The 59,393-nt window shown below is 43.2% G+C and overlaps 5 protein-coding genes across 6 annotated transcripts; 1 reads left to right on the forward strand and 4 right to left on the reverse strand.

Moving 5' to 3' along the window:
- Window positions 1-5,887: 5,887 nt before the first annotated feature.
- Window positions 5,888-7,122, reverse strand: LOC122670176 (uncharacterized protein At3g28850). The gene has a single exon (XM_043867145.1). It carries the CDS (start codon window positions 7,046-7,048, stop codon window positions 5,930-5,932), a length of 1,119 nt encoding a protein of 372 aa, XP_043723080.1. The 5' UTR covers window positions 7,049-7,122; the 3' UTR covers window positions 5,888-5,929.
- Window positions 7,123-19,542: 12,420 nt separating this feature from the next.
- On the reverse strand, window positions 19,543-22,064 carry LOC122649051 (growth-regulating factor 7-like). Of its 2 annotated transcripts, none has more exons than XM_043842411.1 (5): window positions 21,582-22,064; window positions 21,224-21,397; window positions 20,557-20,944; window positions 19,713-20,417; window positions 19,543-19,679 (listed from the first exon to the last, which is right to left on the reverse strand). In XM_043842411.1, the coding sequence occupies exons 1-5, from the start codon at window positions 21,793-21,795 to the stop codon at window positions 19,670-19,672; spliced, it is 1,491 nt and encodes a 496-aa protein (XP_043698346.1). In that variant the 5' UTR covers window positions 21,796-22,064; the 3' UTR covers window positions 19,543-19,669. The 2 variants fall into 2 exon arrangements, with proteins under 2 accessions (XP_043698346.1, XP_043698344.1); XM_043842409.1 differs by having other exon boundaries at window positions 21,224-21,400.
- A 20,615-nt stretch (window positions 22,065-42,679) lies between these two features.
- On the forward strand, window positions 42,680-45,873 carry LOC122655975 (probable L-gulonolactone oxidase 6). The gene is made up of 4 exons (XM_043850384.1): window positions 42,680-42,776; window positions 43,252-43,868; window positions 44,586-44,841; window positions 44,960-45,873. Exons 2-4 carry the CDS (start codon window positions 43,413-43,415, stop codon window positions 45,871-45,873), a joined length of 1,626 nt encoding a protein of 541 aa, XP_043706319.1. The 5' UTR covers window positions 42,680-42,776; window positions 43,252-43,412.
- Window positions 45,874-46,692: 819 nt separating this feature from the next.
- Window positions 46,693-53,075, reverse strand: LOC122655983 (LRR receptor-like serine/threonine-protein kinase RGI3). The gene is made up of 3 exons (XM_043850396.1): window positions 52,979-53,075; window positions 49,497-50,308; window positions 46,693-47,187 (listed from the first exon to the last, which is right to left on the reverse strand). The coding sequence occupies exons 1-3, from the start codon at window positions 53,073-53,075 to the stop codon at window positions 46,693-46,695; spliced, it is 1,404 nt and encodes a 467-aa protein (XP_043706331.1).
- A 144-nt stretch (window positions 53,076-53,219) lies between these two features.
- On the reverse strand, window positions 53,220-54,529 carry LOC122644115 (protein BRANCHLESS TRICHOME-like). Its single transcript, XM_043837721.1, has one exon. The coding sequence runs from the start codon at window positions 54,425-54,427 to the stop codon at window positions 53,387-53,389; it is 1,041 nt and encodes a 346-aa protein (XP_043693656.1). The 5' UTR covers window positions 54,428-54,529; the 3' UTR covers window positions 53,220-53,386.
- Between the last annotated feature and the right edge of the window lie 4,864 nt (window positions 54,530-59,393).

Genomic DNA, 59,393 nt, shown 5'->3' on the forward strand with positions numbered 1-59,393 from the left:
ATGGCTTCTAAACTAACCTCTCCCCCCCCACCCTTTTTCTCCTGTCATCAACTTTTAGAAAAGTTGTTAACTAATGTCGATCATCATGCCTGTTGATCATGTACATATATGTGGTCAATGGGGTAATCTTCCAATGTGTGAAATATCTAAAGCACCCTCCCAATGGCACCCACTGGTTGGTTGATAAGAATGATATGCAGGTGAAGAAGAAGATAAGAATGGACGCAATTAACATCACCTCTCAACAAGGACAAAGACAAGGCCAGGCCACACGGGTAGCATGGATGGATTTTGAGGAATTAATAAATACAGTTTAAACTTTCAACCTTTTGCGTCAGGGCCCAAGAGTTGAGCCCACATTTCATGATGAGCCCATTTGGCCTCCTCCTCCTCCAGAATCGTTGATCTCAGCTCTCAGGACGACTCATAAGACCTTGGAGCCCAAACTTGGCTGTGGGGTTTGCCGACAAACCATGAAACCCCACGGTAAAGACTTCCTTTGCTTACTTCAGATGGGATTAACACAAAATGGAAAAAGTTTTCCATGATTTTGATTTCCTGAAATGTAGGATGGAAATGTGTCTGTGAGAAAGAGAGAGAGAGCTTAATTAATTGTAAGCCAAAGAAGGGATTTGTTAGGTGGGTGGGTCCCTAGCGTATGGGCCAGAGAGGTTACATCTGGCCTCATAATTCGCAGAGGAAGTAGGATTTGGTTGAATGAAAAAATGGGATTGGAAGCAGGCATTGAAAATCCGAGGCCAATGGTGGAAATATTAAGTCCCTCCCTCTAATAAGGGGATATGTGAATGTGATGTGATTCAAAAAGAAAAAAGGTTGAGGAGACCACAATTAACGTTTTACTTTCTCTGCTTTCTTCCTTTACTATTTCGATCTTTATTCTTCTGATAATTAAGACATGCTACGAGGCATTTTGTGCTCCTCGCTAACTTCCAAGCAGACCACGCAGGCTTTCATGGAAGGAGGAGACAGCAGAGAGATAGATCCTTTTTAAACAAATGAAAGGGCCGGGGAAAGAGAGGGAAGGGTGGGAGGGTGAAGGTGATGTGTGTGTACCAATAAGTTTCCCTTTCAAGAATTTCCTCTCTCTTTTCCTTTAAGCCAATAATCTATAGTCATTACATGCCATGAATCTTCACAAGAATTATTGTCCTTCATCTCGATCGTTGTAGTTTCTCTTTCTGAAAAGGAATTTGAGGAAACATTTTTCTTTTTATTTTTCCTTTTATAGAGTCTTTGATGATATTATAAGCTCCTGTCCCAATCTCACCCGTTCAGGAATCAGGACTATTAAGGTTTTGATTATTTTGGTATTGGCCGGGTGACATAGAATAGTTTTCTTTTTCTTTTTCTTTTTTCTCTATTTCCACTTTGATGAGATCAGTGAAGATGTTCGATCTTTTGGAAACCCAGTTTCTGTAGACGATAGAAGAGTGAGTGGACTGTGAACAAATTAAGATGGATCTTAGTAGTTAATTAGTAGTATCTGAGGGAGATTGACTACCTGCGCCTACGGGGCTGCATCCATAAAACTGTAACATTCGAACGTTGACGTTGTACGTATGGAAAGCAGAAAATGGTAGGCTGGCCTCTCGTCTACGTCCCAGAATCTCGAGATTGCTTTCATAATATCCAGTGGGGTGTCAAAACTAAATCGAAACCAAATCGAACCGCTTAAATCAAAATCGGTAGACCGTTTAATTAAATGGTCCGGTTACGATCTTAAAAATAACACCGTTTATTTAATCGATTTGATTCAATTTAGGTCGATTAATCCAACGATTTCAAACTATGTAATCCAATTAAAACCAATTATAATCAAACCGCCTAACCGTTTAAAAACTTAACAGATTTTATTTTTCATAAACAAAAAATCAAAACCTACCAAGTAACAACTACTAGGCAGTCATGTTTCTTCATTAATGATTTCTTTTTTTTTTAAAAAAAACTAACAACTTAGTAAGTAATAAGTAATAACTATTAACTAATAACTAGTATTAATAAATAGAGTAGAAAATGTGTATAGAGCCGTCTAACCAAAACCATGTAAAACCGTATAGAACCATTTAACCAAAACCGTTTACCAAACGGTCCAGGTTTTGATTATGAGACCGTTTAGTTAAACGGTCTAGTTATGGTTTCTACCCTCAAGTAGTCAAAATCAAACTGAATTTTTGTCACACTCTGGCAATGATAATAGGGATCGATGGACACAAGAATCTGTGGGGGACCATACTCGAGCTAGCGTCACCTCGAGGTGACAATAAGGATTGAAAGAACTCACCCTCATAAACCGGTCTACAAGGGCAGGGAACCCAATATTATATATGCCCACACCTAAGCCCTTACGGGACCTATGTGGGACTATTAGTGTACATAACAGTGACACAACCGCGGCGCTGCATATTCTGTTACCACGATATTGTGGTTGCCTAAGTGGCACCGCGAAAGTGGGGTTCACCCCTATCCACCCTAAAAGATAGAGGAGCTAGAAACTTAAGGAGGAGCGGGAGAGAGGCAAGACTCTCCCTCCCAAAAAAAAAAAATACGATGACTTTCATATAACTCAAACAAAAATAGAATTCATCCAAAAAAAATACAAAAATAGAATGAAATTTCAAACGTGATCTGCTCATTTCTTAAACTTGGACGAGTCTTTATTTATCCTGATCAGGTTTCATATATTTTTTTCACTTGATTCGGATGATTAACCCGATTCAAAACTGATTTTCCAATTATGATTGTAAGTTGAACCTGTAGAGGTCAGATCGCACTAACTCTAACTGGTATAATTTTAAGCCATCAATCAACAAGCCTATATGCATGCTCAATCTCCACCTTTCTATCAACCTGCATGTACTAAGGTCCTCTATAATGAACATTTAATATAAAAAGCAATCACAAACTTACGATCCCCTCCTTTGTTCATCCTATGTATTGAATTTTTACTTCCGAGTGCCATGGTGTAATGCGGATCTTTATCCCCTCAATTTGCCTGCCCCTCAATTTCCTCAATTCCATTTAATAGAGAGATAGGAATGATCACCTTATCTCCTATCCGAACACACTACCTGAGATGGGGTCTACCTCCCTCTATTAGAGGGAATTAAAGAAATTGATAGATAAACAAATTGAGATGATATTTTTACGTGTAATACATTCTCTCTCTCTCTCTCTCTCTATAACTTTGTTGGGTGCTTATTCAAGTAAAAGCCAAATGGAACGCAACTGACAAAAACCGGGGCCTGGATTACCGACGGAAAAGGAGTCCAGAATTCTTTAGATGCATGAAAGGCAGCCATCAAGCCGCCCAATCCTGGCCAGTTATGGGCTTCAGTTCAGGATTCCTCCTTCTGCTTCCATGAGAATATATGACGAAAAAAGAAGCAAGATTGCAGAATCTAAATATTCCTGAATTTAAACCTTTATTTCGTTTGGTCCATTGGATGACTTATGCCGAAAGACCTAGATGAGCTCAGATTAAATATTATTTACGTTTGCATGCAGATGATATTATATTTATAAGCAGAATCATTACCAATTAATAATATATAGTTTTCATGATGACATTATGTCCATAGTAAATAAAATCATTAGCAATAAATAATATGCAAAAGTGTCGGCTAGTATAGACGGTAATTAAGGGCCTCAGCAGATTGTAGTATCAAGGTCGATCATCTTGGGATTAAAACCTGACTTCAATGGGAAAAAAGGAGGTATTGGTTGGTGTACTTAGGTGGGGCCGGGGTTAATTAAATTACTAAAAAAATTTCCAAACTTAAATCCTACTGAGGCTTTTTCATTATAAATAAATGTGATATATATTAGCTTTGGAGTAATAAAAAACAATAGGAAAAGGGTTTTATCAGCTGCATAGTCTAGGTGAGTGGTATCTCTGGATTGGGCATCCAAAGCTCACAACTTAAACAGTAAAGCCCTAACCTAACACTAGCTAGGAAAAAGGTTCTCCTTCTCACATTCCCCCCACCCAAAAAAACAGAGCTGCAAGACAAAAACATATTAAGGCTTTCATTTTGATTAGACGATAAAATCCAAGCAAGCAATGGAAATTTATAGTTAGCAACTTATAGTTGCCCATTTTATATTTCAATCAGACTGCAAATTCAACAATGATCTATGTTGTGATTTCAAAGGAAGAATGTTCTTTGTGCCGCAACACAGGCTACGCTCAAGCACATGAGCAGCCTATGCAGGGAGGGCAGGATGGTCATTACGCCCACCCCCATGTGCTTGGGCACAGCCTACGCTGCAGCATAGAGAACAGCGCCCCTACTTCAAAATAGGAGATGTCCATAATAGTAAGTTCAGTTTTAAGACTATAAAATGTGAAAGAGGAACAAATTTTTAAAAAACAAACAAATGATAAAAAAAAAAAGGGCTGCTTGGTAATGCCTCTTACGCTCAAGCACATGGAGTTGCAAAATGACCACCCCAACCCCCATATTAGATGCTTGAGCGTACACTCTCATTGGTCCCCATGCCAGCACAAGGGTCACATTTCCAAGTAGCTAACATTCTCTGGTCGCATGCATCATGCAACTCCTACGCCTAGGGCCGTGCAAAACAATCGCTGCACCTTCAAGGATTTCCCTCTTTCCATGGCAATGCAATGGTCATTTCTTGTGGCCTTGTGTCTAGATGCAAGAGCCACACGATACATGCAACCAAGTAATGTTTTTTTCCCCATATTAAATTAGAGTCTGATTTTGTTGGACCTGCTCATTCAAGCACCTCCTTTTAGCCACGTGATAAAGTTAGATTGGGTGAAAATATTGTGGATAGAAAGACCCTACGGCCTTTTGCTCACTCTTAAAACATATTTGTCAAGTGGTAAAACATAGTTTTGAAATTAAGGATTTCTTAAGAGGGTTTATAAACTACCGGTGGGATGAATAGAAATACTGGGGAATGTGATGATATAATTTGGTCAGAAATTTTAATACATGCCCAATCCAAATAATTCCCTTCATATTTACTAGTCAGAATCCTCAAATCATCACTTGACAAATTAGCTATGCTCGCCAAGAAAACTCTCACCTTCGGCAAGAAAACCCCAAAATCTAAAATTTAAAATTAAAATCAAAATCTAAGCCTGCAAAGGGCATCTCTATGTAACTCGTCCCCGATGTGAGTAAGGAGATCAAATTTAGTAGAAGAAACCTGATTTTAGCAGAATCCTTAGCAAGTAATTGGCAATATGTAGCAATTTTTTTCCGCTAAAGGTCAGCAAAGTATGTATTAGAAAATAAAAGAATATGATACAAGATCGACTGGAAAACCTTCACTGAAATTTGAACCTTCACCTCCGGCTAAGCCATCAGCTAAAGGTCAAAAACCAGGAAGCACTAGAGACACAAACAGGTGAAACATCCAAGGAAAATTATGAGAAGCTGTAATAGGGCCGGCCCAATGCCTCTCTGTAGCAATAAGTTATCTTCCATGTAATAGAATACAAGTAGAATCTCAAGAAGTACTAGTCTTGCCTCATGGACAAGGAATTGAGCCTATTATGGTGGAGAAATTTTCTTTCTTTTCTGTTGTTTTTTTCCCCTCCTAATGCAGTAGATATCATTCAATCAAAATAAGAAAAATGCTTACCAATGAGATTAAAGTATTTGGTGTTCAGATACCAACTGATAAAACCCAGAGGGGGTGGAGAAGAAAATACAGACTCGGTTGGTAAAAACAGGTTGAAGTTTGAAACACTTTCGAAAGGAGAGAGGGGGGTGGGGGGAAGTTTTCCAGAGAAGGAAGAATTCCATAACTCGTTCCCTTTCATTAAGTACAGATAGATCCAACTAGTAATTGGAATTTGGAAATAGAGTACATGATATGAAGAATTAGGATATTACCGAATCATATTGAAGTTTGAAACAGGTTGATAATGGAGCTAGCTGCAGATGGGACAGAGCACCAGGCCATTCTCATTACATTCAGGGCATCTCACCACGACTTCGTTCCCTTGTGATCGCTGTAGTTGTGCGTGTTCTTTCACCACCATCACAAGCTTACAGCTCCCGCTGCAACGAAAACAGGGCAAGAATCTCACACCCCCACATCCCTCACACAGAGCGCCGACTCTAGCCGCCCTGGGCAACCCTTCAAGGAGCTGAGCCAAACAACCTTCTTCATGTATCCTCAGAACTTCACTAGCTCCACCAATATACCTGCCCTTAACGAAAACCCTGGGAGGAACACTGTCAGCGATGTCCTTCCCATTCATCAATTCCTTCAACTCTTCCCTGAACCCACGATCCATCGAAATGTCCCTTTCGTTTATCAACAGCCCAATCCCTTCGAGAACTGCTCTAACTGCGTTACAAGCTTCGAATGTCTTGCGAACCCCTCTTAGAGTTGTCGTGTAAACGACCAACTTGCTTTCTCCGTTGGGCGGACATCGTTTCTCGAACTCGTCGTTGAGCGAGTATTTGCGGGAGGAGGGCTTTTCGGCGACAGAGTTACCGTTCAGTGGCTTTAAGACATTTTTGGGGTCCGGGGAGGCAGCAGTGATGAGTGGTCGATTAGGGTTAGAGTTTTCTTTGTTGCTGCTCATGAGGTGAGATTTGAAGGCGAAGGGCTTAGGAGGCTTGGAGATGCGGGAATCGAGCCCGGTGTGGAGCAGAGAGGATGGGGAAGGTTGGGACGCTTTTGAGGGGGCTAGGACGGGGGTGGAAGCAGGAGTAGTAGAGAAGCGGAAGCTGTCTGTGTCGAGGCCAGCCATGAGCTCCCACGAGTTGATGACCTCCGATGGTTGGGATCGAAGGGACATTGGCTCCGGGAGAGGACTTGGGAAGAGAGTGGCGAGGACGAACCTTGGTGGGGTGGGTGGCTGGTGGAGGAGGAGATCATCGTTGTGAGTCGGTGGCGATAACGTCGGTGATGGTGGGTCGAGGTTGAGGAGGCCATAAGTTGTGGATGTGAGAGACACGATGTGATGACCCAACCCAGGCCTGCCAAGCTGGGAAAATTCATCTTCGTGATCGAGCAGAGTGGAAGAAACGCAACCCATCCAGACTTGAGACTTGAGAGAGCACCTGGTAATGGTAGCAGTGAACACTGAGCAGATCAGTAGATCAGCAGAGCAGAACCCAAGATCAACAGAGAACTAGAGCAGCCGTGAGAACTCAATTCCTGATCAACCGGGCCGGGCATACTCTCAAATATCTAGCAGAACAACCTTCAAACTGTTTGCGAAGCCACCCAATAAGCTAAAATCGCCCAAATATTAGTTAAAACTTTAGAGAAGTCTCTGTGATGATCTTGAATTAATACTCTGGGGTTCCTTGAATGCAGGGGAGTGGGAGCCGGGAGGAGGGCGAAGCCGTGGAGGTGGACACAAGAGACCATTAAATGATCTTGCAAATTCAAAATTCAGTCTCGATTTTACTCCTCTTTGCTCACATATCCATTATATATTAAATAGTTATTTAATGCCCACCATTATTACTCCTTCGAGAAGAGTGAAATTTGTTTAACTAAAGAGAAGATAGCTTTCCTATCCAACCTTTTCCTTCCTCTTTTTGCCTTGCCTTGCCTTTCTTTTTTTAATTACTGTACAATTCAAACTTGCTACAGTATGATTTTTGAGCTACTCCAGAGGCGGAAGCGGGAAAAATCAGTTCAGGAATCAGGAGTGATGTTGTGTCTTCCCAATTTGCCTTTCCTTTCACGCTAAGTACATACAAAGGCCACACCTGGGGCCCCCATGAACCTCCCTCAACTTGCTACATTTCTCACATTTTGATCTACGCCAAAATAAAGTTGCTTTTCTCATAAAGAAAGAATAAATAAAGTTGCTTTGATATAACTTGGGCTGCAACAGGGTAAGGTTGGGTCGGGCATTTTAAAACCTTAGTTCAATCCTGAATCCCTTTATCTAAGTCCAAGTCCAGCCGGATCTTGACTCAGAGCCTGAATTATCCAATCCTAACTTGCCATCAAAGTTGGGCCGGGCTGATCCTAATTGGCCGTGATCAAAGAGAGAGAGAAGGGAGATGAATGGGTTGGAGTGGAAAGAAAATTATCATATATAAAAGAACACTATAATGAAATATATTATATCAATATGCATTTTGTAGACTGCGTAAAAGATTGATTTGTTGTTGTTGTATATTTTATAGTATCTTCAAACAAGGTCGAGTTAGGATGGGTTGGGCTCAGCCCGAGACCTCAACCTTGACTAAACCCGATCCTAACTCAGGGTCAAAATTTTCCAGCCTAACCTACCTCAAGGCCAAGGTATCTCAACCCTAGCGTTGTTCGGGCTCAGGGTGGGTTCGGGTCAACGGGACCAAACTTACACCCCTAGATATAACTCTAAAAAAAAGAGAAAACAATGTGTATATATCATATAGCTAAATTGTGAACTTTGGAAGAAAATTAAATTTATTGAATAATTGAGAATTACAAGATACACAACTGATATAGCGTGAGAAAGAAAGAATGAAAAATAAAAAGTTAAGATACCAGACTGGTGCTACCTCTTGTCACATGTGAAAATAGAAAGTTTGCTTAGATTGGATTTCTATTATCGTATGTAACAAGGATAGGGATAAAGAGATTGGGATATTTGAAAACATGGAAGTCATCAGCTGGCGCGATAGGCGCGGATCTCTTCATGTAGATTCCACTAATATCAATATCATATGATCATGCTATTCGATTCCTAGAATAATCACCTAGCAAAGTAGGTCCCATCAAATTCTAGGACTTGTACAGTTGTACCCATTAGTGACCACATAGATAATTAGGTCTCCTAAGCTCCAAAGAATGGACACGTTTCTTTCATTAAAAAAAAGGAAAAAGAAAAAGAAAAATGGACACGTTTCTATTTAGTCTATCGGTTATCGCTCCAAAATCAGGTTATAATTGGCGTAATTGACCAAACAGGCCATAAACGGTCAGTTACTGGTACCGATTAGTTTTGGTTGGGAGCCCATCGGGCTACAACCAAACAGTGTTACAGACTGATCCATAATTGGGCTAGTGTCAACACCCAACATTTGAAACCCCTATTAAAAAAAAAAACATATTTATATTTTGTGGGAGAAAGTCGTGTGCGGCGTGTGGTTCCTATATCTAGAGATATAAGGTCGTGTTCAATGACCGTCACTCCCCATGAAAAGTTGGAAATTTCTGAGTGCGCGACGATCATTTTGTGCATCCCTATGTCAATGCGTAAGGGTTGTACACAGCACCCGACCAAGTAGAGGTCTCTTTCCCATATTTTTTTGGGTAAAGTACACGTACCGTAACCCCTAAGCAGCTCAATATTCCACGTACCACCCCTGCTTTACATCCCAAATGTCAGATAGGTCTAATCCGTTAAATACCATTAGATGCCAAAATTTTGACTATTTTACCCTTTGCTTCATTTTCTTAAATCTGAAAAGACTTAATTACCCTCACTTATTTGTTGCCCTAAACAAATTGAAATGACCATTTTACCCTTTGTTTTATTTTTATAAATGAAAAGATCTAATTGCCCTCATTTATGTATTATCCTAACCTAATTTGAAAAGACTATTTTACCCCTATATATTTGTTCCTAAAAACCCCAAATGCCCTCATCTTCCCCAAATCATCATCTTCTTTTACATACCCACCACCATCATCTTCTTCTTCTTCTTCCGCCGCCAACCCTGCTGGAGCACAACCCACCCCACTTCTTATTCTTCTTCTTCCTTATTGGTATCTATCACTTGGTGCAACCCATTCACAATCCTGCACTCTGCCCAGGAAACCCGGCAGAAAAAATTGAACTAGAAGTAGAAGATTGCAAAAAACAACTAGATCATTCAGTACCCCAGATGAAAGTATTTCATCAGATATGAGACGAATCCTGACAAAAAGAAATAAATGGCGATGGAACACAGTTGGTAGTTTGAGCAGCTTGTAATAGAGTCAATAATCCAATAGAGGAAGAGAAAAATGGATTCTCTATTGCATTATTTGTCCGTTCTTGGTTCTTTCTTCTCCATTTCCTCCGGAAAAACAGATCAGTATCACGTTTTTTTTTATAGAAAATCAGAAATTTGTGGAAACCCAATTGGTTTTACCTGAAACCCAACTGGAATTAATGATCAGATTAATATAAACCTAATTGTATTTTTTGAGAACGACTGGCTGCTTTAGTTCTGCAATTTCCAACACAGACCAGCAAACAGGGGAAGTTCTACCTTTGCTTCTCACTTGCAGAACTTCAGCTCGCTGTTTCGAAGGCTTTCATGGGTATTGGTCGTATGCTCACTCGCCGTCGAGGGACCGACCGTCAGAAAGAGTAAAGCCCTAATTAGGTTTATATTTTCCATTGCTGTTTGAGTGATTCGCCTGCAACAAATCTTTGGGTCTCTCAAGAACCGTCTCACCCCTAATCGAATGGCTGAGATCCTTCCCACTAGAAAACTTCTCATCCCCGCCGCTGGCTTCCGATACTCCATCTTCACCGACCATTTCGATACTCAATTTCTTCTCCGCAACAATGATAGCCCTTTTCCTCGCATTTGTCTTAGAACCCAAAGCCAATGGTGGGTGGTGGTGGTGGTGGTGGGTATGTAAAAGAAGATGATGATTTGGGGAAGATGAGGGCATTTTGGGATTTTTAGGAACAAATATTTAAGGGTAAAATAGTCTTTTCAAATTAGGTTAGGGTAATACATAAATGAAGGCAATTAGGTCTTTTCTTTTATAAAAATAAAACAAAGGGTAAAATGGCTATTTCAATTATTTTAGGGCAACAAATAAGTGAGGGTAGTTATGTCTTTTAAGAAAATGGAGCAAAGGGTAAAATGGTCAAAATTTTGGCATCTAACGATGGTATTTAACGGATTGGACCTATCTGGCATTTGGGATGTAAAACAGAGGTGGTACGTGGAATATTGAAGGGTGGTACGTGGAATATTGAGTCGTTTAGGGGGTACGAGGAATATTGGATGCATTAAAGGAATACGTGTACTTTACCCTATTTTTTTTAGGAAAATTATCAGTGTCATCCCCTGATGTTTGCCTAAATTTTAAAGGACACCCACTAGCTAGCATAATATCAAATCTGGCCCAACAACTAACGGGCTTAATGACATGAATGACTAAAATACCCTCTACACTAAAACATAAAGGATAAATTATACCTGAGGTGCCGATTGTTTAATGTACCTTTGTGAACTATTTTTCTTCACTAAATCAAACAAATTTATTATTTTACCCTCTCCAGCTCATCCTCCACCTCCACCGCCACCTCAACTTTGGCCCTCACCTCATTTTCAGGTACCGCAGCCCTGTTGCGCAACCTCCACTCCCCATTGCTCTCCCCCATCACCGCCCGTCCCTGGAACCCCCTACCGTCTGCTCCACAAGCCATTTCAAGGTCAAAATCAAGAAGCAAACCCTGCGAAAGTTTAAGCAAAGCTTTCATCTGGAGTGCTAGGTACTGGGTAGGGAATGATTTCTATAGATTTTCCCTCTCCGCAAGCTATTCTTCTTCATTTCTTGGAAACCCTAGACGAATACTTCGTTCCCTTAAATTCGAAGATCTCTCTCTCTTCTTTATGTTCTTGATGGTGAGAATCGAATTTGGTCAGTGGATTCTTTGATTTTTCAATGTTTATTTGGCTAAACTGTGGAATGATACTGCAGATGCTGCTGAAACTATTATTGTCGGATAACCCTAATTAAAGAAATTTCTTTCATCCCCTATGAAATTTGAAATTTTTTTATCTTTTGGATTTGAAATAGTAGCGTTTCCTCCCATTTGTTGGAGCTACTGCATGCAAAAATCTAGAACCGAAAGCTTCTGATGAATCTGGAGACGACAGAGATACACCAGTTGAAGCCTTAAACAATGCAAGTAGAGAAGTTCACGCCTTCGAAGAAAGTGAAGCTGTAACATAAAAAGATACCGAAGCGGAAAACCTGGTGGAATCCACTGAGTGTTCCCACCAGAGTATGGTTGAAGAAGGTGATGGGGAAACAATAAACGGACTTGAAGATGTCAAGGAAACCAACTCGCAACCTGGCATTACTATTGTAAGAAACTTGGATGAATCTCCTTCCGCCGAAAACAGAGAGAAAAACAGGGACGACATCGACAGCAGTAACCACAACAAAGGGGAGGGATCTGAATCTGATAGAGAGGGTGGCTGAAGATAATGAAAGGCTGACGGGTTTGATGACCGAACTGTTAGAACGGAATTGCGGACAAGGTTGATAAGTTCACTGTCGCAAAGGGTCCGAACAGCTGTCGAGAGGCAGGCTACCGCCATGACTGTCGAGAGGCAGGGTACTTCTCCAGATATTGTAAAGAGGTTTAAAGAAATCAACCTGAATTCTTCAATCAAGAAATTGTAAAGGGGTTTAAAGTTTGAAATGGTATAAATAAAGAATGAAAATGTAAACTGCAAAGAAATTACATTTAAGATGATCAAATCATTGAGACAATTTAATTGATTACTCAGACTTGTTAATTTTTTTTTTTTTAAGGGTGTGGAGTTGCAAAAGATTTTGAGTTTAGTTCTTGATGCTCTGTTTTTTCTGATACAACAGAACCAAGTCCTCCAGCTATCAAATGAATGGCGCGTTTTCAGTGAGGTTGATATAGTTTAACAAAGATAGGTGACTAATTTGTTACTCACTCAAGTGATTATGGCTGGGTAAAGTAGCGATTTGCTTTTCATTGGCCATCATCTAGCGACCCTGTTCGTGTTCTTGACCTGCCAGTATATGGTTTTCCATGATGCCTTTGCCATTCTTGTGCTTCTAATCCTTGCAGAGATCACCAGCGGTTATCAGAACATTTGGAGGGGAGAAGGATGGAGTCGGAGCCGGCGAGGGAGGGGAGAGGGATGCCATGGTAGCCAGAGACGGAGAAGAAAGGGAGAGTGGGAGTGAGAGGGGGAAGAGATGAAATTACAAAAACATCCACAGTTCATGTCATAGCAAGGGCAATTGTGTTTTAAGAAAAACCAACTGCTGATATCACTAATTAACGGTAAAAAGATATTATGGTATTATGAATGTGCTTTAAAATATAGGCAAAGATCAGGGGTGGCGCTGATAATTTTCAATTTTTTTTTTAATGAGAAAACACATGTTATATGGATATAGAGATTTGTGTGTTTTATGGCATCCTTCGGTTATGATTTAAACTTGGAAGAGCTTCTCTGAATCAACAACCTATGCCCCCTCACATGGATTTTTTTTTATTAATTTTTTAAAAGAGAGAAAAATTAATAAAAGTCCAATGAGAGGAAGCGTAGGAATTTCTGTTGACTTAGAGACACTTTTCCCCAAATTTCTATTGAAAACTATTTAAGAGTCACGTTTTACAACATATGTATTTTAATGTCAGAAAAATTGTATCTTGAACGGAGTTTTTCCATACCATGGCTCTTGAACTATGGGTGTGGATCATGGTGCTCATAAGGTACAGGGGAACATTGGAGCTATTATCAATCATTTGTAAATAGTGGCAAACATTTATGGCCATTGATGATTGCATGCAGAAAGACTTTCTTCTTCATTCTTTGATGGTGAAATACTGAAGGCATAGATCACAAATTGTTTCCACTATTTTTTGTATTGACGGCGTGAGTTAAAGATGTGCAGGAATGCCATAAAATGAATTGATTCTGATTTCTAATTAAGAAAGAGTGTGATCTTTCTAATGCCTCGATTGCTCCAAGAACATTTAAATATAAAAAATTATAATATATATATTGATTTTTTTTTGGGCAATTACTATCACTACCCTACACTTAGCCTATATTTATTAAAAGTATCCTACCATAAACTTCTTTTCTAATACTACCCTTCTTTTAAAATTTTACATCTCCTTCTACCCTCATGTTTTTAAATACCTAGTTTGTCCTTCCTTTTCACCTGATAACCTACTAATCTATTTGTCCAACAAAAAATGACTTTTTACCTATTTATCCAATATCATGATAGATCCCACGATTTCTCTCTTCTTCTCTTCCGCTTCAACGCTGCTTAGATTACCTATTTACCTCTTTTATCTTATCTGTTTGATCCATCAGTCTTGCTTGAACTTGCAGTTGCAGTGTCTATTCGATTTTCCCCTCAATTGCTCTTCATTGCTCTTCGCCAGCGACCAACGGGTCATTAGATCCCCTGGATTGGATCTGAGATGTAAATTCCCCAAAGAATATATAATTAAACGAAAAATAGTAACAACAGTTAAAAGACCAATCTCCACCGATGCAAAAACCACCCCAAAGAATGCTCCTATACAAGCAAGCAAGGAAGTCTAGTTTATCGACCTTCCAAATGTGGTAAAGGCCCTGCATATCTGGTCATGATGGCAGGAGCGTATCTCGCTCGATCTTCTGTATCCAAGTCACTCATCCCACCCACCCAACACTATTTAATAAACTCTTGAAACAGAAAAAAGAATCACACCCAACAAAATGGATCTCTAAACCTGCTTCATTTCATCTCTCATCAGTCCACAAAAGAACCTCCTTTCTCCTTTCTCGTTTACCCTTCTCCTTTGCTCCTCTTCGTTACCCTACCTTCCAGAGTCAAGCCCACACTCTTTGAGCTTCAACTCTTATGCATTCATTCCTCACAAGAAATCCCAATCGCACATAACACAAAAGAAAATTAAAATAAAATAATGACTATAAAACCCAACGCAGAGAAGGAAGAAATGGACAAACCACAGATCCCCGAATAAAATAAAGAAAAAAAATTTAAAAAATAACGAAAAGGTTCTTCGTCTGTCCTTATTCCTTCAGGGACTCGTTTTCTCACAATTGGGGTCTCGTCTCTCAGTGATATGGCTGATGTGATATCGACCCGTTGGTCACTGGCAAAGAGCAATTGAGGGGAAAATCGCAAGTTCAAGCAAGACAGATGGATCAAACAGATAAGATAAAAAGAGGTGAATAGGTAATCCAGCCGCGTTGAAGCAGAAGAGAAGAAGAGAGAAATCGTCGAATCTACCATGGATAAAAAGGTAAAAACTCATTTTTTTGTTGGACACCAAATTGATTAGTAGGTTATCAGGTGAAAAGGAAGGACAATCTAAGTATTTAAAAATATGAGGGTAGAAGGAGATATAAAAGTTTAAAAATAGGATAGTAATAAAAAAAAAGCTTAAGGTAGGATAATTTTAATAAATATAGGTTAAATGTAGGATAGTGACAGTAATTGCCCCTTCTTTTTTTTTTTTGTAGAATATATATATATTGATTAAAAAGGTAAAAAAAAACATGTCATTTCCTGATGTTAACACATGGTATCAAATGCCCTGTTGATGCCCCCTCTGAATGTTAATGTAGTCTACATCTAAACAGTCTAAGTCCTACAACGTAAAAGATAAAGTCTGGAGGAGTTGTGTTGATCTAGCCCCCACATTCCTTTGTTTTGAAATTTTCTTTTATAGGCATCATTGGCAGGTGTGGTGGTTTCCATAGTTACTAGGTAGTTTTATAACTACCCACTTCTTTAAAAATTGGTTATAACCACCCTACTAATCGTTTATCACTCACTGCCAATTTGTCATCTGACCATTCGTCGGTCACTAACCGTTTTCGATCACTGTTCACTCATGCTCTTTCCGATGCCCCCACTCTGATCTCACTCCCCAACCTCAATTTGCTCCCACCCTCCCTCTTCCCTTCTCCTCCTCCCCCAACTCCACCTCCCACCTTGCCCTCCCGACCCCTCTTCTTCCCATTCCAATTTTTTGAGTCGTTTACACTGAAACTGTTTAATAAATGGTTCGGTTTCGATTTTAAAATTATGATTGTTTAGTTAAACGGCTTAAATCAAATCAAACCGTTTAAACCATTAGGAACCTGTTTAAACCAAAACAAATATTAGTAACATGTAACAGGCAATAATTAACCATTATTGCCTTCAATCCTTCATACAATAGGTTGCGGCTAAATTTGAAGACAATGAGAGTCAAACATGGACTAATAGAAGTGTATATGTGAAATTTATAATAAAATTATTGGGTTGGATTCATTCAAATACATTAGTATAATAGTATTCAATGTTTCTATGAATAATTTGGCTTTTCTATGAATTAGAATCATGTACTTTTCAATGTGGCCTATTGAGTACATCCAACAAACATTAAGTTCGGTGTAAAAAAAGACAAACTGTTTTGAAACCCAGTATCTAAAATTGTGACCAAAATCATTTAGGGCCAATAAACCGAAACCATTTAAAAACCGAGAAACCGAAACTGTTTACTAAACGGTTTTGGTTTCAATAACTAAAACCGTTTAATAAATGGTTCGGATCTAATTTTACCTAAAAAACCTTGCAACGAACAGAACCGAACTGTTTAACACCCTTAAATGGAGGGCGATGAGGCGCTGAGAGAAATGGGACACCTAACCCAGCTGAATGATCTATAGACTGTATCCCTGAAGAATTCTTTAAAGTCTTGTCCATGGGTCGAATTTTTCATTGGCCCAACCTGAGTTTTTGTTTGGTTGGGCTTGCTTTTAGGCTTTGTTTTCATGGCCCAAGGAAATGTTTGATCCGCCTTGGGGGTGAATAGAAATGGAGTTTGGGCGAGGGAGCTTGTAGTACCCCAACAATGAGTGTAGCGTACAAAAGCCTTATGGGACGAGGCTGTAGCTCCCTGTATCCCACACATAACACTGAGATGCAGCCATATCTGGAATTAAGTTTCTGGGAGAGGGATGGGTATGTTAGTGGTATACCATATGCTAGCACCCTCTGTCTCTCTCTCTCTCTCTCTCTCTCTCGCTTTGAGGTGCTAACACATGATATATCACTAGAATATCCAACCTTTTCCCTAAGTTTATTTTAAGTAGCCAACACCCCAGCATAAAATAGTACCATTCCAATGGTCGTAGCCTCGGTTTCAAAAATGGGAATTGGATCAGTGAGGTGGCCGTTTCAGATCGGAATTTGCTGTAACTAATCTCAATTCTGGCTGATTAATGCCAAAAAACCTTAGAATCGCTGAGTTTTCAGATCTGATTGATCCCCATTCTGTGTTTTGAAACGCTGGCTGTAGCATCCATACTCATGGCACTGAACTAATAATATTCCTGTTAGAAATAGGGGTGCAATTCAACCGGGACAGGCTGGGCCTGAGCCAACGATGGGCTGGGATATTCCAGGGGAAAAATTCTAATATAATTATATATACATTTAATATAGTAAATAAAAATTATAGAGTTAATCCATGGCCCTTATCTTGCATCCATATATGAACAAACATTAATACATTTAGTACTGTTCCTATTAGGGTAGTGCTACTGGGAAAAATATCCTCTACAGTGCTTTGCAGTTCGGGTCTTAGAACTCAACACGTGGAAGATGTGACGTCCAAGTTCGTTCAAGAAGAATAAAAAAAAAAGGCGCTAGTCTATGTGTGGAACTATCAGCAGAGGATGATGTGGTGATCGACTTCCATAACTATTTACAATGAAGATGGAGATGTTTATGTCTCTATGAATAGGAAATGTACGGTTTTTGGTCATTCTTCTACAAAGTGTGAGCCCCCAATACTCAAGACTTCTTCTCTAATTTAAAATTCAAATTTGGAACTTGAAATGGAAGAAGGTGTGAATTCGATTATTAATGACAGAGACCAGCTGGGGTGTGGATTTAATGGGTGTGGGTGGGGATATGCTTTCTATTACATTTACAATACAGGGGATATATATATATATATATATATATGTTGGGTCAGATAACATTGATTAGGGGAATCAATTTGCGATTCTGGTTTGCTGGATGTTATTAATAAAAGAGATAAATGTTGGTTTTGGGAATAAATCATTGGTGGAGAGTCTGCAGTTCATGCTACGGTAAATTAAAGAGACATCTATTATCTATTATCTATTATCTATTATCTAGACATGATAAAATGATGGTTCGAATATGGAGAGTTGTCTCGTCCAGCTAGAAGATATGACAAGAATCATGAAATCATTTCCCAATCGGATTTAGATTGCCCTCATGTGGAAGGAAAAGTTGCTTATAAAAATCCCTGACTCTGCAGTAGCACCTTAATTCAAATATTGAATCCTAAAACTGATTGTAGTTCAACAGTTGCTTCCTTGGAATCTCCTACCATATGATTTTGTATTCTTTGATCATTTAACAAATTAGTTCTTATTTTTCATTGAAATTTGATACCTTAATAGTTTGCAAGGTTCCCCCCCCCCCCCTCCAATTAGAAGGGTGATCTCATGTGGTACCTAATCTTTGTGGTAAATTATAACAAACAGCTGAACAAGTTCGCTTGGGCGCACTTGCTTGTCGATGACGGCCTATGGTGAGGCTGAGGTGGGTGATCAGAAAAACGTAGGAATGTAAATAGATAGTCGAAAATCTGTATTCAATTCATGTATGTATCCATTTAGGGAAATCCGTACCAGAAACCTAATTACTTGAAACAATCTAAATCTATTTGAAAGTTAACTCGGATATTTAATTTTCAAACCAAATATTATCCGAACCGTTAATTAGATCTATGATTAGATTGTAGTTTTCTATAAATAATATTTTATAAAACTAAAATGCTCTTATCAATCCACAGTATATAACAAGCAATCAAACAGAAAATTAAAAGAAAAGAACATCTATGCAATTTCAAATATAACAATTCACTATCAACCTTAGCGGGGTAGTGGATTCAACCATTCACCTTGTCGTCTCCTTTAAGTTCACCACCACTCAACACAGACAGTGATACCGCAACACCGCTCTCTCTATCCGACTCCACCCTGCATTGTCCATGTCCACCAGGGATGAAAATCCATATTCGATTACAAAAACAAGATAGGTTTAGAAGACAAAGTAAGTGTAAAACAAATTAACCTACTTGTTTTGTTAATTTAAGTATAAAACAAAATCCAACCTACATGTTCTGTAATTAATTTTCTTATGTCAAAGATTTAGACAATTTCCCTTAAATATCAAAGCCCCTCAAACCTAAAACCACATCCTTACTCTTCACAATTTCACTGGATCCTATAATTTTCCCGAATCATTTTGCCCAGGAGCTTCTTCTTGGACTTTGGACTTAGATTTGCTGCTTCTCTTCTGGAGAGTGGAGACGACCAATCCCAAAAGCCAAAAGGTACCAAACTACGGGTTCTTTATATAATTTGCAACTCATCTTACAAATTACTCTTTTTATGGATTTACCTTCAATCTCTTTTCGTTTGGAGATTTTAGATTTTTTCTTTTCTTTTCAACATTTTCAACAACTCTACCCAGCGCAGAGGAAATCCGTCATTAATAGCATCGACATGAACCAAATGTTATCAACCCATGGCCTACAATCAATGCTAATCGCTTAAAGAGAAAAAGGGAAACTACTGACCTTTCTATCTTCTTCCTTAGGCCCAGTGGCCCACCCGCCTCACCCTTTCCCCCTATACATAAACCTAGCTCTGCTGTGCTTTCTTGGGTAAAAGTTCATTTCAGAATTCAGATGCACAAACAATGGATGACAATAGCGCCAGAGAGCGCAAGAGAAAAAATTTCTTCAAAAATGGGGAACCCACTGTAGGTCCCAACCGAAAAAGACTCGAGAAGAGATAAAATTAAAGCGAGTCATTTAAGTTTCCTTACAGTGCTATGGCAGGGATGGTAATTTACCCTGGTTCAGCTACTAAAACGCAATATCTGAATTTGCTTCGGCAGCGTTGAACCTGGGGCTGCTGCTACCACCGCTTCCATCTGAGACCGATGCTAGGGTCTGCTGCAGTACTTCTGACCGAGATGAATCCGTAGTTGCTCTGGGGCTGCCCGCGATATCACCACTAGTACCCCATCTAACAGACATCAAATTGAGGCCACCGCCGCCACAGGAGCTAATCTTACCACTGCTGCCGCCACCACCACCACCACAGCAACCATGCGCCAAGCTCGGTCGCAGCACTTCAGCTAATGGCCCACCAAGTGGCGAAGTTGTCCAGGAAGAGGAAGCATTTACCCCAAGACCCATTTGAATCTGATCCCTGTCTTCGTTGGAGACGTTGCCACCGGGCATCGACAATGTAAGGGCAGACGGTGGAAGCTTCCCGTCTGTACAAATTGACGACTTACTCCCTGTATTTGGTCTTGCCGAGGTAGACCACGCGTCGATGAACTGCCTGGGCGTTCGTTGCTGTTCAGGGCTTGAAGGCTCACCTAAGGAAGCTATTTCGGGGTTCAGAAACAGGAAGCACTGATCGTTCTGATGGGGAGCTTCTGGTCCTTCTCCAACACCAAAATTCGAGTAAGAATTCAAACTGGAGTCTCCTTCATAAGGCTGTCGGAAAGCAGAGGCATTTGCTTTAGAGTACATTAGTTGCGGCCATTGTTGATTCGACGCAGCAATAGGAACCGTTTCCCCTTTCATCATCCAGTCCACACCCCTTCCAAGCAGCAGAAACAAAGTTTAATTAACAAAAATAAATACCCAAAGAACGGTTGGTGGAAAGAGGCAAAATATTCACATGGGTTTCTCATAAGTCGGAGCGAGAGCTGGGAAGTGGGAACTCTTTATAAACTCACCTGGATTCCTTATATGATGCAAGAGGAAGCAAGTTATCGAAAGGGGAGGCCTTGAAATCTGAGCGGCAGAGAAGCCCAGAAAGCTGATGGTTGCTAGTGGTATTATTAGACGAAATGTTGGTAAGGCATGGGGACGGAGTCTCTGGTGGTGTTATTGGAGCCGAGCGCCATTTTTTGCCATCAATGTTGTTGATGCCGGCTCGTAGATGTAGTTCCACAGGCTTTCTTGAACGGGGGCGCCCTCTGTGCATGTGTCGCTCACAATACTTCTGATCAGGCGCCGCATCTCTCGAGCACCGCCATTTCTTACCATCCGTTCGGCGGCACCTTCCCGGCTCAGGATCCATGCCGCTCGAGAATCGTAGATTGAAACAAGAACTCCGACCAACTGAACATTACCAGATGGATCAAAAAAATTATTATTATTATTTATCTTTTTTTCTGGGGTTGGGGGGGGGGGGGGAAGGGGTGAGAAGAAAGAACAAGAAAACAGCCACACAAAAAAAAGTAAAACAATCATGGAAATCATCAAAGAGGGAGAACGAAGAGGTGAAGAAGACAAGGCCAAGTTCTGAAAATGAGAGAAGAAACACATAAAATTATAGGAAAACAGCAGAACCCATCTAAAGAAGAGACAGGGATAAGCTAAAAAGGCAAAAGACATTACGGGCAGAGAGGGGAGCAGCAGCAGCATTGTCTGAGAAATGTCTGCAAATAGGCATGAGGAGATCAGGAGGAACAGGGGCAGATGCCATCATGTACTTGTAGATCAAAGCCTGTCGCTCAAGCTCCTGCCACTGAGCTGATGTAAAAGGGAACCTCAGAGAAGCCGCCATCATTCCTGCTACAACACATGAAACCAGAAGTCCCACAACCTGAGATTTTGTTATTCTCTCTGCAATTGCATCTTCCCAATCCCCCCACCCCCTCCCCTGTTTTTTGACACGCATAAACAAAACACGAAGCAAAAAAATACTAATTTTTTCGAGAGAGAGAGAAATATTTGAGTTGGAAGAGATACTTACCTGGGGATTCGAAGGCGGTGGTGCTAAAAGGCTGCAGAGTCCTTGCAGCTGAAACCACACCATGACCACCACCGCCACCACCCTCTTCCTCCTTCGCCTTGTAACTTCCGTCATGAGAAGTGGGTCCAGCAGAAGCAGCAGCCCCATCATCAGAACCATTCTTATTATGAGGCCTCCCATACGAAGGAAGAGGACGACTATGATGCATTCTCATCAATTTATAAGGCAAGGATTCAAAGTACTCAGTCAGTTTAAGGCAGACAGACCACTACCTCTCACCACTGTTGCCTTGTCTGCGATAAAACCAGTGCTGTTATCGATTTCATGATCATAAAACCACTTTTCCCGAACAGGAAACGAGTTTTCCCATGAACCAAGACCCCCAGAGAAAACAATATTTTATAGGTATAATTGCAGAGAGAGAGAGAGAAGGGTTCTGGAACCTAAAACTGCTTTTTAAGACTTTGCCAAATGCCAATGCCCCATGGGTAGAGAAACAAGGTAACAGATAAGAATGTAACCTCCCTCTCACCTCACATCATCACAATGGTGAGTTGTACTAAGTGGTGTCACTGGTGTGTGGAGGAGGTTACGGCACTTCGTAGTATGTTTCGAGGTAAGTAGTGATGTGTTTGTTGGGTTTTGGGGTAATAAGAGAGAGTTATCCATCCTTTTGCCGCAATTCTCCCATGCGGCCTTGCCTTTGCTTCCTATGCTTCCAACATTCTCAATATTGCGGACAAGTTGTAAAAGCTGATCTTTCGCTCTCGAACACACTCACACCCCCAGCCCCACCCCCTCATTATTGCCATGTCTATGCCTTCCCCCACCCTCTCGGATCTGTATCTCTTTCAATTCCCTACCCGGCTCATTTCTCAATTCCTCTAACAGGAGGTTGGAATGACCATCCTATCTCTATCTGAAGACTCTGCTTGGGTGAGGTTCACCATCCCCTTATCAAAGGAATTGGGGAACTGGGCCGGGTAGAGAATTGGAGGAGATAATTCCCATATGTTGCGTTTCTTGTTCGGTTCATTTTCTCAAGTTCTTCTAGTAGGGGGAGTGGATCGCATCCAGGTAGTGTGTTCGGGTAAGGGGTAGGATGGTCATTTCTATCCAACTTGGGGAAATGGATCGGGCATAGAAATGGAGTGAATTTTTATCACCTGCGGTTCCAATCCCCTGCCTGATACGGTTTTCTAGTGTCCTTAATAAAAGGAGGATAGACCCCACCTAGGCAGTGTATTCGATCAGTGGGTGGAATGGTCATTTCAACCCCCCTATGAGAGGAACCGCACAACTGTACCGATCAATGAATCTCAGGGGATAAAGGTCCAAATATATTTTTGACTTACCAAAAAGAAATACCATGGTTTTAAGTATCGATATCGTATCGCCTGGTACTAGTTTTACTAGTCACCAATATCGATACCATATCGATACAGACAAGGGGTAAAATGGCTAGAAAACTCATTTTTTAAAGAAATTTAGAGATAATTTTATCTAATCTAATTAATACCGTATCGATATCATATCAGTTTTATATGTTGCGAATACCTGTTCCCATACCTTGCACTAAAACCATGAGAAATACACAAATCTAAAATGGATTTTTTAGCTTTGTTTGGAGGAGAAAAAATTACTCAAAGATGAGATGAGATTATGAGAACCATTAGTGGCCTAGTAGGGCATTAAACTTTTAAAGAAAAAATAACTCTGTCCGTGAGTGTGACGTGAAGAAGAGAGAGAAGATGCCATTGGAGTTTGACCGACGATAACTGTGAAGTGAAGAAGGGGGTCGCTTTCCGGCTTAGTACAGGCCATTATTCCTTGGTTTTGCCTCGGGAGACGAAAATGGCCCACAGTTCGCCGTACCTTGACACGAAGCTAGAGCTTAACTTAACTAGGGTTTGATTTGGGGCAACAACTGGGGTGAGGAGGAGGGGGAGGGGGAGGGGGGGGGTGTGGGGGATGGGTGGATCGTGGCCCTTGTGGGTCTCATATTAGTTATGGGCCTATGGCCTTACGGGAGCAGAAGGACCCGCGAATCAATGATTGGGTAAAAAGGAAGGCTTGACGTGAATCGTGATACGTTACAACTGAACTAAAATACGGAGTGGGATTGGTTGTTAAATCTAGTGGCGTCTCAGCCTCGGGCGCTCAGTCCTAAACGTATAAAAACAAATAGTATAACCAGCCAACCCATGACGAGGCTATGAGCTGCTCCCCACTTTGTTCATGTCTGTATCTGCCACCGCCCAGCTGCCCTCTCCTCTATCTGTGTTGATTTTGTACGCTACATACAGACTCATTGCTAGATCTCTGTGTCTCTCCAACGGTGGTTCCCCCTGCGGCTTTTTCTACGAGGGTATTGAAGGAACTTTTTTATTTTTTTTTTAAATTAACTTTATTCAGAACATGAAGAGCTCATGGCCACGCTATTACAAAGGTTGAAAAGCCATGAAAAAGATACAGGCCAAAATGTCATACACTCTAATGACAGCTTTTTGGGTCAAGGTATTTGAAACTAAATTGGATGACCTCGAAATGCAAGAGAATTGGCAATTCTCAAAGTAAAATGAAAGTTGTTTGATATCTTGTGTTGCGTGTGGAAATCTCTGATGTTTGATTTGCCCACGGATGAGCCTGCAAAGAACAAGTGATGAGCACAAGAGAGCCGGTGTGGCTCCGGCCTAGGACTCTCCGATGCTAAAGTTAGATCACCAGTGCAACAGCGTAACTACTAGTAAAAGTGAGATGATGAATGATGCTCCATACCTGGGTATTTATAGAGTGAGGATGAGATGAGGCGGTTGGGAGAGTCCTAGTATGGTAGGAGTCCTTCTTTCGGAAGATTCTCTCGCGTAGAGCGAAGTGGAGAGCTATTCTCGGGGTCGGGCTCTTATTAAGGTAAGAGTCCATATAAGGTGTGATTCCGTGTTGCGATGGGATCGTGGCTCGATCCTTATCCCGTGATTCTCGGGATGTGCTGACGTGGCCCGGAGATCCCCGGTGGGGCGCCATGGCGGCTTCAGTGGAGGAGGGCTCGGCCTCGGAGGTCGGCTTAGGAGGGCGGCATGGTAGGTCGGCCTTGGCCATCACCTCGGCCTGGGAGGTCGGCCCGAGAGGTTGGTTTCGGCAGTAAGCTCGGCCAAGAGTTTATGGCTGATCTGTATGAGCTCGGCCTCGACACCGGATAGCTTGCGTGAGTCTGGCTCTGTCAGGTGACTTATCGGAGACGGGGTCGGCCCGATTTCCTGCTAGGCCCAATTCGGTTCTCGGACTGAGGTCAGGTCGGCCATGTGGCAGCCTCTGATAGGTGGGGTGTTTTATGCCTCATCACAGGCCCCCCCCACTCATCAGGGGTCGGCTCAGCACTGATGAGTGAAGTTTCCAGGTTTGCTTGTCTGGAAGATTTTTGCGGTCGAGCAGAGCTTATTTTTTGCCATGGATTTGAAGTTGCAAGGTCTGACGGTTGGGTGTCAATGCCACGTCAGCAGAGTCATTATGACAGGCTCGGGAATTCGAAACGTCCTTTGATCTGGGCCGTTGAATTATGCTGAGCTTTGCTCAGCCGTTAGATTAGTTCAACCCAAGAATTCTAAATAGGCAACTCCTAACTATTCATTCTTCACTGCTCCAAGTTATTGACTTCTCGGCGAGCTCGGATTCTTCAGCTTTGTAGCACTCGGTGCTTTCTGGTTCGTGATCAGCTCGGCCTTTGCTTCGTTCGCGCGCAGCTCATCCTTAGCTCTTCTTCAACCAGTAAGTCTTCTTTGCCCAGTATGTCAGTTGGTAGTAGTCCCATGGGCGAGCTGTTCGCCGGGACGGCAGAGGGCGCGAGTCCAATCCGAGAGCTTTCCGCTCGTTCTCCCACCATAGACTGTTGGGCTCGACCTCGGATGAGCCCGATGTAGTGGAGCTTCGTCAGGCCGAGGAGGCCGAGCCTCCGTTACTCCTGGAGTTCGACCACGCGGCCCAACCAATCGCCGCAGACCGAGCCGAGAACTCTGGGTCGTCCTCATCCGATGAGGGGTCAAGTGAGGGAGATTCTTCCAAAGTGGGGGTTGGCTCGGTCAGCTAGTCTGCTGACGCCCCTGAGCTCGAAGAAGGGAGTGTCGGCACCGTTCCAAGCACGATCACAGATGCCGACCTCGACTATCTGAGGACGACCTATGCCATCCCCGAGGACATTCAGCTCCGAGCTCCTAACCCCGGGGAGATGGCCTGCTTCATCAGGCCCGACGAGGTGGCTTTGTACAAGATGCCTTTCAAGTACGCGTTCAAGCTCCCCGTCCTCGGCTTGGTGGACCAGATCTTGGACCACTTCCACCTGTCCCCTGGTCAGCTAGTGCTGAACTCTTGGCTGGCCGTGTACGGCTTCTACGCCCTATTTTGCGAGATGGGCCGAGGTGCAAGCGTGGCGCTTTTCTCTCGGCTCTTCTTCTTGAAGAAGTCTCCAGAGAAGGGGTGGTACTACTTCAGTCGCCGATCTGGGAAGAGTGCGGCCCTGGCAGACACAAATTTCTGGTCGGCACGCCGACCTTCAATAAGTATTGGAAGCCTCATTTTTTCTTTGCTTCCATTCCAAACGGCCCTCTCCGAACCGAGTGGAAGGAGATGAACTTGAACTACGTCAATAGGGTACTGCCCCTAACCGAGAATGAGCTGACCTCGCTTGATCTAATTCCCCAGCGTCCACCCTTTGACGTCCTTCGGCTTCAGGACGAGGGGTTTCTTCAAAGGTGGCACATGACCCCTGGTAGGAGCCCGAGCCGAGCCCATTTTCGTTCCCGAGCTGACCTCTTTAGTTAGTCTTCATTTCCTTTTTTTTATTTTTTTTGTTTGTTTTTTGATGTTTGGTTTCTCTTGCAGTGGTCGGCCATATCCCCCCAATGGACACAGCTCGGCTAAGGGCCGAGACCCTTGCGGACCGAAGGAAGAAAAATGCTGAGAAGAAGTCCCGGGGCGAGTCCTCCAAGGACCCCAAGGGCAAGGCCGTGATGCCGGGCCCGTCAGACGTTGTGGTCGACCTTGAGGCCGAGAAGAGTACGGGCCCAACGGGGTCTCCAAGGAAAGGGAAGGGCCTAAAAGGCGAGAGGAGCCCGTTGAAAGATACCAAGCGTCAGAAGCTCTCGGTCAATCTGATGAGTGGTGGCCTTCCGCCCGTGGCTTCACCCCCCAACATCTCCCGATATCTCTTGAGGAGGGCCTCGGCCAGCAACGTTCCTGTGAGGCCGACCTGGCGCCTCTTCCCAGGGAACTCGACACTGACGTCGGCCGCACATGCCAAGGAATGGCTGGACGTAGGTCGGCTGCCGGCTGACAGGGAGAAGCTTGAGGCGCTGTCCGACCCAGAGCTTCTCTCCACGCTGTTTCAGGATTTCAACATGGTGAGTTTCCTGGTCGGTTCTTGTGATTAGGTTCGACCTGTGTAGTCTGTCCTGACTCTTGTTCTCATACTTTTTTGCAGGGCTTCGCCAAGGCAGTGGAGTCCATGCTTCGCTTTGAGCTGCTCTTGATCGAGAACCACTCCTTGGGCGTCCAGTGCAAGAAGGCCTACCAGGATGCCCATGATGCCGTTCAGAGGCAGCGGGAGACCTAAGAGAGGCTTGCTGCCGCCGAGGCCGAAGTGCAGAGCTCTGAGGCCGAGGTGATCAGGCAGAAAGAGAAGGTCCGAGCTCTGCAGGCTCAGCTTGCCGAGGCGAGGGAGAAGGCCAAGGAGGACCTGGCCATGGCTCGGGATGAGGCGATCAGCGACTATCTCCAATCGAAGGAGTACACTGATGTGTGCCACGAGATCAGGAAGCCTCCCTTCACCGAAGGCTTTGAGGCAGGCCGGGCTGATCTCTTGGCCGAGATCAAGGCGGTTTATCCCGAGCTCAATCTCTCACATTTTGATGACGACGTGACTACCTTTGCCCGGGAGTTGGGAGGTGAGGCGGGAGCCGAGGTCACCCAGGCTCTGCCCCTTGAGGAACCTCCATAGGCCGACATCTTCCCTCTTGATGCTAAACCCCAAGACCCACTTGCCGAGCCTACCGCCGTGGATACCGCCGAGGTCGCCTCCAAGTCCAACGACGAGGAGATTGAGATGTAAAATTTTATTTGTTGCTTTTTTTTTTCTTTTTTTCTTTTTTTCTTTGGGGCCGAACTGCCCCTCTTGTAACCATGCCGAACAGTCGGCTTATAATGAATGAAAAAATCTATTTTTTTTCAGAATTTGTCCAAGTGTTTTAACTCAGCACTCTTAACCTTCTCTTCTTTGCGTACGTTGTTCCATTTGTGGTTGTGCCGAACTGCCGAGTCGTTCTGCAAGCCGAGCTTAGGGACTTGTCTATTTTTCACCCATGCTTCACGTGGTCGGCGGCTCGGCCATGCCATGCCCGAGGTCAATGTGATTTTCGCTTTGGTTAGTTAATTCGCCATTCCCATCGGTCCGATTGAACAGGCTATCATATAAGCGGACGCGTGGCCGAGCAGCCTTCCTGACCAAGCGTAATGCCTTAGCTTAGTTTCAAACTTTATTAGGCTCGGCCAAGGGGGGAGTTTGCTCTTGACAGGTCGGCCAGGTCTATGAGTACCGGGCTTACGACTCGGTTGCCTAACTATGAGGGCCGGTCTTTGAGGTCGGCCAGGTCTATGAGGACCGGTCTTACTACTTTGCTGCCGACCTATGAGGGTCGGTCTTCGGGGTCGGCCAGGTCTATGAGGACCGGTCTTACGACTTGGTTGCCGACCTATGAGGGTCGATCTTCGAGGTCGGCCAGGTCTATGAGGACCGGTCTTACAACTCTGCTGCCGACCTATGAGGGCCAGTCTTTGAGGTCGGCCAGGTTTATGAGGATCGGTCTTACGACTTGGTCGCCGACCTATGAGGGTCTGTCTTCGAGGTTGACCAGGTCTATGAGGACCGATCTTATGACTTTGATTTAGGAGCTTGCAAATACGTTAAGCGGTGGAGAAAGACTTTATTTAATTGAATCAAACTCATGCTCAGTTATTGAAAAAAAAATTTCAAATTTTTCGAGTTCCAAGGTCTCGGTACCTTCTTACCCCCCGGAGTCTGCAAGAGATATGTCCCGGGGCGAATTTGCTTGGAGACTATGTACGGACCTTCCCAGTTTGGTGCTAACTTTCCTTGCTGCCTTAGCTGGGATGCGCTAAGCTTTCTAAGGACAAGGTCCCTTTAACGGAAGTGCCGCTCTTTTACTCTTGAGTCATAGTACTTTGCCGTCCTCTGTTGGTATGTCGTGTTCTGGAGTAGGGCATTTTCTCGAACTTCGTCGAGGAAGTCAAGGTTGGCTCTCAGTCCATCTTCATAGGTCTTCTCATCGAAGTTGAGCACTCAGAACGATGATGTCATAATTTTGACCAGGGCGAGGGCTTCGGTCCCATAAGCAAGGCGAAAAGGACTCTCCCCGGTTGGTGTTCTTACTGTTGTCCTATATGCCCATAGGACACTTGGGAGCTCTTCCACCCATCTTCCTTTGGCCTCATCTAACCTTCTCTTAATGCCGGCGAGTAATGTTCGGTTGGACACTTCTACTTACCCATTTGCTTGCGGATGAGCTACTGAGATGGGTCGGAAGTCAATGTAGAAGTGTTCGCAGAACTCTCGGAAGGCCGGGTTGTTGAATTGCGTGCCATTATCTGTGATAAGCACTTTCGATAGCCCGAACCGGTAGATGACCTTATCTCGGAAGAATTTCTCCATGTTCTTCTCGGTGATGGTTGCAAGGGGCTCGGCCTCGACCCACTTGGTGATGTAATCGATCGCCACTACCACGTACTTCCTGTTTCCCGATGCCGGGGTGAAATCTCCCAGAATATCCATTCCCCACATAGTGAAGGGGATTGGGCTCAGCATTGAGGTCAGCTTTGTTGCTGGTCGGCTCGGGATTGGTGCAAACAGTTGACACTTCTCGAACGTCTTCACATACCTCATGGCCTCTTCTTGCATTCTTGGCCAATAGAATCCTTGCCGAAGTATCTTGTATGCAAGAGCTCGGCCACCCATGTGACTCCCGCATATTCCCTCATGCACCTCGGCCAAGGCATACTCGGTTCCCTTCGGTCCAAGGCATCGGAGAAGAGGGGCCGAGATTGCTCTTTTGTAGAGCACTCCGTCGATCATGGTGTACTTGGCAGCTCGGATCTTGACCTTTCTTGCTTCATCTCGGTTCTCCGGGAGCAGGTCATTCTCCAAGTAGTTGACAATGGGGTCCAACCAGGTCGGCCCGTCCTCTTCAATGTGCTTTACGCTTTCTTCTTGTAAGGAGGGCTTCTCCAAGATTTCTATGTATACTGATCGGCTCAAATATTGGAGGTCGGCCTCGACCAACTTTGATAAGGAGTCAGCCGCCACGTTCTCTTTTCTTGGTATTCGAGTCATTTCAAAGTGCTCGAGTTCGGAAATCAGATCTCGTGCTCGGCTCAGGTAAGCTATCATCCTTTCGTCTTTTGCCTCATAGTCTCCATTGACCTGGTTGACCACGAGTTGAGAGTCTCCTCGCACCTTTAACCGCTTTATGCCCATTGCTTTGCTGACTCGAAGTCCGGCTAGGAGGGCTTCATACTCGGCCTCGTTGTTCGAGGCGAGAAACTTGAACCTCAGGGCATATTGGATTAGAAACCCTTCGAGGCTCACCAGTATCAGGCTGGCCCCACTTCCTCCAGAGTTGCTTGAGCCGTCGACATTCATGGTCCAAGTCGGGTCGACCGTAGCCCCGATCTCTTCTACTGTCTTTTCTTCCCCGACTTCAAGGTCGGGCCCTGTGCATTCGGCGATGAAGTCGGCAAGGGCTTGTCCTTTTATCGTCGTCCTCGGACGATAGCTTATATCATATTCACTCAGCTCAACCGCCCAGGTGATCAGCTGTCCCAAAACGTCGGGTTTGTGCAATAACTTCTTGAGTGGCTGGTCGGTCAGTACTGCGATCGGATGAGCTTGGAAGTACAGCCTTAGTTTCCTTGCTATCGTAACAAGAGAGAATGCTACTTTCTCGAACCCGGAGTATCTTGTCTCGGCGTCGACAAGAACGTGGCTAATGTAATATATGGGTCTTTGAGTTCGACTTTCTTCCCTAATCAACACCGCGCTGACCGCTACAGGGGTAGCGGCTAAATAAACTTGAAGCTCCTCTTTTGGCTCGGGTCAGCTGAGAAGAGGCGGGTTCTCCAAATATTTCTTCAGCTCTTCAAAAGCTTCCTGGCACTCTTCAGACCCAATAAAGTCCTTTGGGTTTCGGATATTCTTGAGGGGCTTAAAGAAAGGTAGGCACTTGTCGCCCGATCTCGACATGAATCGTGCCAACGCCGCCACTCGTCCGTTTAGCCTCTGTACTTCTCGGATCGTCCTTGGAGGGCTCATCTCTTAGATGGCCCTGATTTTTGCCGGATTGGCTTCGATGCCTTTGACAGAGACCATGAAGCCGAGAACTTTCCCGAGGTCACGCCGAATGCACACTTGGCGGGGTTCAGCTTCATTTGGTTCTTCCTCAATACGCCAAAGGCTTCTTCCAGGTCGGCCAAGTGGTGTTCGGCCTTCAAACTTTTCACTAACATGTCGTCCACATAGACTTCCATGTTCCTTCCGATCTGCTCACGGAATATATAGTTCACGAGCCGCTGGTATGTCGCTACGGCATTTTTCAATCCGAACGGCATGACCTTGTAGCAAAAATTTTCTTGGTCAGTTCGGAATGCCGTGTATGACTCGTCCTCCTCGTGCATCATGATCTGGTTGTAGCCGGAATACGCATCCATGAAACTCAGCATCTCGTGACCTGTCGTGGCATAAATCAAGAGGTCGATTTGAGGTAGCGGGTACTCATCTTTTGGACAAGCCTTGTTGAGGTCGGTGTAGTCGACACACATTCTCCACTTCCCGTTCGATTTGGGGACCATGACGACGTTAGCCAACCAGGTAAGGAATTTTTCTTCTCGAATGAACCCTGATCGGCGAAGCTTCTCCACCTCTTCTTTGATCGCGGTTTGTCGATCAAGTGCGTAGTTCTTTCTCTTCTGGCAAATTGGTTTTCAACCTGGATCTACGTGGAGCTGGTGTTCAGCTATATGCCTGGGTATGCCCGTCATGTCGACAGCCGACCAGGCAAAAACATCGGCGTTCGCCCTTAAGAAAGCTCCGAGCTGATTCCTTTGATCTTCATTCAGTAATGATCCGAGCTGGACCACTTTTGCTGGGTCATCTTCGCTGAGACGAAATGGGGTCAGGTCTTCCACGGGTCGTCCTCTCCTCTCGATAAGCTCATTCCGCTGATCCTCGGGGAGGTGTTCGATGCACATTGCCATTCCTCGAACATTACCTTTGTTTTGCTTGACAAAAGTAGCATAGCACTCTCGCGCCTTCTTCTCGTCTCCTCGGACCTCGCCGACACCGTTCTCGGTGGGGAACTTCATCTTCAAGTGCGTCGGGGAGATGATGGCTTGGAGAGCGGTCAATGAAGGATGGCCGAGTATGGCGTTGAAAGCCAGTACCGATCGTACTACCATAAATTTAACTTGGATCGTCGCCTGGCATGGAGCTTGCCCAATCGTGACCAGCAGGTCGATTGAGCCCTTGATGGTCGTGGCTGCTCCTGAGAACCCGTGAAGTGAGGTGCCTTCCGGCTTGAGCGCTTCGTCGCCGAAGCCAAATTGTCGGTACGCGTCTAGTGACAAAAGGTCCACGGATGCGCCGGTATCGACCAATACACGGTGGACGGGTCTCTTCGCAATTTCTACCTGCACCACTAAAGCATCATCATGAGGTAAACTTATACCCTCGAGGTCGGCCTCGGTGAAGGAGATCGTCGCCACTGGCTTGAGCTTCTTGGTGGGCATCTCGGCAACTCCGATGAACCGTGCGTTGGCCTTAGCCTTTCGAGTAGTCTCTTGCCCGGGCCCTCCAAGGATAGTGTATATGGGAGCTCCCTTTTCACTGCTCGGCCCAGACCCGTCCTCTTTCTTCTCAGCTCGGACTTTATCTTCATCTCGTTCGACTCGCCTATTTATGGGCCTCGGCTCGGCTCTTCTTTGATCCCGCTCTTCAGGCCACCGACCCCCACGCTCTTCTCGGCCTCCTTCGACATATCGCTTCAAATGGTCCACTTTTATCAGCTCTTCGATTTCTCTTTTCAGCTGATAACAATCCTCAGTGTCTTGACCGGTGTCCTTGTGGAACTGACAATATTTGTTGGGATTCCGAGATGACCCCGCTTGCATCGGTCAGGGTCGGTGGATGTACCCACCGTCCTGTATTTGCATCAAAATCTTCTTGCGCGAGGTATTCAGTGGGGTGTAATCGGGGCTCCGAGCTCGATCCGACCTGTCGGCTCGGCGATCCATCCTGGGCCATTTATCTTCCCTACGGTCGCCTATTGTTGGCCTTTTCTTGTCGGGTCGGCCTTCGTTTCCCTTCCGGGCCTAGCGGACCTCGGCCATATTTGTAAATTCATTACATCTCTCCAAGAGCTCGGCCAAGTTTTTGGTCGGCTTTCGGGCCAAGTCCTTGATGAGGTCCATGTCGGCCAACCCGTTGCTCATAGTCGTATGGGCCGTGGCCTCATCCAAATCCTTGATGTCTAATGATTCGTTGTTGAAGCGGGAGACGAAAGCTCGGATCCACTCGTCGGGCCTTTGCTTCACGCTGAGGAGGTTGACCATTGTCTTCTTGTGTTTCATACTACTCTGGAAGCGCGTGACGAAGGCTCGACAGAGTTGAGCGAAGCTTGTTATAGAGTTCGGCGGCAACCAGGAGAACCATGAGGTCGCTGCGCCCTTGAGGGATGCAGGGAAGGCTCGACAAGAAACGATCTCGGTTCCTCCGTACATGGTCGTCATCGCATTAAAGTAGTTGATGTGATCCGTCGGGTCAGTCGTCCCGTCATACCGGTCGAATGGGGGAGGTTTTGAACCCGATCGGTAGCGGCGCGGTCATGATCTCAGGAGGATATGGGTGACGCCCGACCAACGAATAGGCGTCTGGGGTCGCTTATTTCTTCAACCCCTCCACTTGCTCCGCCAAGTCTCGTAGCCGCCTCTCTAGCTCGGTTTCAAGTGCTCGGCCAACCGGCTCCTCAACCCGAGGTCGGTAGGCTCGATCGTCCCGTTGTGGTCGGGCATTCTGGTCAACTCGGTCCGCACCATCCTTCCTTGTTCTTCTTTCCTCCTGGAAGTTGGACCCACGGGGGCTCCCCTGTTGTTCTTCTCGGGGAGGCGAGCTTTGACGCCGGGGGGTACGACGAGATCCTTCTCCTTGTCTCGCAGCGCGCCTTTCATTCGGCTCTTTCCCTTGTTCTCGGACTCTCCTCGGCTGTCCGTCCTCTCCGAGCCGTCAAGATAATATCGACCTCCTTGCTACCGAGCCGGCTGGTTCGATTTCCTACCCTGTTCCCAAGCTTCGGCGATGCTCTTGCTCATCCCGCCGAGTGCCTCTACTAGGGCGCAGAGGTGGAGTCTTCTGACGAGACGGGTGTGAGGACGCGACTCGACTAGGCTCGGCACTACGCCGGCCACCATTTTGCTGTAAGTTCCTCTTTGCGGGGACCAGGGCTGGCGGGGGCGCGACCAGTGGTTGGCCCATCAGCCCTCCTTAGGCCATCTGGTTCATGAAGGTGCACAACATCTCGTTGGTGTGGAGCATCTGCAACTGCAAGTCCATAACTTGTCGATTATTTGCCGGGGCTTCGGGGTCCAAACTCTTCGGTAAGGGCGGCGGCACTGGTAAGCCCAGCCCGCCCAAATTGGGCTCGGCCCGCACCCGGTCAGCCGCGGCTGTGACTAGCACACCTCCCCCATTCCCACCCTCCGGTGGGGGAATGGGACTGATCATAGTGCCTGTGATGGGTTGCGCACCCCCTGCCCGAGGGGGTCTTTTGTTTATCCCTTGCCGAGAGGCTTCGGGGGGCGGTGATCGCCTCGTCTGCCCAACGGGTTATGGCTCGTCTGTGCGGGAAGTCGAGCCATGCTGCCCTGATCTCGTGTGCACCATTATTATTGCTCTTGAAGTTGGTGGAAACGACGATGGCCTACTGATGTCGTTCCCACAGACGGCGCCAAATCTGTTGCGTGTGGAAATCTCTGATGCTTGGTTCGCCAACGGATGAGCCTGCAAAGACCAAGTGATGAGCACAAGAGAGCCGGTGTGGCTCCGGCCTAGGACTCTCCGATGCTAAAGTTAGATCACTAGTGCAACAGCGTAACTGCTAGTAAAAGTGAGATGAGGAATGGTGCTCCATACCTGGGTATTTATAGAGTGAGGATGAGATGAGGCGGTTGGGAGAGTCCTAGTATGGTAGGAGTCCTTCTTTCGGAAGGTTCTCTCCCGTAGAGCGGAGTGGAGAGCTATTCTCAGGGTTGGGCTCTTATTAAGGTAAGAGTCCATGTAAGGTGTGATTCCGTGTTGCGATGGGATCGTGGCTCGATCCTTATCCCGTGATTCTCAGGATGCGCTGACGTGGCCCGGAGATCCCCGGTGGGGCGCCATGGCGGCTTCAGTGGAGGAGGGCTTGGCCTCGGAGGTCGGCTTAGGAGGGCGGCATGGTAGGTCGGCCTTGGTCGTCACCTCGGCCTGGGAGGTCGGCCCGAGAGGTTGGTCTCGGCAGTAAGCTCGGCCAAGAGTTTATGGCTGACCTGTATGAGCTCGGCCTCAGACACCGGATAGCTTGAGCGAGTCTGGCTCTGTCAGGTGACTTATCGAAGACAGGGTCGGCCCAGTTTCCTACTCGGTCAAATTCGGTTCTCGGACTGAGGTCAGGTCGGCCATGTGGCAGCCTCTGATAGGTGGGGTGTTTTATGCCTCATCAGCCTGTTTCAAGGCGGTTCAACCATTTTTCGATTGAAACATGATCGAAACATGTTCGAAACCCTGCATTTTTAAAAATCCACCTCCAACTCGTCTCGAAAACCTGTGAAACCGAGATATCTCGGTGGTTTCGACAAAGTTCTTGATCCATACCTTGTACACACCTTCTATTGTAAAAAAATAATAATAATGGTCCATTAGGAAGCAAATGTAAGTGATGATGTCATCGTTATATTTCACTTGAAATGACAATTTTACCCTCTTAATTCCCAAATTCTTTCTCCCTTGATTTACCCCCCCTTTCACCACCATCCCCCTCTGGTTGCCCTATACCTTGGTTGAACTCCACCTTCTCCTTCACCCTTGCCCCACTCCCTTTGGAAAACTTTGTGGATGATGCAGGAACAGTGTCACCCAATTATCGGGCAGCATCTCGGGGATGGGATTTCCATCTTTCACGGGGGCTAAGCGAATACGTTAAGGGTTGGCTTGTGTCCCCCACAGAGAACTTTTCTCCAATAATATATTATGAGAGACATAACGCTACTTGGGCGCGTGCGGTACGTTGCCCCTGTGCCCAGACACAAGGGTGGGAAAAATGACCTCTATGCCCTCATGGAATGGCAGAATTTCTTGGGGATGTGACGGTCATTTCACCCGCCATGTGCAGTGTACCACACGCACCCAGGTACCGATCTCTTGCCCATTATTATAAAACCATTATCAAAAAGTTTCACTATTATTCGTAATTTTTTATTACACAGAAAATTACATTATTACCCTAGTTGGAAAAAAATAAATTGTTAGAAAGAGGAGGGGGAAGCAAAGATGTAAACTTATTTCGTACTTTTGGGGTGTTAATAAGAAATTCCCTGCATTTAATTACATTGTTTTATTCCTAAAAGTATTTAATGCAATATTTTCAAACAAGAATAAATCCATCATTTTCACATTGGAATTGCATTAGATGATTTTTATTTTTGTTAACTTTCATCTTTACCCATGCATTAAATAAATTTTGAAAATAAAACAAAAGACAAAAGTAAAGTTACAAATTTATTAACATCTTTTTTGGTAAAGAAATTTATTAACATCTCAGGGATGTCAAAAACTAAAATCCCATAAATAGAGACCAAAATAGTGATGGTGTAAGCTCTATACTGTCATCGCACTAAGTTGATGCCAAGGAGTTGTAGAGAGAGGTGAGTTGGGCCTCCTTTTTGAGGATCCAGATCTTCTCCAGCATGCATTGGACGGCTGGTGTAGCTAGCATGCACCCAAGGACAACACCAGTTGTCTGATGCGCGCTGGACGCACTGGTGTGCTAGAGAGGATCCATTTCCCCTTTTTGAAGAAGGAAATATAAATTGTTACCAGTTGAAAGTTGAGCTCTGGGTCTTAGGAATAGATACGATGGTGTGGAGTATGGACCATGGTTCTAAAACTCGGATTTCGACTAGGTTTTGACCAGCCAAAAAACGAATTCGTCTCAGTTTCGACTATATCTCGATCGAAACCTAGGAGTTTCTCCAGGCTAACTCGAACCTTGGTTTCGAGGCCCAGATTTTTTTTTTTTTTGCCTTGATTCTTATTGTGTTGCCTATTTTTTTATATTTTAAACTCAATCCATGCATTAGTTTCATATAGAGAACACTAAAAATATTACTTGTGGTTTTAATCAAAGTTTGATACTGTATATTGTTCTTGGACATGGTATCGAATAAGGTTTATTCGGAACATAACTCTTTCAATATAAATGAGATTTAAGCAATCTTGGATTTGTTAGAAAGCTTTGTTTCGATAGCTTTCCAACAAGTCCAAGATTGCTTAAACCTAATTTATATTGAGTTATATACTGGTCAAACTTAATTTGTGTGCGCGAATGTTGTCAAAAACGCTTTGAATGAAAATATTTATTTGGACATCAAATCAAATGATATTTTACCGCACTTTTGGTTTTTAGCAATGTTTTACCATATTAAGTTTTATGAAAATTTTAGATTTGAGAAAAACCCCAGCATTAGAAAGTTGAAAATTGCACCTATCGTCGAAAATCCAATTTTTGTTCTTGAATTGGGAGGTTGACTTTTTTTCTTTTTGAAATTTGAATTTTTAACTATTTTTATTGAATTCAAATAGGGGGTATTTGCTTATTTATGAATAATATCTTAAGTAAATGAAATCATTTACTTAAATGATATTAGACATAACTAAGTATCTGTCCTGGTTTCTAGTCTGGCTTCTGACATAAATACCTGTCTGTCCTAGTTTCGAGCCAAGTTTCCCTTAGTTTCGATGGGTATATGTATCGAAACCATCGAAATATGATCGAAACCAGTCGAAACCATTGAAACCCGGCCGAATCCAGGGATGTTGTAAAATCCCCCTTCAACTTGTCTCGAAAACTTGGGAAACCGAGTTAACTCGGTGGTTTCGATAGGTTTTGATCGAGTTTTTCTTCCATGGTAAGGACTATGGACAAAGGGTAAAATGATCAGACTAATTTTGTTATCGACATTTTTAGGGCAAAAATGTACAACACGGTCAACACGAATTGATACATATTGGTATAAATATTAGTATCAGTTTCGGGTACTAGTTACCTTAAAATAAATTCATGTTGACAGTTGACTGGATGAGAGTGAGGGGAGACTGAGCTGAAGATGTCAAAATATAAAGATAAGTTATTTATTTGGGTTTTCTGGAGAGGTGAGGTGTTCAAGGATATATGGTTCACAATATCGGAGCCAACCGATATTGGTATCAATACTAATACAAATCGATTGTATCGAGCTAGGTTGGTTTTCTGTACAATTAGTGACATAGAGAGAAACCCACAGATGGTTATATGCATGAGTTTGGTTTCTCTACACGTACGAACAGGTGAACGTACATGTGAGAGCCAACCACCTGTTCTATTTTGCCATTTACAAAAGAGGAGAGGTTTTTTTGAAAACAAAATTAAAATGTGATTGGCTCTGAGATGTACGTTCACCTGTTGATACGTGCAGATGATCCAAACCCTATATGCATTTGGATGAAAACCCAATTGGGCGAGTATTGATAAATCTTGCAGTGGATCTTGTCTACAAGCTTGTATTAAGTTATGAATATATATATATATATATATATATTAAGAATTTAAAACAAACAAATAATACTATCATCTTGATATTCACAAAAACAAATTGGAACCGAGGATGAGTCGTATGCGATGTTGCCTCTTTGACTTGTATGCATGGTTTTAGTGTACGATATCGTCAATTTGGAAATCAATGCATATTGGATTGGTATCGGTAAGGATCAATAGTTCAGACAAATTTACCATTGATCCTTCTTTAAAAATAGGTTTTTTGATTGATTTACCATACCCCTTGTACGTACTGTGTCACCGATATAGTGTTGATACGGTATCAAGATCAATAAGATGCAAAACCGGTACAGATTGTTAGATTGCCATATCAGATAATACCGCTACTTAGAACCATGCTTGTGTGCTAAAAAAAGATCTCTCAAAAGAAAGATAAAGATTGGATTGTAAACTTTTGTTTTTTTTTTTTTTTGGTGAAAGATTGGATTGTAAACTTACAAAGCCGAATTTTCAAATTTCCCCGAACACATAATTATATTTGGACTGGGTTAAATGCCCTTGAATTCAATTCGATCAGGTTGTTTTTGACCTTTTGTCTCTCTCGCCCTCGAGTCCTCTTCTTCTTCTTCTTTGTACAACGTATACAATATGATTATATAATGTTAAATAAATAGAAATTGAACGAAATTGATAGTGGAAGGATTAGAAGAGTGGGTTGCTCAGGGTTTTAGAACTCAGATTCCGAATCCGAATCAGTTAGTACCGATTCCAGATTTGAAATAGATCAAAATCGATTTTTATAAAAAAATAAGGACAATTCTGTCTGATCCGAACTGATTCAAGGTTGTCAGGATTGGTATCAGATCAGTATAGGTCGAAACCAATCCGATCCTCTTTTCAATACTTAAACCATGCTTTGGACTACCTTAACTCTCATCTTATACAACTGCAACTCCTCAAACAGTCAAAAAGCTTAGGCATTTGGGAAGGTTTTGATTTGTGTTGAGTTTTAGATACGTAAGGTGATATCACACAAATCACACATCAATCCCAAAAGGTTAACCATAAGAGTACAAGTTTGGCCCTGATGGCTAGAACCTGTCCTAAGCCCGGACAAGGCCTTGGTTGAGATGCCTTGTCCGCCCTGGTTTTTTTTTTTTTTTTCTTCATGTTTCTTCTTTCTCTTCTTCTTCTTCCCGGCCAGCCCATGCGTCTTCCTTTCTCCAGCCTAGCCAACCCATACATCTCCCTTTCCCAACTTGGCCAGCCCATGCATATCCCTTCCCCCCATGATCAGGACCAATGAGGGTCAGCTTAGTCCGATCTTAAGGGCGGCCCATGCATCTCGCTTTCCCAGCCTAGCCAACCCATACATCTCCTTTTTTCAACTTGGTCAACCCATGCATATCTCTTCCCGCCATAATCAGGGCCAATCAGAGTCGGTTCCGCCCGATCTTAAAGCCAGATTAGATTAGAATTTTTAGACCCTGAGTTAGAGCCGGATCGAGTCTGGGCTCAATTAAGGGGACTCAAGATTGGACTGAGATTTTAAAAAGCCCAGCCCAACCCAACCCTGTTGCAATCCTAATTATCGAGATGCTCTTTAATCTTTATCCTTCGATTTTGATTCCATTCCATCACCAATTTTTTTTTATGTCAACCCACTCACGATTGATTTTTTTTTTGTCTTTCAGGGGTTAAACACTCGGGAAAGTTATGACTTCCTCATTCATAAGTTCTTCTATGATTTCTTAACTCATCACTAAGTTTTATGAGTGGAGACCCGAGAAAGGGAGATGACGTGAGTTTCTGTAGTCCCTGAGACTGATTCCGTAGTTAACACTTGACAGTAGTATAGTAGTAGCAGTAGAGAGAGATTAGTGGCGGAACATTAAATGTTAGCAGGCATGAATTTTTTTTTAATAATAACTTTTATTAACGCTGGAACAACGTTCCATTAGCAGTCATGACTCCTCATGACTCATGACTTAAGTTTTGAGTATGAAAAATAGCGGTCGTTCACAAAACAGGAAGTGGGGTCGTCACCGTCACCACTCACAATTACCCCAATTCTCCACCTTTTAAAAGCTGCTTCCATCTTTTAACCTTGACATCAATTTTTTGTTCTAAGTAACGTGTGAGTCTGGCTCACCTCCTCGTACGAGGAGAGTCTACACCATGGTTCTAAGTATCGTTATCGTATCGTCTGATACATATCAATTTTATAGTCATTGATATTGATACTGTATCGATAGCACGAACAAGGGGTAAAATGATTAGAAAACTCATTTTTAAAAGAATTTTAAGGGTATTTTTGTTCGATACAGTCGATTCTGTATCAGTATCGTATCGATTTTGCGTATTGCCGATACTTGTTCCCAATACCGTGCATTAAACCATGGTCTACACTCTTCTCTCTCTTTTGCAGAGAGGAACGATTAAATTTTTTTTCGGGGGAGGGGGCATTGTTTCTAATTACATACCCCTCCACCCTACTTTGAAAAAATTACTATTACACCCGTAACGATAGCATCTGTCTGTTAAGTGCTGACATGGCATAGTAAGATTTTTCATAATCCTCAAACTAACCCTAGGTCCTTGTGAGATGACCCTTTTACCCTTTTTTATTTAATCTCTAAACTAACTCTGGGTCCATGTAAATAGACTCGTTTACCCTCTTTCTTCCTCATTCTCCTCCAACCCCTTTCCTGTAACTTTGCCCCCACCCTACTCCTTCAACCTCTAATTTTGACATTGAATCAAACTTTTTTGGGTATTCTGCATTCACTTTTTTTTATTTTAATCTTTTAAGTTAGGGTTTCAATTAGCTTGAGGTAGTGATCATGGTTGGGCTTGAGATGAAGAAAACCCAGATCAGTTTTCATGTAAGAATTGGAGCAATGAAGTATCGAATGGCAGAGCTAAGAGAAATCGTCATCTGGTCGACGATGGGGCTGGAGATGTGATCAAGTGTTCTGGAAAATACTGTAGATTGTGCACTGCCAGTTTCACAGCGGACTGTGTAGCCATCTGTTGTTGCCCTTGTGCAGTGGTGTGTTATTGGTGAAACCTGATTTCGGTCCAGAAAGTACAGTTGGGATCTTCGGAGGACCGTTTCGGTTTCGAAACGACATCGGATTACCGAAAAATGGCATACATCATCGCCAGGGGCTTGTGAATATTTTTCAAGTGAAACCCTTACAGAAACTTCCCCCAAGAAATTGAGTATCTGAGATTCCTCGTCAACTCCAAAATGTGTCAGTGTCACCAGTGCAGTCAAAATACTGCAAGAATTGGGCCCCGCACCTCTGAGTCAATACATTTTTTTCAGGGAAGCCAGAAGTTATAGGGTAGACACTCTCTACTTCTATTTTCATTTTATTCCATTTATAGTATATGTAGGTATTTATTTAAATATATTTTGTATATTCCTAATGTTGTAAATGCATGCTTCCATCATATATTTTGTTAATCTAGTTGTAGATAATTAGTTTAATTTTCAGCACTTTGCATGTCTGTTTTAACCGCGCTTCAAATAGTTTAGCAATAATTAGATTTTCTTTCTAAGTTCAACATGTTAGTTAACCCAAGTAAATAACTAGGATTGAAACCATTTCAATTAGACTAATCAGGTACATAACACATAAATAAGTAGTATACAACAAAATTTTGGTCTAGAAAGACCAGCCATTGGCCGAGCAGTTGTTGATTACCTAATACCTTCCCAACTCGTAACTTGCCACTTACCTAGAGATCTGGAGCAAATTAGCCATTAAGTTTTGGATTTAATTTAGCATCTCATTTATAATAGAGAAGCATCGTTTGCAGAATCCAAATCCTCTATTGCCGAGCTGTTCAACAGGATCGTGTTACCCAAACACGGGACTACGCACAATTATCGCCTTACCCCTACTCGGGCAAGGTGTTTGGGCAGGGGTAAGGTGGATATTGCACGCCATCATATGTCAAGGCAGCTCGGCAGTAGAAGATCCAAGGTCCTAGACCCTGATCTAGGTGGCAACCCCTTATCACATTATCACAATATCCCCACTTGCTCCCCCGTTCGGGTGCAAGTCAGATTTCTGTCTATTGTACCTACACGGTGACACATCTCTCAAGACATTTTACACATAGCATCCTTTGTTGAGTGTATTAACCAAGTCATTGCTATGGCAAAAAAATAATAAATTTGTGAAATTTCCCATAAGCATCATCTTCAAATTTGTATTCCCTTGAAAGGAAAGGTTAAGCTGTTGGGAGTTCTCGACATCATAGAGGTTCACCAGAAACGTTGCAGGTAACGTACGATTTCATGAATTTTATAGAAATCAATTAGGACGGGAGAAGTGAAAGGAGAGCAATCATTCCCTCCATTCTTTAGGACTCTAAGCAGTGACTCTGACTCTGTGATCATCGATCCATCCATCACCGACTTACCTTCAAAGGCCTCTCTGTCTATGAGTATATGGCAACCTCATCTTTTACATTTAAACAAAACTTTTACAACGAAAGCTTTTCGGTTATATTGGCCGGAGTCCTTGGTTCCACCTCATGGATTAGAATAGACGGTACCTTCCCTTGCTCCTGAGCCATTCTCGGCTATGCGAGTCTGTATGTAACTGTACTTCCTTTGTCCTTACCAATTAATTAGAAAGCAAGACCTGCAGAGTACATACCGGCGGCATAATTGGAACTGAAAAGCATGAGAAAAGCTGTTTCTATGACCAGATTGGTCGTCCGGTCGCAATTTCTTTTCCTATTATTATGTACAGTGGGCTGTAGCCCTCCCGATGACCCCATTAAGTGTTGGTCGTCGCGAACAAGTAACTGTACCATCACAAATTCCTACGGCTCCTTCCCTGATCGGAGTGTGTGTCGAGCGGGGGACGTTGCCTATCCGACCAGCGAGGAAGAGCTTATTTCGGTGGTGGCTATGGGCACGATGAGCAAGAGAAAAATGAAGGTGGCGACCCGTTACTCTCACAGCATCCCCAAACTGGTTTGTCCGGATGGGGAGGACGGGTTGCTGATACGCACCAAGTATCTGAACCGGACGTTAAAGGTAGACCCAACCACGATGACGATTAGCGTGGAGAGCGGGGTGACGCTGAGGCAGTTGATCGACGATGCAGCCAAAGCTGGGCTGGCGTTGCCTTATGCGCCCTACTGGTGGGGGTTGACGGTTGGTGGGCTTCTGGGCACTGGCGCCCATGGCAGCTCCTTGTGGGGGAAGGGTAGTTCTGTACATGACTACGTCGTGGAACTTCGGATTATCACACCGGCAGGGCCAAAAGACAACTACGCAAAGCTCCGAGTGGTGGATACCACTCAACCCGATGAGTTCAATGCAGCTCGCTTATCCTTGGGAGTTCTCGGAGTCATCTCACAGGTTAGCTATGTGATGGACCTTGGTTGGTGTTTGTTTGTTGCGCCTTAGTTATATCTTGTCTGGGTGTCAAACTCTTAGCGTTAGTCTTAGGTCTCTAAGGTTAGGTGGGTTACCTGGATCTTTGTCCCTCCAGTCCCCTGCCTAGCCCAGTTTCCCAGTGCTTGCAATAAAAGGGTGCGCAATGACCACCTACCTCTGCCCAAACACTTTGCTCGGGTAGGGTTCACCTCCCCTTATTATAGGCACTGGGGGAACTAGTCCTGGGCAGGGAACTAGAGGAGATAATTTTCCGCGGGTTACCATTGTCCCCTCCAAGCTCCAGTCCCTGCCTGGCCCAATTCCCAGTGTCTATAATAAAAGGGTGCGCAATGACCACCCTAGCCCTGCCCGAATACTCTGCTCAGGTGGGGCCCACACCCCCCTTATTAGAGGCACTGAGGAATTGGCCCGGGCAAAGAACTAGAGGAGATAATTTGACCCTTTTTAGGATTTTTTATCCTTTCAATTACATTGCCTGTACTTGATGTCAAGTACATCTAATAGAGGGAGGTAGATCCCACCTCGAGCAGTGTGTTTGAGTAGGGGGTAGGATAATCATTTCTGCCTCCTCTGTTAGATGTACTTGGACGTCAAGTACGGGCAGTGTAATTGAGAGGATAAAGATCACCCTTTTCAATTGTTTCTCTCCTCCTGATTAATCCCGATGTACTTGTATAGGTCACCCTAAGAATGCAACCACTATTCAAGCGCTCCATTACTTATTTGGTGAAGAATGACTCGGATTTGGGAGAACAAGCGGGTGAATTCGGTTATCAACATGAGTTCGCAGATATCACATGGTACCCAAGTCAAGGGAAAGCGGTTTATCGAATTGATGACCGAGTCTCCTCCAATGTCTCCGGCAATGGTCTCAATGACTTCATCGGATTCCGGTCTACACTTTCCCTTGCATTGGCCATTATAAGATCTTCTGGTAATCGTTAATTATTAGCTCTAATTACCTTACCGTAACTTACCGTGTTGACTCAATATATACTTTAATTTTGGGTATTTCCTAATATATATATGATGGGGGTGGGTGACAAAAACAGAGGAAAGCCAAGAGTCTACAAGGAATGCAGACGGAAAATGCATCGATGCAAAGCTAACTACATCGACCTTGATGACCAGCGCATTCGGCCTAACAAATAATGGGATTGCGTTCACGGGTTACCCAGTAGTTGGATATCACAATCGGCTGCAAGCCTCGGGGACCTGCCTGGACAGCCTCGAGGATGGTCACATCACGGCTTGCCCCTGGGATCCAAGGGTGAAGGGTCAGTTCTTCCACCAAACAACAATCAGCATTGGTTTGTCCAAAGTGAAGAGCTTCATACAAGACGTGCAAAAGCTGCTAGAGTTGGATCGAAAGGCACTGTGCGGGTTGGAGCTCTACAATGGGATCCTGATGCGATACGTGAAATCCTCCAGCGCTTACTTGGGGAAACAGGAAGACGCAATGGACTTCGATATCACCTACTATAGGAGTAGTGAGCCCAAGAGTCCCAGGCTTTATGAAGACATCATTGAAGAAGTTGAGCAGCTTGCGCTCTTCAAGTATGGAGGGCTGCCGCACTGGGGCAAGAACAGGAACCTGGCTTTCGATGGAGTGATTAACAAGTATGGGGGGAGGAATGTGAAGGCGTTCCTGAAGGTGAAGCAGATGTATGACCCGCAGGGACTCTTCTCCAGTGAATGGACCGACAAAGTGCTTGGGATTGAAAATGAAAGTGAGACGATCACTAGAGTCAATGTTGAGGGATGCGCGCTGGAAGGGCTTTGTGTGTGCTCCCAGGACCTCCATTGCGCCCCACAAAAGGGTTACTTTTGTAGACCTGGTAGAGTATACAAGGATGCACGGGTATGTATGCCTTTGAAGACGCCGGACTCATCCTCATCCACCGCTAAGAGTATACAGCGACACAGGAGCACGCATAATGCCCACCACACCCATCTGATAAGATGAAAATGAGGGATTTTTAGACGGACAAAATAAGTTGATGTAATCATGGTAACCAGAAATAATTTTCCCTATTTATACAAATACTAACTAATTAAGAGGACTGGGACATTAAGATAAAGATAAGTGTGCCTGACCCGTTGTCAACAACATTTGTATCCTTGCGTTTTCAGGTATTTTTATTGGATTTGGCTCCTGTCTTGCAGTGGCGGGAGCTGGAGCATCCACCACCCCCTGAGATCTCTCCACCTGGCTGGCCTTCGTAGCATCCAACCGCCTTAATTAATAATACTCAGATTTAATCCCATTTGGTTCCCATCTTCCTCTCTCACCCTACGAACCCGACCCGAACAACGAAAACTGCACCGGCGTGGATTAAAGGAGATAGCAGAGGAAGGGGAATAGAGAAGTTGCAAAATGTTCGAAAGCTTCTACTACACACCTGCAAAGCTGTTGTCAAGGAAGGGCATTTCGAGTAGGCACCGTCGAAGCTTCTTCTCCCTTTCCTAATTTAATGGCACCAAGAAGAAGACCACCGGGGCCCGTCTGTACTTGCTTATTTACTTTAGCTGTGCTGTGTTCTCCTCTCAGGAAATGACAACCTCGACGGTCTTGGGCTTGGACGATATAGAGTTGTGGGTGCACCTGCTTCAATACCATGTACAGATACCTCTTGAATTCTACCCCAACAACACTCACCCCACTCCTTCTCTTTTTCCTCCTCTTCGTCCCATCACCTTCACTCTTTGATGGTCTTCCCCTCTTTCTTGTTCCCTTCCCTTCTTCTCCATGCCCAACCCCAGTTTCAGGTTTTGAGGCGCCTGCTTATCTTCTTTTCTCGGAGTAGGGGAACGAGGAGGAAGTCCCCGCAGGACTAGGGGTTTTGATCACCTGGTTATTCGTCTCTTCTTCAATGTTCTGTTCCATTGCGACCTTTAAGGGCTCTTTGGTGGGTATTGCCGCTCTGATGCGAGTTGTAAGCACAGCAACTTCCACATCACTCTCTGCAACCACTTTCGTTGTTGTCGTCTTTACCACCTCCTTCCTCGCTCGCCTTGGAGCCATTCTTTCTCTTTTCGTAATCAAACAATCTCTTATGAAATGATAAAAACAAATCCCAATTTTTGCCTTTGAATTGATGGAAAACAAAATCAGAGTAGAGATGGAGTTGGGGTTGTGAACAAGTGGTTCATGGTTGAAGCCAAGTTCCCGTTGATATCTGCTACTGGGCTCATCGTAGTTGCTTGAATCGAAGTGGGGTATACTCAAAAGAACAAATTCCTGAAGCCAAAAGCCAAGCGATGAAGCAGAACTAGTAAGCTAAAATGAGAAACTGAAGAGAGAAAAGATTTAAGAGAAGCTACCCAACTGCAAGGGAGTTCGAGAGAGAGAGAGAGGGGTGCGTTGATGATGTGGTGTGGTCAGAGGTTTGCTGCCACTGCTGGTATTACACAAGGATTGCTTAGACAAGTAGTGGGGTGGTCAGAGGTTGCAGCGGTGGTGGGGCAGTTGTGTGCACAGTGGAGCGGTGGTTGAAGAAAAAGAAAGAAAAAGAGGAAGAACCGGTACAGTTTTCGTTGTTTCGGGTCGGGTTCGTGAGTGGAAGATGGGAGCCAAATGGGATTAAATCGAGTATTATTAATTAACGCCATTGGATGCCACTAAGGCCAGGTGGAGAGATCTCGGGGGGGGGGGGGGGGATGCTGGATGCTCCAGCTCCCGCCACTGCAGGATAGGAGCCAAATCCATTTTTATTTAGAACGATAGAATGCTGTCGATCTGGGTCTCTAGAGCTTGCACGTATACGGTAGTCAATAGTAGCGCACCAGTAAACCATCGACTTGAGTAAGATTTCCGTCTTTCCATGAGGGTAGAGCGCACTTCTCATGGGGACAAGGTGGCATTGTGTCTAGGCACAAAAGCACATTGACCACGAGGAGTTTAGTGTTCTTTTTCCCTTTTATTTTTTTAAGTAATTTTTTAAACATAATTCAAACGCATAAATTATTAAAAGAAATTTTCATAAGTATTCCAATTCGTCAGTTGAAAGAGTTCTCTCATTTGAGACAATATTAGAAATAGTCAGTAAAGATTGGCTAAAGAGATGCCTTTGATATGCAAGATAAAAACCCTAAACTATAAATTAAATGGTAACTTAAAGTTATCGGTCCAATCAGATTTCTTATCATTTTCTCTTGTGCCGATATCGTGGTTAGTTTCAGTTCCTAATTAAAGCCTGTGTGACACTACATGGTAATAGATGGGTTATGATAATATTAAGGAGATGGATGGCGATCATTCAGATACCTTACACAGAACACACATGAATAAATAGTTCTACTTACCAAAAAGGAGAGAAATAGTAATGGGGAAAGAGTTAATTGAGGAAGTCATGTCTCTTTACTCAAAGAGTAGTTGATTCGGATGTAAAGAGAGAGAAAATTTAGAGAAGAGTCCGTATACAGATCTTTTATGGCGCCCTGCCCGTGGTGGCCTGTGCGGTTTAGACAGAGCGCTGCACGTAATGTCCGCCTTATCCCTGCTCAGGCAAGGCGTTTGGGCAGGGGTAAGATGGACATTGCGCATGGTGTTCTGTCTGGGTCGCACAGGCCGCTATGGGCAAGGCACCGTAGAGGATCACGATCCCTTCCCCTTATCCATTACATTGCTACTAATTTAAATAAAGCATTACAAGTGGTTACAATAACTACCTTACTGCACAATAAAAATAACTATCAAACCACTACCTCCATGTAACTATTTTGATGAAAAAACTATCACACACACACACCTTCTTATGAGATAACACTATATATATAACATCTCGTGCAATACATAGAAAAACCCAAATCCACAAAAGTATAAAATTGCCCCTAATATAAACGACTCTGAAAAACAATACTTTAAACCATGAAACGCCCAAAACTAACATCACCTCAAAAGTGGAAGCCACTCCAGGAGGACATGATGTTCAAAAGGTTCTATAACCATCAAAGAAGTTGTGGTTAATGAACACCTAATGGAGGTTTCATCCTCACGAGTATAAAAATTAGAATCGTAGAAGAGGAAGGGATCTCTCGATCAATCAACAACCTGCAATTTTATTTATCTTTTATTTTTATGGCATTTTATCATTCTTAGTGTAATCTTCTCCCTGCCATCGTAGTCATCTTCTCTGTCAACTCTGTTTTTTTTTTTTTTTGCCTTCTGTCAATGGTATGTCCTTCGTGTATACCAATATTGAGATCAATAGAAATTGTTGATTTCTTATTTCATCTCAATCATTTGTTCTATGATTATCCTTTCCTTTGCGTATCGTAATTCGGTCTTTAATTTAAGGGTAAAGCACACGTACCCCTTTATAATGCACCCAACATTCCTCGTACCCCCCTAAGCGGCTCAATATTCCACGTACCTCCCTTGCTTTACACCCCAAATGTCAGATAGGTCCACACCAAGTGTTAAATACTAAAAAAATGACCAAATTACCCTTTCTTCTATCTTGTCTAATATTTGAAAAAATCTAATTGCCCTGACCTATTTGCTAAAATTTGAAAATACCAAAATACCCTCATCTTCCCCAAATCATTATCTTCTTTTACATACCGAACACCACCACCACCACCCACCAAATCAAATACATAGAACAACAGCTTCTTGCTTCTGCTCCTATTGGCAAACCAACCCAAAAGCCTCACTATATTCCTATGTCGGATGGACCCAAGTGTCCTGATTTCCGACCGGAATGCTCCCGATTCCATCTCTCCCTTATCTGATGATTCCTCCTTCTCCGACGGCGACGGAGAAGAAGAAGAAGAAGACCACATCTTCTTCACCGCCAGCGTCTCCCCATTAGGGATCGCAACCCTGAACACCACCACTGAGCTCCCCGTTCCGATCACATTCGCTGACGTCAAGTTCCGGACGACGTCGTCGATGGAGAAATCGAACTTCTGATAGAGTGTCATATCCCATCTGTCATCCTCCACCGATACTCCATTCGCCCTCATATGCTCCCGCACTAGCAAGTAAACCGCCAGCAGCAGCAGCAGCACCGCCCTGGCGCTGACGGGGATTGACATTGCCATCTTCATTGGGGGCTTGGTGACCCGACCCCTTTCAGCTGGTGTCACAACGCCGCCATTGGGGGCGATGTAAAGCGCTTTGTTCCCCATCAGGTCATTTAGCGGGAGCTTCCGGAAGAATGGGGTATCTGGCAATTGTCTCGAAAAGCCATTAAAGGATATGTTCAGAAGGATTAGGTTCTGAAGACCCGCAAGCATGTCCATTTTCCCAGTAAGCTGGTTGTAGGAGATGTCCAGAATCCCAAGCTTGTCTAAATCAGAGAACTCTGATGGGATTTCACCGAAGAGCTGATTGCAGCTCAGATTCAGAGATATCTCCAGTGCCGGTATCTGACCCAATTCTTTTGGTATCTGGCCTGAGAAACCGTTATCCCCGAGGTCCAACAACTATAGCTTGGAGCACGACACTAGCTCTGCGGGGATTCCACCACTGATTCGGTTTTTCCCAAGAACGAGTTTTGTCAACTCTGTTAACGACCCCAGGCTCGGAGTCAGATACAGGAGAAGAAAGGGTAGTTTGGATCCCTTGGGTCGATCCGACACAGGAATTAGTATTTGATTTAGTGGGTGGCGGCGGCGGTGGCGGGTGGTGGTGGTGGTGGTGTTGGGTAGGTAAAAGAAGATAATGATTTGGGGAAGATGAGGGCATTTTGGTATTTTTAAATTTTAGCAAATAAGTCAGGGCAATTAGGTCTTTTCAAATATTAGACAAAATAGAAGAAAGGGTAGTTTGGTCATTTTTTAATATTTAACACTTGGTGTGGACCTATCTGACATTTGGAGGTGTAAAGCAAGAGAGGTACGTGGAATATTGAGGGATGGTACATGGAATATTGAGCCACTTAGGGGGTACAAAGAATATTGGGTGCATTATAAGGGTTACGTGTACTTTACCTTAATTTAAAGTCCTTAGAGCAATTGAGGTAAGAGGAGAATCTACATCTCCTGAAAGAAATCAAAAGTGCAGACTTCTTTCACATTGAGTGTTACAAACTATGGCACGCCTGCGCTTTCCATCACACGTTTTCTAATCACGATTGATCGGTCAGACAATAGACCGATTATTTGAACGACCAAAAAAAGAGCCAAACACTATACGACAGATGTCGTACAAGAACCTGATCCAAACTCCACTCATGCACATAATTCAGAACTTCATATCAAAAATGATTTAAATGATTTTTTTGGGTAGAACATATCAAGAAATGAGGAGAAAGAAGAACAAATATCTCTCTCTTGTATGAAATAAGGAGAAATAAGAACAAACGATCTCTCTCTCTCTCTTATTTATATATGCTTCGTGTGGCTAGTGACCTGTCCAAGTGGCTGTAGAATGTAGTGGCCAGTGGGGAGATTCAATCTCCCTCCAACAAAGCCTCTTTAATCTTTGGGACTTGGGAACATGGTTTGAAGAATCGGTATCGGATTGGATCAGTCGATATCGATTTTTGGTCGATTTTGTATTAACGGATTGATACAGACAAGGGTAAAAATGTAAAACAAAATCTAATTTTTTTAAACAAAATAAGGATTAACTTGATTGATCCAAATCAGACTGATCCAAATTAGTATCGACAGAAACCGATATCGATTGCTAAAACCCTACTTGGGAGTTGGGAGAAGGTGTTAAGGATCTTTATCACCTCCTGTTCCCTGTCCGGCCCAGTTTCGCAGTTCCTCTAACAAGGGGGGACTGGAATGACCACTCGGGCTGTAAACGGATCGGATTCGGCTTGGATAGTGCTATATCCGCATCCGCATCCGATTAGCTATCGAACGGATTCAGATAGTGCTAAACGGATATAAACACAGATACATATTGGATATTTTATCCGTTTACATGTAAATATAGCTTTTCAAATAACTATGGCCTATCCGTATCTGGATCCATTTAATTTTTGGACGGATTCGGATAGTGCTAAACAGATACAGACACGGATATAGAAACAGATTTCGGCTATTCATTTACATCCTTAATGATCACCCTATCTCTGACCAAACACTCTTCCCAGATGGGATCTACCATCCCATATTTGAGAAACTGGGCCAGGCAGAAAACTGGAGAAGATAATTTTCTGTGTTAAAAACCACTTTTGCCAGAGCCATGGGAGACGGATTTAATGGAGGTAAGAAACACAACAGAGACGCATACAATGGAGGTGAGAGAGAGGGCATCAGAGACGCATTTAATGGAGGTAATACTTAATAAGTTCGAACTTCAACTAGTCCCAGGAAAACCAAAATCTGCCTCAAAAATCAATCCGTCTGAATTTCACCGAATAGGTCTAATTAACACCACCACGGAAAGCCAATTGGCATTAATGGGTGATCATCAATGTCAATTTGGATTAAAAAGCGAACAGCAAAACTTGGGCGAGGTGTCGACTGTCGACGCTGGACCCCTGGACCCCTGGAGAAGCAAGAAGTCACAAGTGTGGCTGGGTACGCAGACCCAGAACTAATTAATTACAACTTGGGTTGGGCTGTTGGGGTCCCTGCCTTTCCAAGTAAAGCAGTGATGATGACGATACCTCACCTTTTCTTTCATGAATAATATACTTGGGCTATATAATTACTCACAGCAGTCACGGACTCCCATCGATCGCCAGGTTTTATTCCTTGAGAGGATCCTTTCTCTGTATAATCGATGTCGATCGGCATGGGATGGGGAAGTTGTTTCGTATTTGGCCGAATTTAAAGGTGGGGCTCCCTTCCCTGCTCGATGATTCCAATCACGCCGAGAAGAAAGAGCTTTTTTCTTTCCAAGGCCACTCATATCCAAAAGCAATGCGTCTTTTGTTGTTGGCAATTCGATTCGATGATTTTGATGATGACAATCTGTGCCTGTGATTTAAGGATGGGTTGACTCTCTTCTTTTCAAAGTCGCCTCGACAAGATTTGCAGTCTTCAAATGTACAGTTTGTATCAATCAACATTATCACATGATTCATTATCTCTCAAACCTTAATCTTTAAAACCCTCCCCTCCCTCCCCCCCACTCCCACAAAAAAAAAACAAAAACAAACAGAGATATGAAGCAAGAAAAAGAAGTGCAGCAGCTTTTTCTCTTTCAGATTTTGTACTACAATGAATTGAAGCAAAGTCAAATACTGTAGTTGCCATTTCGGTTTCAATTGCAAACTAACAAGTCGTCTGTGTGATCTTGGAAACCGTACTTTATTGCTCTTATTATATAAGCTTTGCTTTTAAATCCTTACTTTACAAACTCCCCAAATCACTTTCAAATTTTGGATCAATATCTCGTTTGCAGCAGATCTTCGTTACCAAATTGAGCCACTAAATAGATTACCAGTTAAAAACACACGAACCCAGAAAGAGTGAAAGACTCGAGAGTTCTCATCCCAACTGATGACAAAAATAACAAATTAAAAAGGAATTCACGACTGTGGCAAGAGAGAGAGAGAGAGCTGAGATCAACTCAAGATGAAATTATGGCTTCGAACGGGGCTCCTGTGTCTCATTAGAAGTCGAAGTTGAGCTTTTTGACACTTCAATTTGGAGCCCGAATGACTTCCTCGGGGGCCAATTGCCCGAACCACTCTCGGAAACTCCACGAACCCCTTGATACCTCGCTTTATGTGTGGATTCTCCACTTCAGGTGATGCTCTTCTATGATTTTGATTCACCGTCGACGTTGACGTCGATCGACCACCTCCATTGTCCAGACACGACGATGTCGTCGTGGAATTTGAATTGTGGGAATTATTATTCAAGTAACTCCCATAACCAGGCGATGTGATGCTGATTGCGACCTCGTTACGATTTTTTTTATAATTACTTCTCTCCTCTTCCTCTGCTTTTGCCTCTTTCGCCGGAGATGGTGATGGAGAAGGAAACTGAAAACTTTTCTTGGGTTTGGTGAAATCCAACTCCAGCTCTAGCAGCTTCTCCTCAAACAAAATCTTGGCTTCCGTCAGCTTCATGTGGACCCTCTCTTCCCTGAACACCTCAGCCATCCTCAACATCTTCCTTTCCTCCTCCATTTCTCTCCTCATGCGATCTATCTCTGCTTTATCCGATTCAATCTCCTTTGCCAGCTCTTCGCAAACTCGTTCTATGACTTCTCTCCCTTTCCTCACCTCCGACAGCTCCTTGGCCAGTCTCTTATTCATGGATTCCATCTTCTTACGAGCCTTGCGTTCCAATTCAAGCTCCGACCTCAATTCCGCCATCTGGGCGCTGACGTTTATCAGCTCGGAATCCATAATGGGTGTGAAGAAGCTGAGATCCCAGAGAGAAGCAGCTATCTTACGAGCCGAGAGTGGCAGGTGGACACGATGGTGACGCCTTCGTCGTTGTAGGAGCTGCTGCTGTTGTCGTTGTTGTGGGGAATAATAGAATGGGTTCTCGTAAAGCTTCCAGCTTGGTAAAGTGGTGGTGTTGGTGGCTCTACTGATGGCCTGGTTCCTTAGTTTCTCTGGGCTTCTTCTTATCAACGCCATCATCTCGTCCATATTCCCTCCCTTAAATTTATTAGCCTTTCTTCCTTTTTTGTAAGATTTACACCTCTCCAGAATCTCCAGATCAAGTATTCAACATTCAACAAATTGAAGAAAAGCAACAGAGGCTGGCCCATCTCTTCAACCACTTGCTTTCTATCGGTCGAAAAGAGAAAAATGGGATCACATGCGCTTTAATCAAAACTGGTGGATGGATTATGGATGATTGATGGGTCATCAAATTGCCATGGAGCTCTGATTTGCTCGATCAAGTTGTTCTCTCATCCTCAATAGCATGAGTGTATGAACCCACCATATGAGAAACGTTTTTATCAAAATTAATCACATCATAACCTTTCTTTAATGCTTTGTTCTTTACAGCGAAGTACAGTTGAACTAAAACTTAATAAACAAGTAAAAGGTACCCCTTGTCTCAAGGTAAGGAGTTAAGGACTGTGAATTAATGGTGCTATGATCCCGAACCCAGGTTTTATATCTGTAAATGCCCTCGAGGAATGGATAATACCTGCCTATGTTCATACTAAATCACAGACCTAACAATAACTTCGATGAATGAGAAACTATGACTTTAACTCAGAATGGTTAGACCACTACGATCAGGCAACAATCAAATCAAAAGACAAAAGTCAAGGGCAAAGAGGCCAAATGGACAAAAAATAAAGGGAAAAAAATTTTCATTCATTTATATTCTGAAACCGGAAAGGAATTATTGCATCAATGGAGAGCTTTAAACAAGATTATGGCATTCCTATTTCCTGCTTTCTCTTTCCTTTGGTTTGTTTTAAGTTTGCTAGGTACAGAAAAGCCTTGAATTCAATCAACCCCAACATTTTACTTGTTCATCACTTCATCTAGCAATTTTTTTTCTCCTAGATGTTACAGTTTTTTTTTTTTTTTTTCTTTTAAGTTTCTATCCATGCCATAAACTTAATCTCATAGTATCATGTGGAAAACTACTTTTCTAATTTCCTAATAAAGCGAACCTTTACTTCCCTTTCTCCCTTGCCTTTTTAAAATGTCCATTCTACTCTTCAATGATACATTTTCATAAATTTTTTTTTTTATGGGCATCGAAAAGGTTTTTGAGCAAGTAACATAGAGGAGCTCGTGCAACAAGACAATATTATACCTTGGGGGGCAGTGATGTCATTTCATGTGAGGATGAGAGAGATAAATACAGAGGTACTAGCATAACCAACCCCAATGCCTTATCCCTTTTTTGATACTTCAATCTTAAATACACATTTCTACCAAAAAAATATATATATATATCTTAAATACATTATGGAGTATGCACTGATATGACTTAATTGTGTATTACCAGAATATTAATGCAATATTAATCTTCTAATGTCCATATTTCATTTTAACATTCACATAGCTAGCCTCAAATCCCAACAAGGTATGATAATTGATGTACGTGAAGTAGGACTGCCAATTTTATAGCACGTTCTCTCTATCTGTGTTAATTTGGTCTCTGTACTAAACTAATTAGGTATAATTCATTAGTTTGGTACGACGTCATAGAATGTGTACAATATGATTGAGGTTGGGGTATGTAATATGCAATTATGGTCATCTCAATACGCAGTTAGACAGTAAATTTAAAATTAAAGCGAAGAAGAATTGTTAAAGTTTATTGAAGGGTAATCTGGGCATATTAAAAAGCTAAAAGATAAGGAAAAGGTAAAAATTAGTTTTATTCTCACATGTTTATTACACCATAGTACAACTACAACATTAAGGTATAACAGCCTCAACGTTTGATCCTCTCTCTCCATCTATAGAGGGTTTTTTGCCTCCACCTATTTCTAGTTTTCCGACTCCTTTGCTGCTTTTACCAACAAAAAAACCCCCTCCGCAGCTGCACTTAGGGGGCGAGCAAAGCAGCTCCACATGTTAATAAAGCTACATTTTAGATTATGGTCCCCGAAGGTTTGGGGGGCCTTCTGAGTCTGGACAGTCGGCCCTATACCATGTGTCTTTTTTTTTTTTGGCGGGGGAGGGGGGTGTAGAAGACCATGTGTCTTATCTTATGTATTACGCAACGCTCACTGAACCCTCTCAAGCATATAGATTGATTAAGCCCCAAAACCAGCATCACCAGACTATCATGTGTTCCACACTGCTTTGCAGTTTTGAATGATCACCCTTGATCAGTTTAATCCAATAGGTAATAATTTTTATGTCTTTATGTTAAAACAATCTGCCATAATTTAGTAACCATGAACATCGTCTTCCAATTAATCATCACAAAGAAGGGGAAAAAAAGAAAAGGGGGGAGGGAGGGAGAGGGGGGGGATTGGGGGATTCAATAGAATGAATGCAGTACGCAGTTAGTAGATGTGTGGAGCATAAAAGCCCACTCTATCAGTAGGTCTTGGGTTCAAACCTCCTGTTCTCATCTTCCCTCCCTACACCATAAAATAGATACCTATCTAAAAAACAAAAACAAAAAAAAAAAAAACCAAACAATGATCATAACTCAGATCTCAAAGGCTAAATCAGCCTCCAATCTACAGATTTCCAACAATTAGCAGCTTCTATTGCAATCACCATTCCCAACAGTTCCCCTACCCCAAAAAAAACAAAAAAGAAGAAACAAAAGAAATGTTTTCATGAATTCAAAGAAACCACTAAAATACTAATTATAACTGATCTGACTCAAATATCGTACGACTAGTCAACAGTGACTTGGCAAAGAAATGCCAATTTTAGGTTGTGAATTGTGAACACCTTAGTGCCCAAAGCACCAAGTTAGAGCATGCATGTGACAACTGACAAGCAGCACATGCACAGAAGTAGGAAACTAAGAGGTCAAGATGGAACCACACCTATTTTCTACTACCTTGCATGCCACAGCATGGAACATGGGAGAGATCGTTCCCCTTCCCACGTAAACTAAGTAGCCCAAGTCGTTTTAGGGGACTCCCTTTTGAAATCAGGACCATGTGTCCAATCTTCAAAGAATCACTTATTAAGAGTTACAAATCTAACATAGGGAGGTCAGAATACTCAGAACACTTGGAAATGAACTGTCATATAATGATCACAGGTACATTGCATTAAGAGTGTAACGGTATAGAGAATGGATGGATCATCTAATAACTTCGGTGAAACACCAACAGGACGTACCAAACATTTCACTTGATGAAGCAAACTGGTTCAGGTAGACTGAAAGCCAATCAACCCACAATTAAAGTAATGTGATAGTCTGATAGAGCCACAACCTAAACTTAATAAAAGAAGCAGAAGGATAAAGCTTGTTGATATCAACTATAAAATAGTATTGAACATCATGGAATTTTGAAAACATTTATGAATTCAGGTAAAAAAACTAATACGAGAATATTAAAAGATAAAGCAAATGTTTAAAATTAGACTAAATAAAATTTTAGATTTAAAACTTATGCAGAAACTGATAATGAGAAAATTATCAAAATAGGGAATAAGAGAAAATCCATAACCACAAACAAAGGAATCCAAAACACTAGAAATTATGGCCAATTGTTCTAGGAATTCAGACCAGTCAAAAGAAACCAGAAACAGAGTTTCCTCTGCTGAATTCTAAGGAGCAATTAGTGTATAATTCTAGATCTAAGCAAAACAGAGCAGGTAAGTAGCAGACAACTATGAAGAAGAAATTAATAAAGTCTAAAGTCTCTAAAGACCAGATTTAAGAGACTCTGATCACAGTAGTCCAAAACTAAAAGATGCAAGTAATCTAAACTTCGATATACCATATTCAATGATAGAAAAGTTAGAAAATTAAAATTAACTCTAACAATACAAAGATTCTGATCTGGAAAGAATCAATAGCAGAGAGAGAGAGAGAGAGAAATTGCAAAGCTCTCAAATCAGCCCCTAGGTGAACATTTCCCCGGCATCAACCAAACACAAATCAATTCCATTCATCCACACTGAACTGAAAAAGAGATTACAATAGTTTAAAGAGACTAAAAACAATAGCAGTGAGTAAAATAGGATTGGAGCCCTATTTAAACAACTTCTAATCACTCCTCCACACATGAGCATCCAAAGGCCTCTGTTGAACATGGCCATGCCACCTAAAACAACTTCTCGTAGCTTATCATATCATGCTGGATTTTCTTTCCCAAGTAGCTATATGAATAATATTATCTTCGACCAGCTTCTTTTACCATATCCACCCATTTTGCACGCACACCTTTACCAAAAGCAGGCATCTACATGCATATGCATTTAATCCCCTTACAAGGGGCACCCTAACTGACCCTTTGCCACTTGTCAATTTAAATGATGCCCTAATTGATCTTAGAACTGGGATCCAATTCTCGTACGAGAATGGGTGTCAGCCGCCCAGATTGCATCCACCATGAGGGACCCACTCATGGTGGATGCCATCTGGGCAGCTGACACCCATTCTCGTACGAGATCCCACCTCCTAATCTTATATCATTTCTCAAAGCACCTGAGCGATGATCCAATGTAATGATTCCTAGGAACAACACATTATTTGGGCTGGTAACTCAAAATATTATCCTGCAAATCAGCTTATATTCTGACCCAATGATAGATCATACTACCATTTCATAGCAACAAGACTAGAAGGCACTTACACTCAAATACTTACATTTTTGTGGCTTGCAGCACATAATGAACTACCCACTAATCATTCTCTCCATAAGAGGTGTTTTACAACATATTTGTTCTTGCTGTAATCAACAACCTAAGACCATCCCACATTTCATTAGAGATTGTTATTCACCAAGATGGATTTGCTTATGCTTTCGATTTCAATTTTATAAGACTCAAAACCAATTCTTTGTCGGATGGCTAACATCATGCATGGAGGATTCATACAAAGATACAAAGTTTTCAAATCCCTGCAAATACCTAACATATTTAAGTGGTGGCTGTAGATCAAGCATAAGAAGATGGTTCTCAGCTTTTTGCTAATCAAAACTAAATCCCTTATAAA

The sequence above is a fragment of the Telopea speciosissima genome, chromosome 1 (assembly GCF_018873765.1).
Source record: "Telopea speciosissima isolate NSW1024214 ecotype Mountain lineage chromosome 1, Tspe_v1, whole genome shotgun sequence".
Lineage (NCBI taxonomy): Eukaryota > Viridiplantae > Streptophyta > Magnoliopsida > Proteales > Proteaceae > Telopea > Telopea speciosissima.

Bases quoted from the DNA above. Each gene is read 5' to 3' on its own strand.
- LOC122655983 (XM_043850396.1), bottom strand. From the start codon at position 53,075: ATGGCAACTACAGTATTTGACTTTGCTTCAATTCATTGTAGTACAAAA. The intron at 50,309-52,978 runs GTTTGTTTTTGT...ACGGTTTCTCAG, and splicing joins TTTTCTTGCTTCATATCTCT to GCCAGATACCAAAAGAATTG. The intron at 47,188-49,496 runs GTGGGTGGTGGT...TTCTCATTTTAG, and splicing joins TGTTCTATGTATTTGATTTG to CTTACTAGTTCTGCTTCATC.
- LOC122644115 (XM_043837721.1), bottom strand. From the start codon at position 54,427: ATGGACGAGATGATGGCGTTGATAAGAAGAAGCCCAGAGAAACTAAGG.
- LOC122649051 (XM_043842409.1), bottom strand. From the start codon at position 21,795: ATGAGAATGCATCATAGTCGTCCTCTTCCTTCGTATGGGAGGCCTCAT. The intron at 21,401-21,581 runs GTAAGTATCTCT...CATGTGTTGTAG, and splicing joins CACCGCCTTCGAATCCCCAG to CAGGAATGATGGCGGCTTCT. The intron at 20,945-21,223 runs GTAATGTCTTTT...GGTAATGTTCAG, and splicing joins TGCTGCTCCCCTCTCTGCCC to TTGGTCGGAGTTCTTGTTTC.
- LOC122670176 (XM_043867145.1), bottom strand. From the start codon at position 7,048: ATGGGTTGCGTTTCTTCCACTCTGCTCGATCACGAAGATGAATTTTCC.
- LOC122655975 (XM_043850384.1), top strand. From the start codon at position 43,413: ATGGGCACGATGAGCAAGAGAAAAATGAAGGTGGCGACCCGTTACTCT. The intron at 43,869-44,585 runs GTTAGCTATGTG...GTACTTGTATAG, and splicing joins TTCTCGGAGTCATCTCACAG to GTCACCCTAAGAATGCAACC. The intron at 44,842-44,959 runs GTAATCGTTAAT...TGACAAAAACAG, and splicing joins GGCCATTATAAGATCTTCTG to AGGAAAGCCAAGAGTCTACA.